We start from the raw sequence: 72089 nt of genomic DNA, 5'->3' as shown, positions 1-72089 counted from the left end.
CTGAGCTTGGTCTTCTGGTGCTGAGGCTTTTGCGGCGCCTTCCTGGCCCTGCATTACTTCAGCTATAGCTTGGCGCGGCGCTACCTTGGCTTGGTACTCCTCCCGAACCGCCACCAGCGCTGCGCTGGCGGAGTACGGGGTGGCGGCAAGGTAGAGCACTAAGGGCTCGAGAGGTCGTGGTGCCACCATCACAGGAGGGCTGGTCAGGTATTTCTTGAGGTCTTGGAAGGCTCGGTCGGCCTCTGGTGTCCACTCGAACGGGCCCTTCTTCTTCATGAGCTTGAAGAAGGGTAAGGCGCGCTCTCCCAGCTTAGAGATGAAATGCCCCAACGCGGTCACTCGTCCCGCCAGCTTTTGCATCTCTCTGAGGGTCTGCGGCGGGCTCATGTCTTCGATGGCCTTGATCTTCTCTGGGTTTGCCTCGATCCCTCTGTGGGATACAAGGAATCCCAGCAGCTTGCCGGAAGGGACACCGAACACACACTTCTCCGGGTTAAGCCGCAAGTTCACCTGGCGCAGGCTCTTGAAAGTCTCTGCCAAGTCTTGAATCAAGGCTCTCGCCTCCCGAGACTTCACCACTATGTCGTCGACATAGGCCTCTGTGTTTCTCCTGAGCTGCCGCCCCAAGGCGATGTGCATCAGCCGCTGAAAGGTCGCGCCCGCGTTGCGCAGCCCGAAGGGCATGCAGGTGTAGCAGTACACCCCACACGGTGTCAGGAAGGTTGTCTTCTCTACGTCTTACACCGCCATCTTGATTTGGTGATACCCTGAGAATGCGTCCAGGAAGCACAGCAAGTCGCACTCGGTGGTGGAGTCAACGATCTGATCGATGCGTGGGAGCGGGAACGGATCTTGGGGGCAGGCCTTATTAAGGTTGGTGAAATCGACGCACATCCGTTCCTTCCCGCCTTTCTTCGGCACTACGACGGGGTTTGCCAGCCATGTGGGATACCGAACCTCGCGAATGGCACCCGTCGCCTCCAGCTTGCGGGTCTCCTGGATGATGAAGGCTTGCTTCTCCGTGGATTGCCGCCTCGCTCGTTGCTTGACAGGGCGCATGTTGGGGCACACCCTTAAGTGATGCTGAATCACCTCTCTTGGAACCCCTACCAGCTGATTGGGCTCCCATGCGAATATGTCCTTGTTTGCGCGCAAGAACCTCACCAGCGCCTCTTCTTGGACGGAATCGAGGCCGGCACCTATGGTAAAGTTGGCTCCTGAAGGTCCATCCTCATTGATTGGCACCTACTTGGTTTTCGCCTTGTCTTGGGTGAACAGCTGCTTCTTCTTGGTAGCCGCGGCCTCCTTGACTGCCGTTACGGCCTCCTTGGTGTCCCCCTTGATGGTGAGGGCGCCCTTGCTCCCAGGCATCTTCATGATGTTGTAGGCCGGGTGAGTCGCCGCCATGAACTGGGCGAGAGCTGGGTACCCGAGGATGGCATTGTACGGGAGGCCGATGCGGGCGATGTCGAAGTTGACCAGCTCAGTGCGGTAGTTGTCGTGCGTGCCGAAGGTGACTGGGAGGCAGATCTGTCCCAGAGAGTGGGCAGCGCCGCCACCAACTCCTGCGAAGGGCTTGCTGAGACTGAACCGCTCGAGCGGCACGTGAAGAAGGCTGAAGGCCTCCATGGAGAGCAAGTTGAGGCCGGCACCGCCGTCGATGAGGGTCTTGGTAACAGCCATGTTGTAGATGGTGGGTGTGCAGAGCATTGGGAGCATGCCCGAGCCGACGGTGGAGTCGGGATGGTCTTCTGAGCTGAAGGTGAGGTTGGCCTCTGTTGCAGCCCAAGCTGGCGGAGCCCCTGGGCGCTTGGAAGCGGCCCCAATCTGACGGAGGAACGGCTTGACGTGGCGATCTGAAGGCGGTGCTTGAGAGCCGCCCAGCAGGGCTGCGACTGCATGGTGCGCCGGCACCGCGTAGCGAGCAGTGAAGAGGTCGCGGAGTTCCCCCCAGGACGCCATCGTGGATCCAGGGAGGTTGAGCAGCCAGGCGCGTGGCTCGCCGGCGAGGGCCATGGGGAACCAGTTGGCCATGACCTTGTCGTCGCCCCCGGCCTCGAGGACGGCCTCCTCGTACACCAGTAGGAACAGCGACGGGTCCGTCGCACCGTCGTAGCGCGGCGGCATCTCCGGCCTGAACTTGGGTGGCCATCGCACCCGTCGCAGGGCGGGGGCCAGGGCTCGGAGCCCCCTGGCCCCGTCGTCAACACCGGCCGCATGAGCGGATGGCGGGGCACCCGCCATGGGGGCGAAGTGCGGTGGCGCGGGGCGTAGGCCGGTGGAGAGAAGCTACGGCGCACCCCTACTTGGCGCGCCAAATGTCGGATGTGGGGTTCCCGCAAAACCCTTAAGGGTTCGAACTCTAGGGTGCGCACGAAGTTCTTTCCCTCCTACCGATCTACGCCCTAGCTCGCTAAGATCTCGCAGACGAACTCGACGAACTCACAACACGGAAAGACACGAGATTTATACTAGTTCGGGCCACCATTGTGGTGTAATACCCTACTCCAGTGTGTGGTGGTGGATTGCCTCTTAGGCTGATGAAGAACAATACAAGAGGAAGAACAGCCTCATGAGGTTGAGGTGTTCTTGTGCTCTGTGGACTTGTGGATGAGAACTCGATCCCCTCCCCCTCTGTGGTGCCTAGCTCTACTTATATAATCCCTGGTCCTCTCCCCAAATATTGAGTGGGAAGGGAGCCAACAACGGCGGGCAAATTTGAAAGGGGACAGCTAGTACAAGCTATCCTGACAAAAGTGGTCTTCGCCTGCAAAAGGCTCTGGTGGTGACGTCGTCTTGGGCTCCACAGTGACCTCCGTCTTGCCATCTTGCTGGTCTTGGTCTCGTTGCACCAATATGGAAACCTTTGCCTGATGCCTCGGTACTCCGCGCCCGCGCCTGCCTCCTTAGCACCAAAGAGGAAACAAGGACGCTGCGCGCGCTGGCGCCCGCCTGGTGCCGGTCGTCATGGCTCACGTCACGACAGCCTCGTGAGGTTTGCCCCGCCTTGATATCTCCGCTCCTCGCGAGGTAGCCTAGTGAGGCCGCTCCCAAGGAGGTCTCGCGCCGTCTGCCTCGCGAGGCTTGGCCCCTCGCGAGGGTCTTGAATGCCTAGTTGATGAAGATGGGCCGTACAGGCCGGCTAGCATAGCCACGCCGTGGGCCGCAGGTAGGCAAGTCTGGGGACCCCCGTTCCCAGAATGCCGACAATATCAACCTTGGAATCACTTCCAACACACATCGTCACTTTGCCCTTAACTAGTCTCTATTCATTCTGCAACTCCTGTCTCGAGTTACTAATCTTAGCAACTGAACCGATATCAAATACCCAAGGGCTACTATGAACACTAGTAAGGTACACATCAATAACATGTATATCAAATATACCTTTGTTCACTTTGCCATCCTTCTATCCGCCAAGTATTTGGGGCAGCTCCACTTCCAATGACCATTTCCTTTGCATTAGAAGAACTTAGTTTCAGGCTTGGGTCCAGCTTTGGGCTTCTTCACGGGAGTGGCAACTTGCTTTCCATTCTCCTTGAAGTTCCCTCTCTTTCCCTTGCCTTTTTCTTGAAACTAGTGGTCTTGTTTAACCATCAACACTTGAAGCTCTTTCTTGATTTCTACCTTTGCCGATTTCAGCATCGCGAAGAGCTCGGGAATCGTTTTCGTCATCCTTTGCATATTATAGATCAACACAAAGTTCTAGTAGCTTGGTGGTAGTGACTAGAGAACTCTGTTAATCACTATCTTATCTGGAAGATTAACTCCCACTTTATTCAAGCGATTGTAGTACCCAGACGTTTTGAGCATATGCTCACTGGATGAGCTATTCTCCTCCATCTTGTAGGCAAAGTAATTGTCAGAGGTCTCATATGTGTCGACATGGGCATGAGTTTGAAATACCAATTTCAACTTTTGGAACATCTCATATGCTCCATGGCATTAAAAACGTTTTTGAAGTCCCTGTTCTAAGCCGTAAAGCATGGCGCACAAAACTATAAAGTAGTCATCATATCGAGCTTGCCAAACGTTCATAACGGTTGCATCTGCTCCTGCAACACATCTGTCACCTAGCGATGCATCAAGGACATAATTCTTCTATGCAACAATGAGGATAATCCTTAGATCATGGACCGAGTCCGCATCATTGTTACTATCATCTTTCAACTTAGTTTTCTCTAGGAACATATCAAAAATATAGGGGAGCTATATCATGAGCTATTGATCTACAACATAGATATGCAAACAGTATTAAGACTAAGTTCACGTTAAATTAAGTTCAATTAATCAAATTTTTAATGAACTCCCACTTAAATTAACATCCCTCAAGTTATCTAAGTGATACATGATCCAAATCAACTAACCCATGTCCAATCATCACGTGAGATGGAGTAGTCATCAATGGTGAACATCTCTACTATATGACTCATGTTTGACCTTTCGGTCTCCAGTGTTCTGAGACCATGTCAGTACATGCTAGGCTCGTCAAGTTTAACCCAAGTATTCTGCATGTACAAAATTATCTTACACCCATTGTATGTGAACGTAGAGTCTATCACACCCGATCATCACGTGGAGCTTCGAAACGACGAACTTTGGCAACGGTGCATACTCGGGGAGAACACTTTTATCTTTAAATTTAGTGAAGGGATAATCTTATAATGCTACCGCCATTTGATGGTGTCCTGGACTAGGGGGTACTCAACACGTCATCTCCCGACCAGCTCGATCGGGCCAAGGACCCCCATGGTGATTCACTAATGGGCCACTTTAGGCAGCCCATGCCGCATACAAGGAAGACTCCACAAGACTTGGTGATCAAGATAAGGACTCCTCTCCACCAACGTATTCGACTAGGAATCTTGTTATCCTAGGCCTCTGGTACATTATATAAGCCGGGGCCAGGCTAGTCGGTAGAGGATCATGACATTATTCATCATACCCTCAGGTTTTAGACCACAACATACGATCTCGAGGTAGATCAACTCTGTACTCATACACATCGAATATAATCAAGCAGGAGTAGGGTTTTACCTCTTAGAGAGGGCCCGAACCTGGGTAAACACCGTGTCCCTCGTCTCTTGTTACCCATCGATCCTAAGACACACAGCTTGGGACCCCCTACCCGAGATATGCCGGTTTTGACACCGACAATGGTGCTTTCATTGAGAGTTTCACTGTGAGATTGATGAGGTATCAATGGCCAGCCTGCAGATCAACTGCGACATCGGCATCTTCGTCGCCGACTCGACCGGTCACCTTGGCTCGACCGAGGACTGCGCTACACGTCAGATCATCATGTTCGGACGAGAGCGTTCATCAACATCAACTCTGAACTCTATCAAGATCATGGATGAATCATAAATGGAGCTCGGGGGCTCAACGTCAGTGTTGCCCTTTGTTAGAAGGGAGAGAGAGGTTTGGTGGAATAGTTCATTGTATTGGTTGAGCCTCGTGGGCATATATATAGGAGTACATGATCTACTTGGAGTACAAGACAAGCCAGAATACTTCCTAGTTTATCCTATGTTCCCTAATACAATCACGTTACTCAACCCCCCGCAGTCACAACGGTAGCGACGCAAACGGTGAAACTGGAGAAGAATCTGAAGGCAAGCCTACGGACACCCCCCAACAGTCGTAATGGTTGACGCACCATGGAGTCGTGGCTGGAGTGGCAACCGACGAGGTTGCTCAAGCAAGGCGGTAGCCCTTTGTGCCGTTTGTCGTGGTAGCCGAGAGCGTAGGTGGTGGAGCCGTGGTCGAGGTAGCCGTGCAAAGAATGTCGTGGTCGATGTCGAATCGGGGTAGCCGGTGTCGAGGAAGTCGTCGTGGAGCCGCGGGCGCAAACAGGCGCCGAGTTAGTCATGGGTGTAGTGGTGTCGAAGTAGTGGTGCGCCGGGAAGAAGATGTTGTTGACGATGCATCGCAACCGGTTTGCCAAGCTCGGGGACACATCGTAGACGAAGGCACACACCGGTGTTGCCAGCACCGGGCATGCGTAGATGGACGAAGACGAAGTTGATGAAGCGCGGCACTAGACTTGCCAGGCCTGGGGACACATCGTGGACGAAGGCATGCTTCGGTGTTGCCAGCACCGGGCATGCGTAGACTGGGACCTGCACGAGCTGTACGCCATGTCAAAGAAGCTAGAGAAGCCAGCAGAGAAGGACTCGACGACTGTTGCGGCGCCAATCGGCGCGGGGCCGATGTCGCCCGCGGTTGTCAGAGTAGACGAAGTGGTCGGGGTAGATGACGGCGACGCTGGCGACGGGCTAGTGCTGGACGAAGATGAAGGAGGTGGACAGGCGGCGGCGGTAGCCAAAGAAGGGCGGCGGCGGCAACCTGACGACAGCAGCGGCGGCTAGGTTAGGAACGCGGCGGTAGTGCTCGAAGTAGGCGAAGAACCCGGACAGCGTGACAAAGACCGGCGCGGACGGTGGCATTTGTAACGCCCTCGATTCAATCGTACACTAATCATGCACGCAAATGTGTACGATCAAGATCAAGGACTCACGGGAAGATATCACAACACAACTCTAGACACAAATTAAAATAATACAAGCTTTATATTACAAGCCAGGGGCCTCGAGGGCTCGAATACATAAGCTCGAATACACAAGAGTCAGCGGAAGCAACAATATCTGAGTACAGACATCAGTTAGACAAGTTTGCCTTAAGAAGGCTAGCACAAAAGCAACATCGATCGAAAAGGCAAGGCCTCCTGCCTGGGAGCCTCCTAACTACTCCTGGTCGTCAGCGGTCTCCACGTGGTAGTAGGCACCCTCGGGGTAGTAGCAGTCATCGTCAAAGGTGGCGTCTGGATCCTGGGCTCCACCATCTGGTTGCGACATCCGAGAAAATTGGAAAGAGGTGGAAAAATAGGAAGCAAAGCAACCGTGAGTACTCATCCAAAGTACTCGCAAGCAAGGATCTACACTACATATGCAACATTATCAAAGAGAGGCTGTATATGTGGACTGGGTTGCAGAAATGCCAGAATAGAGGGGAGAGCCTAGTCCTATCGAAGACTAGCATCTTCTGGAAACCACCATCTTGCAGCAACAGGAGGGAGTAGAGTAGCATAACTAAAGTAGTAGTAGTGTTATCAACCTCGGCCAGAGATCCTTTCTCGACTCCCTGCGAGAAAGCAATCCCAGAGCCATACTATCCAGTTATCATCTCATATCCAAGTCTCATATCAAGTATCCAGTTCTAGTTGTATCGATCGGGATACAACTCCAAGTGTCCGTTACCGTAGGACAGGCTATCGATAGATGTTTTCTTCCCTGCAGGGGTGCACCAACTTACCCACCATGCTCGATTAACTCCGGCCGGTCACACTTCCCTGGGTCATGCCCGGCCTCAGCCAAACAATACGCCGCAACCCGACCTAGGCTTAATAGAGAGGTCAACACGCCGGACTAAACCTATGCCCCCAGGGGTCATGGGCCATCGCCCCAGGAACTCATGCATGTTGCGTGGGCGGCCGGTGAGCAGACCTAGCTACCTCCTTAAAAAGGTAGGAGCTTACCAGTCCAACCCGGCGCGCGCCGCTCAGTCGCTGACGTCTATTAAGATTCGGCTGATGCATACGACGCAGAACGCCCATACTATGCCCACGTGATGGTTAGTGCTATCAGGCCAGAGGCCCCTCGGATCAAATACCCAAATTGTAGTGGATTAGGAGCACACGGTAACAAGCAGAGACTCATGAAAGATGTGACCCTGTTGCCCCGTCTCGAGGACTTGCGGCAAGGGCTAGGAATGCCTGGCCACACCTCGTAATTATCTCGCGGGCACCCTCTAGGTCAACCCGTCTCCACTTCACTCGCAATTAAGCTCGCGCGGGTACCCCTCAGGGCCGACCCGTCTTTAGTAACATGGTTCAATGTAAAGTCATAGTAACCATAGTAACTGTGTGTCCAAACATCAAGGGGAAAACCCGAGGAATCACCCCCGGTGAATTCCACTCGATGTAATCATCAAGGTGAACGTAAGAGGAACCACCCCCGAGGTTCACACTTGAGGGGTTGCACGACAGAGTCGTGTCGGAAGTGGTTAAGGCAGAATCACCCTCGATGACCACGACCGAATAGCTACACTACAGGGTTAACATCAGAAGTGCTGTAGAGGTCTCACCCTCGGCACTCGATAGTAACCCAGTAGTGTCAAGCAACTAAGGGGAAAGTGATGTGCGGTGCCGGGGCCTGGTCTTCGATCCCGTTGATCGGGTCTTCGAACATAAAGCGGGGCAACTGGGACAAGGTGGGGGTCACTGATGGATCACTAACCAACCTATACTAAGCAGTTTAGGATAAGTAGGTAAGGTACAAGGAGCAGGTTACAAAAGCAGGCTATGCATCAGAATAGGAGCAAATAATAACAGTAGCAAAATCTAATGCAAGCATGAGAGAAAGGAATGGGCGATATCGGGATGATCAAAGGGGGGGCTTGCCTGGTTGCTCTGGCAAGGAGGGGTCGTCATCGACGTAGTCAATCACAGGGGCGGCATCGGTCTCGGGGTCTACCGGAGAGAAGAGGGGGAAGAAACAATAAATATAAAGCAAACAAAGCATCACAAAGCATAACAAGACGAAAAGCAGAACTAGGGTCGACCTAACATAGTACTGCACGATATAGGTGAAGGGGGAAATCAACTGGGAATGTATTCCCGGTACCGGACTTGTGTTAGACAGATGACTAGAGGGGGAATGTTCCATGTTCAGCATGCTAGAGGCATGTGACAGATGAATGGACCGCATATTCGGATTCGTCTCGTCGTTCTGAGCAACTTTCATGTAGAAAACATTTTCATCCGAGCTACGGTTTATTTTCTATGATTTTTCAAAGATTTGAACATTATTCTGAAATTATTATTAATTATTTAAATTGACAGAAGAGGACAATATGACATCATCCTGGCGTCATTACTACATCAGCGGTCAACATACTAGCTGACCAGTCAATGGGGCCCATGGGGGACCCACTGGCAGTGACTAGGCGATACCCAGTCAGCCGTTGACTGGGTCAACAAGGCCAGCCGGGCCACTGGGCAGTGACCTAAGGGGCTGGCCCCGGTCGGCCAAGTCGGCACCGGCGCCGGTGGAGCCCCGGCAAGCGCTCCCGCGATGGAGATGCGCTGGATCTCGCCGAAATCCGGCTCCGGGCGGCCGTTCGGGGCGCGGCCGGTTGTTTTCGAATGACCACTTCGCCGCGGGTCCGATGGTGGCGACAGAACGAGCGGAGGGGCCCGGCAAGGACGCCGGCGACGAGCCGTGGCGGCATCCGCGTATGGACCAGGCGGAGGCGCGGCTACGGAGTGTTTGCGAGCGTGTTTAGTAGGTGGGTGGGACCTGCAGCGCACCCCGAGCACGCTAGGGCGGTCGGGAGGGGCAGCGGCGGCTTGGGAGCGCAGGGCGGGCAGCAACGGCGGATACCAGAGCGCGGCAAAGGCGGCAGGGGGTTCGTCCTTCAGACAAAACAAGGCGGGAGCGGGTCAGGGGCGAGCTAGGGTGGCGCTCGGCGCTAGGGGCGCTCTGGAGCGCGCCCACCGCACGCGCTGGAGCTGGAGAGCTCGAGCGGCTCGCGCAGCGCGGTCATAGCGATGGCCGAAGCACGAGGGCGGGGCCGGCTAGCTAGAGAGCACGCGAGGACACGGGGAGACAGGGGAGTCTGTAGGGTGCTCACCGGGCCCTGCACGTGTGTAACGCCCACGATGCGGCTATATCTCCCACGTGTCGAGGCACGACTTAGAGGCATAACCGCATTGTAGGTATTGTCGCAAGATGGGTCATCTTCACACAATCCCATGTAATGAACAAGAATGGGATAAAGAGAGTTGGCTTACAATCGCCACTTCACACAATACATAAATAAATTCATACATCATTCAAAATACACACATAGACCGACTACGGTCAAATCCAAACGAAAAGAAGATAACCCCAAATGCTAAATCCCTGATCGTCCCCAACTGGGCTCCACTACTGATCATCAGGAAACGAAACATAGTAACGACCACGTTCCTTGTCAAACTCCCACTTGAGCTCGGTTGCGTCACCTGCACTGGTATCGTCGGCACCTGCAACTGTTTTGGTAGAATCTGTGAGTCACGAGGACTCAGCAATCTCACACCCGCGAGATCAAGACTATTTAAGCTTATAGGAAGGATGGGGTAATGAGGTGGAGCTGCAGCAAGCACTAAGCATATATAGTGGCTAACATACGCAAATAAGAGCGAGAAGAGGAGCAACGCAACGGTCGCGAAGCTAGAGGTGATCAAGAAGTGATCCTGAAACTACCTACGTTCATACATAACCCAAACCGTGTTCACTTCCCGGACTCCGCCGAAAAGAGACCATCATGGCTACACACACGGTTGATGTATTTTAAATAAGTCAAGTGTCAAGTTCTCTACAACCGGATATTAACAAATTCCCATCTGCCACATAACCGCGGGCACGGCTCTCGAAAGTTTATACCCTGCAGGGGTGTCCCAACTTAGCCCATTATAAGCTCTCACAGTCAACGAAGGATATTCCTTCTCCCAGGAAGACCCGATCAGTCTCGGAATCCCGGTTTACAAGACATTTCGACAATGGTAAAACAAGACCAGCAAAGCCGCCCGATGTGCCGACAAATCCCGATAGGAGCTGCACATATCTCGTTCTCAGGGCACACCGGATGAGCAAGACGTCGGGTTGGCATAGACCCTGGTTGCCCAGGGGGCGCCAGACATCGCTCGGTTTGGACCAGCACTCGAAGGAGCACTGGCCCGGGGGGGTAAGTAAAGATGACCCTTGAGTCTGCAGAACCCAAGGGAAAAAGGCTTAGGTAGGCAAATGGTAAAACCAAGGTTGGGCCTTGCTGGAGGAGTTTTATTCAAAGCGAACTGTCAAGGGGGTCCCATAAATCACCCAACCGCGTAAGGAACGCAAAATCAAGGAACATAACACCGGTATGACGGAAACTAGGGCGGAAAGAGTGGAACAAAACACCAGGCATAAGGCCGAGCCTTCCACCCTTTACCAAGTATATAGATGCATTAATTAAATAAGAGATATTGTGATATCCCAACATATCCATGTTCCAACATGGAACAAACTTCATCTTCACCTGCAACTAGCAACGCTATAAGAGGGGCTGAGCAAAAACGGTAACATAGCCAAAGAACGGTTTGCTGGGAAAGGTGGGTTAGAGGCTTGACATGGCAATATGGGAGGCATGATATAGCAAGTGGTAGGTAGCGCGGCATAGCAATAGAGTGAAGAACTAGCAAGCAAAGATAGAACTAATTTCGAGGGTATGGTCATCTTGCCTGAAATCCCGCTAGGAAGAAGAACGATTCCGTGAAGAAGACAAACGGACGTAGTCGAACGAATCCTCACAACTCCGGAACGAAACCGAAGCTAACGAGAGAAGCAACCCGGAAAGAAACCAACAACATAGTAAACAACCACCACATACACATGGCATGATGCACAAGCAAGTATGATGCATGTCCGATTTAATGAGGCATGGCATAGCAAAATGCACAAACAATACTACAAATTAAGTGGAGCTCAATATGCAACTTGTTGCATATTGATGAAACACCACATTCAATCATTTAGTTCGCTCTTGTTTATGGTACTCATCAATATTAAATGTTGTTAAACATGGCAAGAGGGTGAAGCATAAATAAACTAACTATTTAGGCAAGTTTAAATGAGGCCGGAACAACAAACAACAATTCCGGAAAAATCCCCATATGCATATTTTGAATTTGCTACTGTTATGCCCTAAACACAATTTTAATGTTGTTAAACAGCAAAATAAAGTGCACCATGTTAAACTAGGCATTTTTCTACCCCATTTACATATAAAGTTTATTAAATTTTGAGCTACGGTTATTTAGTTATGAAATAATTCATTTTAACATGCTATTTATGCAAAATTAAATAAACAGCAAGTTTAAACATTTTAAACATGGATGAGAGCAGCATATTATGAAACTAGATGAAATTCTAGACATTTTTCATATATAAAGTTTTTACATATGATGCACGGTTGTTGAATTATTAAATGCATTAACATGGAGGGTTTTTCTGTAAAACAGTAAATCCTGGGATAATTGATTAAATCCGTCCAGAGGAAAAAACACTATACGGGCCGAAACTGGCTGGCCCAAAGTGCACAGGGGAGGGCTGGGGCTGCTCACCCATGGGCCAAGCCCAGCTGGAGAGGAGGAGGCAGGGCGAAGTGGGGCTGGAGACGCGCTGGGCCTTGGCGCCCTTGCAGCCCACGCACGCGACGAGGAGGCACGAGGCAGCAGGCGTCGCCCTTCTCTGCTCCATGCAGAGACTGAAGCCGACTGCGGTGGCTTCAGGTGAGACAGGGGACGACGTCTACGCGGGGAACGCAAGGAGGCGGCGGAGACGAGCGGAACCAGACGCGTGACGGTGTTCTCCGGCAAGGTGGCGCGCGGGCGAAGCTGAAGGTGGCGGCGCATGTTCTCTGTTCAAACGCAGAGAAGGTTTCAGAGAGAGAAAGAAATCGGGGAGGAAACAAGGAGGCCGTGAGGGGGCTTGCTGACCGACGAAGGAATGGCCCGGATCCGACGGATCCTGATGCGGGCGAGGCTGGGGAACGGCGAGGCCGGATGGATCCACCTCGGACCAGGCGAGGCAGCTTGAGCTCGGCGGCTGGACTTGCCGGCGTCGGGGACGAGGCGCACGAGAGCAGAGGGCCTGCGAGGCGGCGCAGCGAAGCAGACCCCAGCGCGGGTCTTCAGCGGCAGAAGGCGAGGCCGGAGGGCGGGTCCGTCCAGGAACAGGGCGGAGGCGAGCTGGGCATCGCGGCGATGAAGGCCATGGCGACGGCGTGGTCCTGTCAACGAACAGAGAGAGAGAGAGCTAAGAAATTAAGGGAGGGAGAGCTAAACGGAGCAGGAGGGAAGGAAGGGACGCGAGACGGGGACCTGCTGGTCCGGCGGCTCTGCTCGGAGAGGTGGCCGGCGACATGGGAGGCTAGCGAGGTTGGGGGAGCAGCGGCCTGGTGGCGACAACTCGCACGGGGAGAATCGAGGACGCTCGGGCGTACAGAGGCTGTGGCCTTGATCTCAAACTGGATCGAGCGTCGGCTGGATGCGGAGTGGAGGGCTGCGCTCCGGACTGCTGCTGCTGCTTGGGTGGCCGGCACGAAAATTGCGGGAGGTCGTCGGAGGCTGCGGCGGTGGTTGGTTGGGTGGAGAAAACGATGAGGATTTTTGGATCGGGAGGAGATCACGAGGAAGAAGGTAGGTAGGTGGCGGCGGGCAGGGGGGTGGATGGGACATTGCTCCTAAAATTTAGGGTTAGGGTCTAGTTTATATAGCAAGGGGATTAGGGCAGGGTTAATTTGGATCCTCCGATCATAATCGGGCGGTCGAGAATAGATTGGTTAGGGAGTCCAAATAAGAAAACGGAGATGTTTTATAGATGTTAGGGGATGATCCGGATCCAATGGTGACGACTGAGCGGGTCGGGTTCGGGGGCAAGTTTCGGACGAGCAAGTGAGGGGGTCTAAGAGAGGTGATGAAGGCAAAGGGAGAAACGGCAACGACGAGCGAATGCAAGTTTTAAAACATGACGGCAACGAAGTGCCGATGCAATGCAAATGATGCGATGATGAATGCAACACACAAATAAAACACACGGCGAACACGAAAAACAAGGAAGGCATCTGGAGCGTCGGTCTCGGGGCATTACAACACTCCACCACTACAAGAGGATCTCGTCCCAAGATCTAGGATGGCACTAAGATAAACGGAAGAGGAACAAGTAAAACAAGTTGCTTCTTTGACAAACGAGTGAAACCAAAGAACCTTGAGAGGTTGAAAACTTGAAAGAAGAATACGACAGAGTTGAACAAAATTGAGAAGACTCCGGTAGAAAAGTGAAACAAGGAACACCATGTGAACTTTGGAGTTTGCAAAGCTATGAATGACGAGAACAATGGACGAGAAGTACATGCAAGCACTCCGGTTGAAATGAGATGTACAAGGAACGATAAGGATCAATTACGATAACGCTCCGGTTGGAAATGAAAAGAATAGAATTCGAACTTGGAAAAATGAAAGCACTTGGATGAGACTCCGGTTAAAACTAGATAGAGAAGGAATAAGATTGACATAATTTGGGCAGCACTCCTACTGAAAGAAGAAGGAAAACCTGATAAGATGAAAAGAACTTGAAGAGATGACACAACACTCCAGTTAAATGGATAAGCACGAAAAGAACACGATCTTCACAATTCGAGATGATGAGCGAAGAGAGCAACATCACATTGCCTCCGGAGGAGAGAATAGAAGATAGATCATTGGAATAAAAGAATGTAGAAGGAAATGCCAATTTCTGCCACAAATGAGCTTGGAAAGCACCCTTTGAAGAAGGTTATAACGGAGTGGTTGGAAAACCAACAACGAAAAGAATAAGCTTGTAGCGGGCTTATGGAAACATCCCAACATTATGAGGTGACAAACGGCCACTAAAGGAAGCCATTGATTTGAGTGAGAGCACCAAGGCGATGAAAAACTTATTCGCCAAGATGAGAACGAGAAAAATTGGATCATTGATAAACACCACAAATAGCTACATTCCTTAGGGAAGGCTATAGGTGAAAATATAACCCAATACAACTCCAACAAAAAGATTGATTGGTTGAACAAAAATCTCTTGAACAAAGATAAAATGATGGATTTAAATATGTCACTCTTGAAAACTTGTGAATCATGAAACACAAAGGGAAATTATCAAGAATGACATAACCCCACCTCAAAAGATAAGGTAGGAAGAATTGCACTTTGGAATGCAAGATGAAGAATGCTTGAACTCCTCAAAACAAGACATGTGTTGAACACCATGTTTATTTAAGAGTATAGCTTGATGGATCTTGACTCCAAGAGAAATCTTGAAGAACAATTGAAGAATGAAATGAATCCTTGACGAAGCACCATGTAGAGCCTCCATGAAGAACTCCGGTAATAAAAGAATGATCAAACGAAAGGGAAAGTTGAAAAGAACTCCGAGAGAAACCTTGCAATGATTAGATGAAGCTTTGAAATGATATAATTGAAATAACTTGGAGCTCCGGAAAGAAAAATGAACAAATGAGATCAAGAATTTTGATGAATCTCCGGAATAAGGAATTAATCACTTGGATGAAACAAGAATAAGAATTACATTATGCTTAGCCTTCACCAATTTAGATTGATGACAAGCAACGGATTTGGCATACTACTTATTCTCGTAGAAAGGATTAAGAGAGATATAGCGCAAACTTGAGAAAAATCTTCAACGATCCGCCGGTAGGATTGGAAAGAACGAATGAATTGATATGATAACCAAGGAAGAGAACTCTTGAACGAACCACCGTAAGAATTGAAAATGAACGAAGAAAAGATAAAGAAACACCGGGAAGGATTAGGAAATGAACGAAGATACTTGAGAGAATTTAGATACAAGTGAACGCAGAGATCCCGAGCTGATTAGATAATACTTGAATGATGCACCGGTAAGATTTGGAGAATGAGAGCTGAAAGCTTGAATGAATAATTCTGAGATGATGGGCTCCGGAGAATCAAACTGAAAAGACTCCTGAAATGCTTCGGACGGGTGAAAAGAATTCTCACAATCGAAAAAAATTATGAGAGGATGGCATCAAGCTAGAACCATGAATCTTTGGAAGAACGGGTAAGGATTTAAGAGGAACTCTTCTTCGGTCTTCAAAATCCGAGAATGACGACGAGAAATACCACCATGAATTGTTGAGGCACTCCGTAATGAAAATTAGAAAGGTTGAACCAACGATGAAAAGAATATGAAAGCGAACTTGGAGGATACATTTGACTTATGAGAAATCATTCTTATGTCAAACTTTGAAGGAATTTGGGAATCGCTCCGGGAAAATTAGAAGAGTCAGGTAAGATCCTGGGAAAAGACCTGTGGGTTATGGGCCCACTCAAAAGATACACCGTTGAATGATTAAAAGAAGGATTGTGCTGGTTGAATTAAATGGCTTGAATAAGGTAAGACCTCGAAATAGCTTGAAAGGATTTCGAATAGAAACTTGAATCTTCTGGGATATCTTCAGCACTCCGGAACAATTGAATAGCACGCGAAGAATGATTAAGAGTTGCACCGGCATGAGAAAGCATTTGAAACGAGGAAAGGAATGTGATCAATACTGAAGACTTGAATTGAGTCCACCGTAGAAGAAAAGAACGAAGAATAATAGACTTGAAGCTTCCTTAGCATCTTCATGGGAAATCACCGGATAAGAACATTGAAAGAAAAGAATGAAGAGACTTCGCATCAACAAAAAGGATACTTGATTAAGAAATCTGAGTCCTTGAAGAAAAGGGTGGGAGGGCGGGAAAACAAAGGCAACTTGGGATGAATGAAACAGACATCATTGAGAGAACTTAGAATTGATCTTGCGGATGGGGAGAATGATGGGATCATCTTGAAGAGAAGTGCACCGGTTAGAAATAGAATTGGGATGGCACTCTTGATGACCAAGAAGGATTAACACTCCCATATAAATATGAGAACACCGCTTAGAATAAGGTATGGAATCAACACTTGGCATTGAAGCAACTCGAATACCACAAAACAAAAACAAAGGATTTGGCTTGCAGAATAAGCCGGAAACAAACATATGATAGATCCCATACCGTATCATGTGTGTGTTGGAAAGATATTGTAACACCCCAAAATTTTGACCTTGTTTTATTAATTAAAATTTTGCCAGGAAATTAAATTTTTATTTTTCTGGATTTCTCCTTTGATTTCAGAACCCCTCTTCTCTTTAATATTGTGGGTTTTACCTCAAGTGGAAACTTTCCAGAAGTTTTATTGGACTTGTATGCCCTCTTTATAAAAACAATTCTTTGTCAGTAGATTTTATTTGCATAATTATTTTTATTGAGCTTTATACTTTTAAAGTGATCATTCATAAATTTGGAGCCCCTTTTTCACTACAACCTTTTGACAAATGCATTTAAAATTCCCACCAAAATTTGGGGATGTCTTGTGGTGTTTCCACATCACTTTTATGCAAAAATATCTTTTGGTTATTGAAGATTTTGAGCTCTACATCAACTTTTCAAATCTGGTCCAGTAGTCATTTTGTACTACAACCTATTTAAATATTTCTTTAAAAATTCTTCCAAGTGTTTGGAGATGTCAGTAGATGCATATAATTCAACTTCATGCAAAAACCCAGTGTTGTTCTTTGAAAAATTTGAGTGAATCAACCTCTTTTCCATTCTGGTCCAGTTTGGTGATTTGTACTGCAACCCTATTTTATTTTGCTCTAGTGACCCTGAGCTTTTTCCTGCTTGAAGCCCTCCCTGCCAAACCCTTAAGTCCAAGAGAATGGACTCATTGGACGATTTTAAGTGCATGCAATGAGCCCTTTTTCTTTCTGTCCAAAACTGTAGTTTTGCAAAACTTGCATTAACAAGTTTCTGGTTTTGCCCAAATGATCTTGCCATCATCGACTACATCTAAAGAGACCCTGATCTGGAGATTTTGGCCACTCCAAGAGTTGTCTAGATGCACTTGGCATTCTGTCGAACACTTGGTGTGCACAGTCAGTTTTGGGCATGTTTCCTAGTCTATACTATGATCTTGCTCCAATGACCCAGCAACCTTGTCCACTAAGCTCCTAGCTATCCCTATCCTAGTCCTGTTAGTTGCCAGCCTCACCCTCGCGCTCTAGGCTGCCTTGGCATTTCGTCGAGCATGCCCCGTGCGTGCTCTGGGCGCGCCCAGAGCGCACGTTTTGCACGCGCGCACACTGAGCCGCCGCGTCCCACTGCCGCCCTCGTCGCGTCCCGTCCCTGGACCCTGCTCGCCTGCTGAACCGCGCACTACACTCGCCCACTCTCCACGCCACCCCTGGCGCCCTACAGCGCCACTGGCAGAGCTTTTGGCGGCACGCCGGCGTCGCCAGCGAGCCCCTGCCATGGACGGCGCCGCCCAAGCCACCCGCGCGCGCCAGCTGCCCCTGTGAACCGAGCTTATCCCGAAGCCCGTCGGCAAGCGCTCGTCGTCGCCACGTCGCCCTGCAGCTACAGCACGGCTGTCGCCGGCGTCCTTATCCACAGCCGCCGCGGTCCAGCCTCGAGCGCCTATTTAAGGGATCCCCGAGCTCGTTCAAGACCTCAGGCGACCCCAGATTTTCCTCCTAGTGCTCCCCAAGCAGTGGATTGACCGGACGAGGCCATCTTCCCCAACTCTGGCCGGTTCGGCCGCCGCTGCCGTCCGGTGCCATTCGTCGCAACCAGCCACTCCCCCGCACATCCAGCGCCACCACTCGCTTCCTCTTGTCCTTGCGGAGCTGCCCAGCGCCTCAGCCTCGATCGGAAACCACCGGAGCCCAAAACCCACTTCACTCCCGTAGCCCCCTCCGCCGCGGAGGTCGCCGCCGGCGACTCCTCCTACCACCGTCGACCCAACGACCACCGAGAGGACCGCCCTGGAGCCTCGGACCCATCCCTACCCTCTGGAGCCCGCGAGGAGCCGCCAATCGCCGGAGTCCCGCTCCTGTGCGGGCAGAGAAGAGGAGGGAGAGGGAAGAATGGTCAAACCTGACCAGTGGGCCCTCTGGACCCACTGTCAGTGACCCCCCCCCCCCCCGCGCGCTAACGTTAGTGGAAGCGTAATTCCGCCAGTACGTATCCCCTACCCCGAAAGCGTATTCCCCCTCGAAGCGTTTTCCTTTTTCTGGTTTTATTTAAAACAGAGATTTGACTGGCTATATCTTTTAAAATAAAACTCCAAATAAGTTGATTCTTTTTCCTACCTCTCTCAAATTTCATCTAGTTTATTTTAAGATTTATTTCAAAAATATTTGGGACAACTTTTTGCACTGTGTTTGAAATATTTGTTATTTGAATATTTGTCCAAAATAGGAAATGGAGAGAGAAGAAAGCTTTCAAAAAGTGCACCCTTTGCATACTCTTGAAGGCAAGCATTTCTGAACTCTGGCATAACATTTTTGGGTGGTGTTTTGATATGGTTACAACACCACTTGGACTTGGAGTATACGTTATTTTTATGTGACGATAAAAATCATTCGCATGAGTGCATATTGGAGATGTTTTGCTGTTAGTATTGGATATGCTGGTGATAGTGTTCATCCTTGTGAGCTTCTCATGCATACCGGAAGGAAGCCGGGAAAGTCGTGGTCTTGGGTAGACATGAGCTTGTCCCTAGTTCCTCGTTGAGACGAGTATGTCCGGTATGGTATGGTGAGGCTTGATGAGTGGTGAGCTTATCTGTTAATGGTAATATTGTTGGAAAATTCTTGGACCGCCTGAGTCGGTCATAGGTCGAGTCTTATTCAGCTACTTCCCCTACTTGTTTTGTACTACCACTTGTCCCTGCCGCAGGCAGGGTACGGTTCAGTAAGTTGTCAACCCCTTACCAAAGCACACACCGTACAGAGAGGCCATGGTGGAAGATACCGGAGGCCTCCGGTAGGCATGCCACCTGGTCCGGGGGCATGGGTGTTTCCGGTTGGGACCGAGAGGGGGGCACCCCTTAGAGCGCGTGAATATAAATTTCATCCCATGCTACGTCGAGGTTGTAGCCTCCCCACTTAGAGTTTCACTTGGCAGGTGTCGTGGGTGATTCCAGACACCGGTAAGTTAAGCTGGTGTGTGCAGGTCAGGCGTGTTTTCAATTAAAAGGCCGTAGGCGGAATTAGTCCCGATGGGCTAAATAAAACCGTTACTCGTGGTTAAAGAGTACACCCTCTGCAGAGGATATATCCATTCGGATAGCCATGTTCATGGGTAAGGACCACTGTCTGAGATGGGTCTAGTAACGGTATTTGGATGGAGAAACGGTTAAACTGGATCATAGTAACGGTATTCGGATGGAGAACGGCTTAATTAGAATCTAGTGACGGTCTTCGGATGGAGAAACGGCTATACTAGGATATTGTTTATGACCTGTGACATCTGAGGATCATGTTTATTATTATTATTATTATGGACTAACCATTTACATTATGTATTTTATTGAGTATCCCTGGGATGGTTCTACCTCCTGGATATTCACTGTGATTATTCTTATATAAGCCCTTTATGTGGTGTCGCTCAGACGCCCGACTGCGGCATGCCTGTTATTTATTTATCCTTTATAAGCCCTTTATGTGGTGTCGCTCAGACGCCCGACTGCGGCATGTTTGTTATTTTATTTACCCTTTATAAGCCCTTTATGTGGTGTTGCTCAGACGCCCGACTGCGGCATTGTTAATTTATTTGCAACTTTTCGAGGAGTCATTTCAGACACTCGGTCAGTGCATTCTATTTTTCGCATGTTCATATTTTTCCTGCATGCGTACATCTCAGAGTTTCGTTTAATTCGTGACAGACGTTATGATCATAAAATATTTCAAAGTATGATTAACCCTTGTTATACTATGCCCGTGTTCTTAATGTTTGCGAGTACATTCAAATGTACTCACTGGCTTGTCCCTGGCTATTGTCTTGGCCAGATTCCTTGCGTGGAGAAGAGCGTTACGACGACAGCCCCGGAACCCATGTAATGGTAATAGCACCTCGCGAAGATAGGAGTTATCCTGGTCAGCTGTTCTTGTGGGAAATGGAGTCCCATAGACACAGATGAACCACAAACCGCTTCCGCCATCAACCACTAGAAACCAAGTGTTGTATGCCTAGGCCACAATGGTCTTGTACTACATATTTTGTACTTTGCTTGGAATTCTTGTATCAAGTTGGTACCTCATCAGCTAACAGTAATCCTGGGGCTGGTGAGCACAAAGGCCGTTTTCCTGGGAAATTAATATCCTGAAAATCCGGTCGTGACAGATATCCTACGAGATACTTGAATTCCCACTTATAAACTCCCGAAACTTTCTGGTTATGCAATCTGGTGTTGGGGATACAGGGGACGCAATATATCTCACCCAAACTAACAATACCTAGATCCAGCTGTATCCATCCTTCAACACATAACCAAGAAAACTCCGGAAATCGTGTACCTCAACATTCGAAAAGCATCCGTTATACGAGTTATGGCAATACTCCCGAACTCCCGCCCTAGTACTGGGTGGCGTCGAGGTGATCTCACCAACAACTGCATAAAAGAGATTTTCGATGTCGGCGAAACTCGGGTATTCCAGAACTGCAATGATAAAATTGTGACGACAACACCTCGGAGCTCAACTCCCCGGGACACTGCCACAACCCCTAAATGTCAGGAGGCACCAAGAACAATGTTCTCGTCACAAAACCATCGGAACGATTCCAAGATACCCGCATGATCCTAAAAAAAATTAGTGAAATTTGAGGAGAGGAGAGTCAAAACTTCTACGTCATGGGCCCTCACCAGAGCGACGAAGGGACTCAGGAGTAAAAAGAATCCTACTCTCCGGTATATATAATCCTAAGACTCAAAACAATTTTTGTTCTAGACTCAACAACGCCAGCGATTTGATCAAGCAGGGGGCTCCTAAGTCGGGGATGGCTCTGATTACCAACTTGTAACGCCCACGATGCGGCTATATCTCCCACGTGTCGAGGCACGACTTAGAGGCATAACCGCATTGTAGGTATTGTCGCAAGAAGGGTCATCTTCACACAATCCCATGTAATGAACAAGAATGGGATAAAGAGAGTTGGCTTACAATCGCCACTTCACACAATACATAAATAAATTCATACATCATTCAAAATACACACATAGACCGACTACGGTCAAATCCAAACGAAAAGAAGATAACCCCAAATGCTAGATCCCTGATCGTCCCCAACTGGGCTCCACTACTGATCATCAGGAAACGAAACATAGTAACGACCACGTTCCTCGTCAAACTCCCACTTGAGCTCGGTTGCGTCACCCGCACTGGTATCGTCGGCACCTGCAACTGTTTTGGTAGAATCTGTGAGTCACGAGGACTCAGCAATCTCACACCCGCGAGATCAAGAATATTTAAGCTTATAGGAAGGATGGGGTAATGAGGTGGAGCTGCAGCAAGCACTAAGCATATATGGTGGCAAACATACGCAAATAAGAGCGAGAAGAGGAGCAACGCAACGGTCGCGAAGCTAGAGGTGATCAAGAAGTGATCCTGAACTGCCTACGTTCATACATAACCCAAGCCGTGTTCACTTCCCGGACTCCGCCGAAAAGAGACCATCACGGCTACACTCACAGTTGATGTATTTTAAATAAGTCAAGTGTCAAGTTCTCTACAACCGGATATTAACAAATTCCCATCTGCCACATAACCGCGGGCACGGCTCTCGAAAGTTTATACCCTGCAGGGGTGTCCCAACTTAGCCCATTATAAGCTCGCACGGTCAATGAAGGATATTCCTTCTCCCGGGAAGACCCGATCAGTCTCGGAATCCCGGTTTACAAGACATTTCGATAATGGTAAAACAAGACCAGCAAAGCCGCCCGATGTGCCGACAAATCCCGATAGGAGCTGCACATATCTCGTTCTCAGGGCACACCGGATGAGCAAGACTTCGGGTTGGCATAGACGCTGGTTGCCCAGGGGGCGCCGGACATCGCTCGGTTTGAACCAACACTCGAAGGAGCACTGGCCCGGGGGGTAAATAAAGATGACCCTTGAGTCTGCAGAACCCAAGGGAAAAAGGCTTAGGTAGGCAAATGGTAAAACCAAGGTTGGGCCTTGCTGGAGGAGTTTTATTCAAAGCGAACTGTCAAGGGGGTCCCATAAATCACCCAACCACGTAAGGAACGCAAAATCAAGGAACATAACACCGGTATGACTGAAACTAGGGCGGCAAGAGTGGAACAAAACACCAGGCATAAGGCCGAGCCTTACACCCTTTACCAAGTATATAGATGCATTAATTAAATAAGAGATATTGTGATATCCCAATATATCCATGTTCCAACATGGAACAAACTTCATCTTCACCTGCAACTAGCAACGCTATAAGAGGGGCTGAGCAAAAACGGTAACATAGCCAAACAACGGTTTGCTAGGAAAGGTGGGTTAGAGGCTTGACATGACAATATGGGAGGCATGATATAGCAAGTTGTAGGTAGCGCGGCATAGCAATAGAGCGAACAACTAGCAAGCAAAGATAGAAGTGATTTCGAGGGTATGGTCATCTTGCCTGAAATCCCGCTAGGAAGAAGAACGAGTCCGTGAAGAAGACAAACGGACGTAGTCGAACGAATCCTCACAACTCCGGAACGAAACCGAAGCTAACGAGAGAAGCAACCCGGAAAGAAACCAACAACATAGTAAACAACCACCACATACACATGGCATGATGCACAAACAAGTATGATGCATGTCCGATTTAATGAGGCATGGCATAGCAAAATGCACAAACAATACTACAAATTAAGTGGAGCTCAATATGCAACTTGTTGCATATTGATGAAACACCACATTCAATCATTTAGTTCGCTCTCGTTTATGGTACTCATCAATATTAAATGTTGTTAAACATGGCAAGAGGGTGAAAGCATAAATAAACTAACTATTTAGGCAAGTTTAAATGAGGCCGGAACAACAAACAACAATTCCGGAAAAATCCCCATATGCATATTTTGAATTTGCTACTGTTATGCCCCAAACACAATTTTAATGTTGTTAAACAGCAAAATAAAGTGCACCATGTTAAACTAGGCATTTTTCTACCCCATTTACATATAAAGTTTATTAAATTTTGAGCTACGGTTATTTAGTTATGAAATAATTCATTTTAACATGCTATTTATGCAAAATTAAATAAACAGCAAGTTTAAACATTTTAAACATGGATGAGAGCAGCATATTATGAAACTAGATGAAATTCTAGACATTTTTCATATATAAAGTTTTTACATATGATGCACGGTTGTTGAATTATTAAATGCATTAACATGGAGGGTTTTTCTGTAAAACTGTAAATCCTGGGATAATTGATTAAATCCGTCAAGAGGAAAAAAACACTATACGGGCCGAAACTGGCTGGCCCAAAGTGCACAGGGGAGGGCTGGGGCTGCTCACCCATGGGCCAAGCCCAGCTGGAGAGGAGGAGGCAGGGCGAAGTGGGGCTGGAGACGCGCTGGGCCTTGGCGCCCTTGCAGCCCACGCACGCGACGAGGAGGCACGAGGCAGCAGGCGTCGCCCTTCTCTGCTCCATGGAGAGACTGAAGCCGACCGCGGTGGCTTCAGGTGAGACAGGGGACGACGTCTACGCGGGGAACGCAAGGAGGCGGCGGAGACGAGCGGAACCAGACGCGTGACGGTGTTCTCCGGCAAGGTGGCGCGCGGGCGAAGCTGAAGGTGGCGGTGCATGTTCTCTGTTCAAACACAGAGAAGGTTTCAGAGAGAGAAAGAAATCGGGGAGGAAACAAGGAGGCCGTGAGGGGGCTTGCTGACCGACGAAGGAATGGCCCGGATCCGACGGATCCTGATGCGGGCGAGGCTGGGGAACGGCGAGGCCGGATGGATCCACCTCGGACCAGGCGAGGCAGCTTGAGCTCGGCGGCTGGACTTGCCGGCGTCGGGGACGAGGCGCACGAGAGCAGAGGGCCTGCGAGGCGGCGCAGCGAAGCAAACTCCAGCGCGGGTCTTCAGCGGCAGAAGGCGAGGCCGGAGGGCGGGTCCGTCCAGGAACAGGGCGGAGGCGAGCTGGGCATCGCGGCGATGAAGGCCATGGCGACGGCGTGGTCCTGTCAACGAACAGAGAGAGTTGATCCCGAGGAAGAAGGTAGGTAGGTGGTGGCGGGCAGGGGGAAGGATGGGACATTGCTCCTAAAATTTTGGGTTAGGGTCTAGTTTATATAGCAAGGGGATTAGGGCAGGGTTAATTTGGATCCGCTGATCATAATCGGGCGGTCGAGAATAGATAGGTTAGGGAGTCCAAATAAGAAAACGGAGATGTTTTATAGATGTTAGGGGATGATCCGGATCCAATGGTGACGACTGAGCGGGTCGGGTTCGGGGGCAAGTTTCGGATGAGCAAGCGAGAGGGTCTAAGAGAGGTGATGAAGGCAAAGGGAGAAACGGCAACGACGAGCGAATGCAAGTTTTAAAACATGACGGCAACGAAGTGCCGATGCAATGCAAATGATGCGATGATGAATGCAACACACAAATAAAACACACGGCGAACACGAAAACAAGGAAGGCATCTGGAGCGTCGGTCTCGGGGCATTACAAGGTGTGCACACGCGTGCTCGGGGAGGGCTCGGTGGAGAGAATCGACGGCGGCGACGATGGAGGTCCGAGGTTGAAGAAGGGGTCGTCCGCGTCGATGCAGGCGCTCCGGACGGGGACGAGGCAGTCGGCGACGATGGAGCTGCTGGACAGGTCGGCAAGGCGAGGCGAGGCCGGTGGCTACGCGGGCAAGCAAGCGGAGGAGACGGTAGTGGCGGCCATGGTGGAGAGGAGAAGCAGCAGCGCGTGGGGAAGGGGGAAAAGATCTCGGTGGAAGCCAGGGCGTCGACGCTGGCGTCTTTATCCTCCCCGTGGCGCCTGTAGCGGCGCGGTCGGCGAGGTGGGTTCGGCGGCGACCAGCCCCTGTAGTGACCAGGTCGATCGAACAGGGAAGACGACCCGGGGGGAGTGGGATGGTTGGGCCGGCCTGTTAGTCCAAGGCCCAGTGGGGGATACAGGGGAGGTTTTCTCTTTTATTTAAACAGCTTTGCTTTTCTGTTTTTTTTAATAATCAGAGATGGGTAAGAAAATATTGGGCATGCCATTTTCTTTGGAAAATTATGGGAAGTGCCCCTTTTATTCCCTGGTGATATTAGACAGTGCCACAAATATTTTGGAGACCAGAACAATTCATTTGGTATTTTTCATAAATAGGATTGCATTTAAAAATGCTGAATTGGTGCTGTTATAATTGCTAATGCTCATCTTTGCACAAAAGTGATGTTGTGTTCCTTAACAAAGGCGTGTTATGGAATTTTTGACAAATGATGAACATTTTTCCAGCAACTTTTGAGCAACTTCAAACTTCACTTGAATTTGAATTGACTGGAATTTCAAATGGGATATTGAACAAGATGATTAAGCACTGTTTGAAAAAAATGATTAGCTTAATCACAGGGAGTTACTGTAGCATGACACTGGGGTGTTACAAATCTCCTCCACTACAAGAAATCTCGCCCCGAGATTTAAGTGGAAAAGTAAAGAGTAACTTCGGGAGAACTGACCCTTATAGGGTTATTTATCTGCTGAACAATTCAGGAAATGAGGCGATAGTATCTCTCGAGTTGAAACTTAATAAACCATCGAGAGCAAAGTATGAAGGTACCATAAGAAGTTTCGAGCGGGCATGCAATTGTCTGTTGCCTAATCAGAAGGCCAAAGGGGTTCGGAGCAACGAAAGGAAATATTGCGTCTGATACCAGACTAGATCATCTCTAGGACGGTGGCTCATGAAATACATACGAAGGCAAGTGCAAAGGATACTTCGGAATGAAGGATGTATAGGAGAGTCAGGTCTCGATCCTGTGGAACTGTGGGTTATGGACCCACCATGTGGTTCAAAAGTAGGAAGGGCGCTGACATATTGCACGGTCATGGTAGCAAGGCATGTCAGGGGATAGCCTGTCGATTATGTTGGCAACAACGTCGGTACCAAGGGCGAGGGACGAAGAGAACCGTTTTCCTGCTCGCAAGGTGAGGCGGACCAATAGGCAAAGTTCTCGTCCATCGGTGGTTACCGAAATGTCATCAATAACAGTACCAGGGTCTTACTGACTGTGTTGTACACCGAGGTGTTTACATAAGCAGGGAAATATTACTGCATATATCAAATAGATCACAAGAAGGTTAAACAAACCAATGGAAAGGAAACTGAAATTATCGGATTAATCAGACCAATGGAAAGGAAAATGTGTTTACACACCAGAATTGGGAGTATATCCTTCCCAAGGGGAAGCGGAGCAGGATAAACATGATATGACAGCAAGTTCAAAAGCATTTAGATAAAGGGGGCGAGGGAAGAATCATGATATTACCCATACAACTGTGTTTGGACAATAGATCAAGAAACATTTGACAATGTGCTTCCAATGTTCTTGTTGATATTCGGAATACCTCAGTCATGCTTCGAGGTAGCATTAACATGGTGTTCCAAGTAGGGGTTGGAGTTAAAGATCACAAGAAATACTCAAACAACAATTGTAGGAATAGCAAGGAGTCCAAGGTATAACCAAGACATGATCAATCATGTGTTGGAAAGAAGACAAGGGGGTAGTCGATGATAACTCAAATCATCGTAGGTCAAGGATGGTATTTCTCACCATGAATTCAATTGTTATTTCAAAAGAAGTCAAAATGTTGATGCTGATCACGGCGCCTTTGTCGAGAGGCTCTATGAAGATGCCATCGAGGAGCAATGCCATCAAGCAACAGGAAGGATGAAGCGAAAGGCTATTGGAACCACGGATACGACACAAGCTCAAAATCAAGCTTGTTGTTCGAGGTGAATTGATAAAATGAGGAAGATCGACGTAAGCTTCGCTCATCGTCGAAAAGTTGTGCTCTGGGAATAAGGACCAGGTAGCACAGTTAAATTAGCACGATAATGATATAGCCGATCAGGCTAGGAATGATGTGACGGAGTATCACTCCAATTAAGAATTTACAAGAGGTAGTGCAATGACACAATATCATCGAGATAACATGAGGCAATACTTGAAGGTAGATCAAATTAGAGGTTGGACAGGTGAAATGACTTGCATGAGACAAGTATTTTAACTTGTCTAGGAAATGGAATTAAGGAGAAACTATGGTTGGAACCACGATTATGAATGACCAAACCACCGATACAAGATGAACTTATAACAAGGGGTAAATATTTTTACGAGCAGCTTCCATGATAAGTTCTACATCGGGTCCATGGGCATGAACACAAAGGTTCAAGGTCGACTCCCACTTCTTCAATGCATAACCTTTCATTCACTCCTCGTTTTCGAAGAATTTGTAGTGCGGAAGATTTATCTGGTGAAGAACCAGAAGAGCATGACTCACATCTCTTTCGAGTTCACACGGATTAGGGAAGGCATAGGTTCAACCCATAGGGGTATCTTAGGAACATATACCACTAACTTCAGGATTAAAATACACCAGCTCGAAAGCAGAGCATGGTTGAAAAAAGCGGATGATAGACTTTACCAGAGGCATTATGTGTCAGGGCAAATCTCACAAGTTTAATGAATATGAAGGACATTGTCGGATAATCCAACCAAGGATATGGCGGTCCATAAAAGATCTGATGTGAGTATCGATAATCAACCAGATGAAGAAGGGGATGCAAAGGCATCGTCTTATATAAACGTCTGAATAATTTGATGCTCGAGTACAAAGGAATTATGATTTCAAGAGGAAGGATCAGAAGCAGAGGCTCTGATCAAAAGATGAGTAAGTTGAATAGACTTAGAGGTGCACCCGATCAAATCTTGATTGGGCAAGAACCAGCTCATATTCGGAACAATGTCTGAGCCGGAAAGAAAATTTCCAAGGATTAATTGATGATCGTGTGCATTCACACACATGCTGAATCAACAGGATCAGAATGTTAATCCCAAAGGATTTTAATGGATATTGCTAGACAAATGGAATTAACTAGAAAGCAAGTGTGCAAGAATTCCAAGAGCAATAGGTTGTAGCGGATTTTCGGAAGATCAAATAGTATTTCGAAGAATTTTGTGAGACACATGAACAAATGGGGATGAACGAATCCCCGATAATTGTGAGGAATTATTCGTACACGTATTCAGGCGGAAAAAGAGCTGCAACGTAGCAGGCACAATGGATTCTCGAAATACCTGAAAGTATTACAAGGCATCTTGTAATAACAAGATCAACTGGGGATGACAATATGAACGACAGGTGTATGTAGTTATCCAGAGGGATTTATCGGTGATATGGAATTGCAACGGCGAAGGGCATAAGGGTTTCCGGGAAACATCGGAGAGTATCTTCGAAATCTTCTGAAGCAGCAAGCGATCATCTGGACTGAAGGGGCTCTCCGGGAGAAAGTGGGTACGAGATCCTAATGTCAGACTTAGTAAAATGTTTAACCCGAATAGATGAGAGATCAGAGTCCCATAGTATAGACGAGAATAAAAGACCCTAATACCTCCCAATGGCGACGTGGGCCCGTGAGCCACACAGCCATGTTAGTAAAACAGTTTTTTAGACTCAACTTCGGCCAAGGAGTTGGAAAGGGGGCTACCTACATGCAGTTGGCTCTGATACCAACTTGTAACGGCCTCGATTCAATCGTACACTAATCATGCACGCAAATGTGTACGATCAAGATCAAGGACTCACGGGAAGATATCACAACACAACTCTAGACACAAATTAAAATAATGCAAGCTTTATATTACAAGCCAGGGGCCGTGAGGGCTCGAATACATAAGCTCGAATACACAAGAGTCAGCGGAAGCAACAATATCTGAGTACAGACATCAGTTAGACAAGTCTGCCTTAAGAAGGCTAGCACAAAAGCAACATCGATCGAAAAGGCAAGGCCTCCTGCCTGGGAGCCTCCTAACTACTCCTGGTCGTCGGCGGTCTCCACGTGGTAGTAGGCACCCTCGGGGTAGTAGCAGTCATCGTCGAAGGTGGCGTCTAGATCCTGGGCTCCACCATCTGGTTGCGACATCCGAGAAAATTGGAAAGAGGTGGAAAAATAGGAAGCAAAGCAACTGTCGGAGTAAATGGCCACGGGTAGCCTAACCTACTCCCCCTGGCTCTTTGAAAAATTATCGGGCCATTCAAGCCTTCAAGCATACAAAGCGTATGGCCGCCTTCCCCCGGCCGGCTATCCCCAGGGCCGACTTCCAGAAGCCAGCCATGAAGAAAGCCGACTCCCAGAAGCAGGCCATGAAGAGAGCCGGCTCCCAGAAGCCGGCCAAGACTGCACCCACTAAAGACTGTACCCACATAACGGCGATAGGATGGGGCGTGGCCGCAGTACAGCCCACTGCCCTTGAATCCTGGAACAGGCATGGCTACAGGGCACCGTACGGGCCAGCCATCCCCCGTCCGGCGTGGCACTGTAGCCGTGTTGACCTCGATGTCACCCACGACAGGCGCCAGTACGGCCCATAGGCGGCGGGCCCCTTTTGCCAGAGAGACATCCGAAGACGGCCTGGCCTCCTCTAGTCGGCCAAGGGTGTGGCCGGCTCCTAACAGCCGGCTACCTTCCTCCCTCGAAACATGTGCCTCATTAAGAAGACAAGACGAGGTAAGGCTACAGTGAGAGCCCGCAAGGTGGCGGCACTGTAGCCACGCTTACCTCAACAAAGCTCTCGTCATCAGAGGCGAGGCAACAGTAACCAGCCGCCGACAAAGCCCCCAAGTGATGGGTCCGGCCTGTCGGCCAAGAGGCCGGCAGCCGGCGGGACCCACTAGTCGGTGGGCCCCAATGACCGGCGGAGAAGCCGGCGTGCATAGACGCTGACGGCTGGGACCCACGCCCAGCCGGATTACCATTGTACCCCTGGGGGGTAGGCCTATATAAACCCCCCGGGACACCCATGCAAAGGGTTGATCTAAGAGAATTCCACACACCACATAGAGGGAAAAGGAGAGCTAGCCTTGCCCTTCTTCTTCCTCTAGCCAAATAGCTCAAGGAGCGCTTGTAGCTACTTGTATTGGTCTAGTGATCATGCGGAGACCTCGTAGAGCAGGACTAGGGGTGTTATCTCCACGGAGAGCCCCGAACCTGGGTAAGATTCGCCGGCGTGCATGTCTTCGCCTCATCCCGTTTCCAGGCACCGCCGACGTTTTACTGGCTCCCACTATGATAAGCCATCCGTTGGCATATGTCGCACCTACCACCCGACATTTGGCGCCCACCGTGGGGCCAGGTGCACCGTCGTCCGGAGACCTGTTCTGGACGGGAACCCTTTTCCTCCCGCGCGAGCGCAGCCAGCCTGCTGCGCCCGATGGCGCTTGCCCCGACGCGCTGCTAGGCGTTGACGACGCCTGCGCAGCGAGCTGCCTCGCCGATCTTCTTGGCAAGACTCGCATCTCCGACGAGCCCATGTTCGACGCGGGCACGGACTACCCCGAGAGCCGCCTCGTCAGCCTCCTCGACCAGCTTCATGTCCCCAGCGAGCTTGCTGTGGACTTGGAGTCGGTCGGCTCCACCGACCCGATGCTTGTCGACTCCGACACGGCATCGCTCGATGCCTACCCCTACGATGTGGTAATCTTCGACGACCCTCTCCCTCGAGCTGACAGCGGCAGCAGCGCTGTCACTGAGGTGCTGGTCATCAGCCATGTCGCTGACTCGGGCGAGAACGCCCACGACGCCCTACAAGCGGCGATGCACGACTTATCCGGCCCCATCCCGGCTGACGCCGACGCCGAGACCCTGGAGGCACGCCGCCTGGCCCTCATCGCGGAGGGCCAGAAGATAGCCTCCATGAGACGCCTCACTGAGGCTCACCAGCGCGAAGTCGACCGCGCCGCCTTTGGTACGCCGCCGCATGGCGAGCCGATCCGAGCCGGTCTCGTCATGAAGCGCAGCGCGGCCATCGCCAGCATGCTGGGGCAGAGCGCCCCGTCTACGCCACACCACTCGAGAATCTGCGAGCCGCTCAGGCGGCCGCAGAAGAGCTGAATGGGCTGGGGGCCGATGAGCTTCCCTACATGACAAGGCGCATCCAGCAGCTGATCGACGCGGCCGCAGAACGGCATGAAGCCGGCGCCCGCGCTGAGAGTCCTCCCCCACGCCGAGAGCACGCCGCGACATCCCGGTCGCCGACCGCGAGCGGCGCCCGCGCAAGAAAAGACAAGGAGCCGGCTGCTAGCCGCAGCCGGACTCGAATCACCATTGAGCGCGACGCGGAAGGCCGCCCTCGGGCGATGGAGCGCCAAGGCAATCCGCCTCCTCCCCCGCCTCGTGGGGAGAGACATCCCACCCCGCCACCTGTCACACATCCGACTCTCGGTGGCCGACTAGGCCACCGCGAAGGAGTCGGCGTGAACGACGCCCGCCACCGGATCGACCGCCTAGCTCGATCCCTGGCGCTAGAAGAAGAAGACGATGTCGGCCCGCCATGCTTTGGCCCCCGCATCCGCGACGAGCCCTTCCCCAAAGGGTTCTTGCTCCCCAGAGACACGCCCAAGTACAACGGCTCTGTGAAGCCAGAAGATTGGCTCATCGACTACTCTACCGTTGTCAGCATAGCGAACGGCAACAGGCGCGTAGCCGTGAAGTACGTCCCTCTCATGCTGCAAGGCACGGCGCGCACCTGGCTCAACAGCCTCAAGCCCTTCAGCGTCAACAGCTGGCTGGACTTCACGGAAGTCTTCGTCCACAACTTCACCAGCACGTACAAGCGGCCTCCCAAGCCCCGCCAGCTCTCCTTATGCGTCCAAGGGCCCAGCGAGTCGACCTGCGACTACCTCATGCGGTGGGCCGAGCTCTGCAACTCCTGCGAGGGGGTGCACGAGGTTCAAGCCATCGAATACTTCACCGCTGGGTGCCGAGAGGGCACCCTCCTCAAGCACCGACTCCTCTGCAACGAGCCGGCTACCCTCGACGAGCTGCTGGTCATTGCAGACAAGCACGCCACGGCCGACTCCTCAATGAAGACCGAGCTCCGAGTCGACGCCTCTGGAAAGGTGCTCGCTCCGGCTCCTAAGACGCCGGCTGGCGACCCCAATCGGCGCCCCTACCAGAACGACCACAAGTGCAAGGCCCCTATGCCGCCTTCCACCAGCCGGCAGGTGGCCACGGTCGAAGATGAGCAGCCCGAAGAGCGGCCCGCTCCCAAGAAGAAGGGCGGCAGGCCAGCTTGGCAGCGAGCCTTCTCCCACGAGCAGACTCTCGATGCCCCCTGCAAGTTCCACAGCGGCGCGAAGCCATCCAACCACACGACCCGAAAGTGCCACTGGCTCAACCGGATCTCCAAGGGCGAGGGGCTGGTGCCGCCTCCGCCTCCAGCCCCCCAGCAGCTGGCTGCTCGACCAGCAGTCGGAGCCATCCAAGATGAGTTCCCTGATGAACACGCCGCCTACGTCGTCTTCACAAGCCAGGTCGAAGACAAGCGCAGCCGGCGCCGGCAGCACCAAGAGGTCAACGCAGTCGCCTCTAGCAACCCCGAGTTCATGCATTGGTCCGAAAGGCCTATCAACTGGAGCCGGGCCGACCACCCAGAGGTGATGCCGTCCCCTGGCTCCTACGCATTGGTGCTGGATGTCACCCTCGCAATGGAGAGGCAGGCTGCCCGATTCTCCCGCGTTCTGATTGATGGCGGAAGCAGTATCAACATACTGTACCGTGATACCATGGAGAAGTTGAACCTCAAGGCGAAGCAGCTCATGCCAAGCCGGACCGTGTTCCATGGCATCGTACCCGGCCTGTCCTGTTCCCCGATCGGCAAGATCAAGATGGATGTTCTCTTTGGAGACAAGGATCACTTTCGCCGAGAAGCAATCTGGTTCGAGGTAGTGGATCTGGAAAGCCCTTACCACGCCTTGCTTGGCCGACCTGCTCTGGCCAAGTTCATGGCTGTGCCCCACTACGCCTACCTGAAGATGAAGATGCCGAGCTCGAAGGGGATCATCACTATAGCCGGCGACTACAAGAAGTCCATCGAGTGCGCTGCAGCCAGCAGCCGGCTGGCCAAGTCCCTTGTAGTGGCAGAAGAGAAGAAGATGCTGGAGCGAGTTGTGGCCATGGCCGGCAACCAGCCGGCCTTGTCCCCCAACCCCAAGGAATATGATGCGCAGGGCTCCTTCCAGCCGGCCAAGGAGACGAAGAAGATACCTCTGGACCCGGAGTACCCGGAGAGGTTTGCAGTCATTGGTGCAAACCTGGACAGCAAATAGGAAGGCGAGCTCGTCGACTTCCTCCATGAGAAACGAGACATCTTTGCATGGTCCCCAAAGGACATGCCGGGTGTTCCGAAGGATTTCGCCGAGCACAAGTTACACGTCCGAGCGGACGCGAAGCCGGTCAAGCAGCCTCTCCGCCGACTGTTAGAAGAGAAAAGAAGAATCATAGGAGAAGAGATAGCCCGGCTCCTTGCCGCCGGCTTTATTATGGAAGTGTTTTTCCCAGAGTGGCTTGCCAATCCAGTCTTGGTGTTAAAGAAGAACAACAAATGGCGTATGTGTATAGACTACACCAGCCTCAACAAGGCCTGCCCCAAAGATCCGTTTGCTCTGCCACGGATTGACCAAGTGATAGACTCCACAGCCGGATGCGAGCTGTTGAGTTTCTTGGATGCCTACTCAGGATACCACCAGATTAAGTTAGACCCAGCAGACCGCCTGAAGACCGCCTTCATCACACCATTCGAAGCTTTCTGTTACCTGACTATGACATTCGGCTTGAGGAATGCCGGTGCCACTTTTCAGCGTTGCATGCAGAAATGCCTCCTCAAGCAACTCGGCAGAAATGCCCACGTCTACGTAGACGATATCGTGGTGAAGACAGAGAAGCGTGGCACCCTGCTGGAAGACCTCAAAGAAACATTTGCCAACTTGCGTCGATTCCAGATCAAGCTCAACCCCGAGAAGTGCGTGTTCGGAGTACCAGCCGGCCAGCTTCTAGGCTTTCTGGTCTCCGAACGCGGCATTGAGTGCAACCCGGTGAAGATCAAAGCCATTGAAAGAATGGAGATTCCCACCAAGTTGCGAGATGTGCAGAAGTTCACTGGGTGTCTGGCCTCCCTAAACCGCTTTATCAGCTAGCTAGGAGAGAAGGCTCTCCCCCTGTACCGACTCGTGAAGAAATCCACTCATTTCGAGTGGAATGACCAAGCAGACCAAGCCTTCCATGAGTTGAAGAAGATGCTGACCACTCCACCTGTCCTGGCGGCGCCGACTGAGAAGGAGCCCATGCTTCTCTACATTGCCACAACTAGTCGAGTGGTCAGTACAGTCATCGTAGTTCAGCGCCTAGAAGAAGGCCGAACCCAGCTAGTCCAGAGGCCGGTGTATTATCTAAGCGAAGTACTGTCCAGCTCAAAGCAAAACTACCCACACTACCAGAAGATGTGCTATGGAGTGTACTTCGCCGCCAAGAAGCTGAAGCCCTACTTTCAAGAGCATCCCATCACGGTCGTATGCACCGCCCCGCTTGCCGAGATCATACGCAGCCGGGATGCATCTGGTCGGGTGGCTAAATGGGCCATTGCGCTGGCACCTTACACAATCTTCTACCAGCCCCGCACCACCATCAAGTCCCAAGCATTGGCCGACTTCCTCGTCGACTGGGCCGAGACCCAGTACCTACCGCCGGTTCCCGACTCTACTCATTGGCGGATGCACTTCGACGGGTCCAAGATGCGCACCGGCTTGGGAGCCGGCATCGTCCTCACCTCTCCCAAAGGCGACAAGCTCAGATACACGCTGCAAATCCACTTTGCCGCCTCCAACAACATGGCTGAATACGAGGCGCTCATACACGGGCTCCGGCTAGCCAAAGAGCTCGGCATACGCCGGATCCTGTGTTATGGCGACTCCGACTTGGTGGTCCAGCAGTCATCTGGCGACTGGGACGCCAAGGATGCAAACATGGCGAGCTATCGATTCCTCGTCCAGCAGATCAGTGAGTACTTTGAAGGGTGCGAGTTTCTTCACGTACCACGGGCCAACAACGACCAAGCAGATGCCCTGGCACGAATCGGCTCCACCCGACAGGCTATACCAACCGGTGTCTCTCTCCAGCGCCTCCTCAAACCGTCTATCAAGCCGTCTCCAGAGTCGGGCTCTATCTTCGTACCGCCCGCCCCCGATGCAGCCGGACCCGACTGGAGGAATCCAGCAGGCGGCTCGGGGACTTCGACAAGCAGCCCGGGGACTGCCGTAGTCGCACCCGGCTCGGGGACTTCAGAACCCGGCCCGGGGACTGCAGCAGTCGGCACGGGGACTGCAGCGACACAAGAAGCGGTGGCCGACTCCAACTCTCCACCACCCAACCCACCCACCCGAGTCACAGTGGCTGTACTAACAATAGAAGAAGTCACAGCTCCATCATGGGCCCAGCCCATCCTCAACTTCCTAGTCAACAGAGAGCTGCCGACTGATGAGATCTCGGCAAGACTAGTGCAACGCCGAGCCGGAGCATATGCTATAATAAACAGAGAACTTGTCAAGCGCAGCATCACTGGAGTCTTCCAGCGCTGCGTCGAGCCAGAGAAGTGTGTAGCAATCCTCAAGGATATCCACCAAGGCGAATGCGGCCACCACGCAGCCTCAAGATCACTTGTGGCCAAAGCTTTCCGCCATAGTTTCTTCTGGCCGACTGCTTTGGAAGATGCCAAAGAGATAGTTAAATGTTGCAAAGGATGCGAAGTCTTCAGTTCCAAGCAACACCTGCCGGCTTCTACACTCAAGACCAGCCCCCTCACCTGGCCCTTTGCCGTCTGGGGGCTGGACATGGTGGGCCCATTCAAGACAGCCCGCGGCGGCTTGACACACCTGCTTGTCGCCGTGGACAAATTTACCAAGTGGATCAAAGCGAAGCCGATCAAGAAGCTGAACGGGCTGACTGCCGTGACATTCATTGCCGACATCACTACTCGGTATGGTGTGCCGCACAGCATCATCACCGACAGCGGCACAAATTTTGCCAATGGAGCCCTGGCACGTTTCTGCGCGACACAGGGCATCCGACTGGACTTAGCGTCCGTTGCCCACCCACAGTCAAACGGCCAGGTCGAGCGAGCAAACGGCCTCATCCTTTCCGGCATCAAGCCCCGACTGGTCGTACCACTGGAGCGCTCGGCCGGCTGCTGGCTCGATGAGCTGCCGGCTGTCCTTTGGAGTCTGCGTACTACCCCAAACAAGTCAACCGGCTTCACTCCGTTCTTCCTTGTGTATGGTGCTGAGGCTGTCATCCCAACTGACATCGATTTCGACTCACCTCGGGTCACCATGTACACGGAGGCGGAGGCCAAGGAAGCACGAGAAGACGGCGTCGACCTGCTGGAAGAAGGCCGGCTGTTAGCACTCAGCCGGTCCGCCATCTACCAGCAGGGTTTGCGCCGTTACCATAACCGAAAGGTCAGGCCAAGATCCTTCCAAGAGGGCGACCTTGTGCTCCGGCTGATCCAGCGAACAGCCGGCCAGCACAAGCTCTTGGCCCCTTGGGAAGGTCCTTTCGTCGTCAGCAAAGCACTAGGCAACGACTCCTACTACCTGATCGACGCACAGAAGGCAAGAGCATGCAAGAGGGATGATTTTGGCAAGGAGTCGGGACGACCATGGAACGCAAACCTCCTGAGAAGATTTTATAGTTGAAAGCAGTATGTATCATGCTACCGTTTTTATATTAAATATGAGACAAACGGGCACCCCGGGGCGCACTCGGGGACTGCCCTCCTTTATCTATGAATGACGAGTGTCATACTCATGAATGTATTATTACATTTGATTTCCTATCTGGCACCGGGTTCGACTAGTCGGCCCGGGAACTGGCCGCCTTACGTTATATTAGAAGTTCTACCTGAAGTCAGACAAGTAGTGTGCCGGCACCTGAGCCCTCTTGTCGAAAGTCGCAGCTCGAAGAATCGACTGTCCGACTGGCAAGAGCCAAAGGCAGAAAGGATGCCCACACGAAAAACGGCTAAGGACTAACGAACTTATATAACGCAAAGACGGCCTCCAACCACGCCTACTGGCTGTCAAAACAGCCGGCTGGCCGGCCTCCCAGTCACTTCGCTATAATCCAACAAAGCTAGAGTACTTGCCCTCCCAACTGGCTAAGCACTTCTCCAGCCACAGATTGCAGAGCAGCTGTCCGGCTGGGAAGGCGGCAACCAAGGGAGGGCGGCAAAGGAAACAGCCGAAGGATGAAAAGCAAAGAACAAGGGAAAGCCAAACGCATGCATAATTATATTTACACATAAGGCCCCCAACAGGCCGGCAGTCAATATAGTTCGAATACACCCCCAGTGGGTGGAATTGTGCAAACTTAACAAAATACTATTCCAAGAGTGGTAAAACAGGAAAGTAGAGGCAGCAGACTAGACTAAGGGCGCAGCAGGAGAGCCAGGCTGGTCGGTGGAGACGGCGCCGCCGGCTGGAGGAGTGGCCGACTGGCGGGTCTCGGCTTGATCATCGCCGGCTGCAGGCGGTGCACCCGCGCGTGCCTTGTTGCTGGAGGCACGGTCAAGCTGAGGCTGACCGGCCGCTCAACCATCTGGCGCGGCGTCTTCACCCTCCTCCTCCTCCTTGCCCTCATCGCTGGAGTTGATCTCCTCCGCCGAGTCCTCACCGTCTGCCGGGTTCAACCCGAACCACTCTTTCGGCTGGGCAACGCCGTTGTCGTCCACCTCAAGGGCGAAGGCGCTGGTGTCGGTGTAGTCGGCAATCGCCGAAGCCCGCTGGATGATAGCCGGCCGCGCCGGCTCCAGCTCCGTGTCGGCCTCCTGCCGCCAGGTGGCCAGCTGGTCCAGACTCAGCTCGGGATACCAGGCCTTGATGAACTCCAGCGCCCGCCTGGCGCCGGACCGAGCCGCAGAAGCCTTCCAAGCCTCGAAGCGGCCGACCGCCACCTCCAGCCAGTCAGCAGTCCGACTGGGGGTGCGGGAAATCACCTCACCAGGCCAAAGAGCGGTCAACACCTGCGCCCCAACGCGCTGAAGCCGGCGGAGCATGCGGTGAGCCGGCTGGAGGCGGGCTTGAATCGCCAAGAGCTGCTCCTCCAGCGACCGGCGAGCGTCCAGCGCGATCTCGGCGCCAGCCTGCCTTTGTGCCTCGCGGTGGGCCTCGACGACTTGGTTGGCGGCAGTAGAGTAGCCAGGGAAGTACTCTGCGCAAGAAAGAAAGAGAAAAAAAATAAAAGGACCAAGTCAGAAAATGAGCCAAACGGCAAGCGACAAGCAAGGACGAAGAAGAGGGCAGCCTACCGTCAACCAAGTCTTCGATCTGGCCGTAGCCGTTGATCAGCGATTGCCTCGCTTCGGCCCAGCTTGCCGCCTCCGTCTCATATTCGGCTTGGAGGGCGGCCTCGCTGTCCTGCACCGCCTTCAAGGCCGCCTTGTGGCTCTTCTCCTGGTCGGCCAGCCTCTTGGCCAGGCGGTCACGCTCCTGGGCCAAGGCGTCAAATTCGGCCTCCTTAGCGCGGAGGGCAGCCTGAGTCCCACCCAGCTGCTCCCTCAGTCTGGCGTTGGCCGTTGCAGGCATGGCAGAAAAGAAAGAAGCAATAAGGAAGAAGTCGTCAAGGAAGATCCGACCCGACTGCTCAGCAGTCGGCCCGAATCTTGGGGACTACACCCAGTGGGTGCACTGACGCGCCCCCACATGAGATAAAGGATGAAGCACTTACCCCGGCTCTCAGATAGGTCAGCATTCTTCTGGGTCAGCTCCCGAGCCTGGGAGTTGAAGGCAGCCGCGCGGAGGTTGTGGTAGTCCTACAAGTCAGGCAGAGGAGCGAACGAGAACAAGATAGCAAAACAAAGCCCCCTAAGAAGTTCCAAGCCGCCTGCTCAGCAGCCGACTCGGAACTCGGGGACTACACCCAATGGGTGCGCTGACGCGCCCCCACGGAAGAAACCAAGATCAAAAAAGCAAAAATAGGAAGACTAACCCGAATGGCCGCTCGCGTCGCAAGGAACTCATCGTTGTATTTCCTCAGCGCCGCAGCCTGGGACTGAAGCCGGTTCCGGACGTCCTGCGCCGCCACATTCACCACGGCCGTCCCTCCACCCGGCATCCACCCTGAGCTGGCGCTGGCCGCCTCCACATCCCGGGCCAACGAGCCAGAGCCCGCGGCTTTCTGCGGGTCCGATGCGGCCTTCCCCGCGCGCTGGCGCGATGGCGACTGGACCACCAGGTCCGTCCTCGCGGCCGGCGCGCCCCCGGTCGATTGCGCAGGCGGCACGTTAGGTCGGCTGCCTTGAGCCGCCCCAGTCGGCGGGGTCGGTGCCGCCTCCCTCTCTGGGACGACGACGTCGTCCTCCCTCTCCAACCCCGGCTGGTCGCGGCCGGCTTCCTCCGGCGGGGGCTCTGGGGCCTCGGGCGTCGCAACACGCAGGGGGGTGACGAGCAAGGCCCCCTTCGCTGTTGCCGCGGCCGCAGCCTCCGCTTGGGCCTTCGCTGCTGCGTCGGCGCGCGCCTTCGCCGCCTCCACCTCCTCCTGTGCCGCCTTGGCGGCAGCCGCCCTCACCTCCTCCGCCTCCTGCTCCTCCCGCGCCTCCCGCGTGTTTCGCTCCGTCGCCGCCTGAAGCTTGGCGCAGGGGTCCACGCGGCGGGTGCTCCCGGATCCTCCCGGCGATCCAACGACGGAGGCGGCAGCAACCCGCTCGAGCGAAAGGGGAGCCCTGATTTTCGAGAAAGGACAAGGATTCAGAAATCACCAAGAAAAGAAGAAAGAATGTACAAAGGAATATACACTTACGCCGACACCGTCTGCGGCTGCTTCACCACCTTGCGGAAGCGGGCCGCCTTCGCGGCGGCCTCATCCCGCCTGGTCGCCGCCGCCCCGCCCTTGGGCTTCTTCAGCCGACTGCCGAACAAGCCCGACGCGGCCCGGCGCTTTTGCCCGCCGCCCTGGGCAGGCGGCGCGGCGGAGGAGCCCGCGTCGTGGTCGGGCGCCGGCTGGCGGCGTGGGACGATTTCCGCCTCGTCGTCATCCGGCCAGTCGTCGAAGCTGGCTCCGAGCCCGGAGCCGCCTGCCTCGCCGTCGGCTTCACCGCCACCCGCCTCGGTGTTTTCATCCATGGCGGCCGCCCCCAAGTCGTGGTCCTCCAGGTCATGCTCCGCCCAGTCGGGGAGGAATCGGCGCCCTGTCTCCGACCCGGTTGCCCGTCGAAGGAGAGGGCTCTGCCAAGGCGTGCCGACTGGTCAGAGTCGGCGAAGAGGAACTCGGCAACAAAACTAAGAGAAGAAAGGGAAAAAGAGAACATACCGTGGGCGGCGGATGTGCATGGGAATATGGCTCCTTGCCAAACCGCCACTCTGCGGAGAGCTTGCAGTTCGCAAGATAATTCACCATATGGGCCACCTCTTCATGCGGCATGTCCTTGGTGCACATCCGACTCGGATCGAGTTGGCCGCTCATCTGACAGATCAGGTGAGGGCGGCTCTGAAGCAGAAGCACCCGGCGCGCGACGAAGGCGGCCAGCAAGTCGGATCCAACAAGGCCCTCCGACTGGATCATCACCCGCAGTCGAGCGACGGCCGTGGCTCCAGCCTGCGACAGCGTCACGGCCCGATAGGACCACTAGGGCCGCCTCCCAACCGGCGGGCCGGCTACGTAAGCCGGCAAGTTGACGTAGTCGCCTTGTGGGGCGACGTTCTTCACGTAGAAATATGACTTCTGTCATAGCTTCACCGACTGGATTAACGTGACGACGGGGAAGGGGTTGTCGGCCGCCGGCCTCCGCATCTCGATGAAGGCGCCGCTCTGGACCGGCACGCCCTGCATGCGGGTGCCCAGCTTCGATTGGAAGAACTCCCCCCAGAGCTCGAGGGTGGGGAGAACACCAAGAAAGCCTTCGCACAAGGTGACGAAGGCGGACAGCAGCACCACCGTGTTCGGAGTGAGGTAGTGCGGCTGGAATTGATAGAATTCGAGGAAGGAGCGGAAGAAAGCGCTTGCCGGCAAGCCGATGCCGCGCAGGAAGTGTGAGCGGAAGACTGCCCGCTCGCCTTCCTCCGGCGCCGGCGTGATCTCCTTCGCATGTGCGAGACGGACCCGCACCTGGTCTGCGCCGGGCAACCGCCGTGTCTTGCGGAGGAACTCGATGTGGTCCATATGGACGTTGGAGCCCTCCCAGTCCCCGCCGTACTGCATGGTGGCGAGAAGCTAACAAGGAAGAGTGCGGCGGCGGAGAAAGCATGGCCCTGCGGTGGCAAAGCTGCAGGGTGGAGTGAAGATTGATGGGACGGCGCGGCGGCGAGGCGCTTCTGTGAGAGAAAGCAGGAGGAAGAAGATGGCGAAGAGGAGAGGAGCGTGCGAGCGTCTGCCGCTTCCCCTCCTCCCCCTACTTATGGCCTCGTGCGGCGAAGCCGAGGAGGCGAGGCGTGGGGAGGAATGTGGGATTAACTGCGCCCACTCCCCCACGCCCCGCGATTACTGCGCCCTAACGGCGTGCGGAAACTGCCGCCGGAAGACGTGCGGACAGCTTTGGGCCACAAAGAATCCGCGCCTGGGCCCAGGCGTTGGAGTGGTGGGCCCTCGGCCTGCGGCGATGTCTTGTCGCGCGCGTGGGTTAGCAGGCTCTTTTTAGCCAAGGGACACCACGTGGTTCGCAGGCGGCGAGTGACCGGCCCGTGGCCCGGTGCACGCGCCAACAGACTCCCGCCTTCCGACTTTAAATTTTTTGCCAAGACGGCGCGCCCAACCGAAACTGGCTCCCAGCTGATGGCTCGTCAAGATAAGAAGCTGACCGAGCTTCTCGACCTCCTCTCAGCCTCAAAGCCCAACTAGCTTCTGGGACTACTGTCGGAGTAAATGGCCACGGGTAGCCTAACCTACTCCCCCTGGCTCTTCGAAAAATTATCGGGCCATTCAAGCCTTCAAGCATACAAAGCGTATGGCCGCCTTCCCCCGGCCGGCTATCCCCAGGGCCGACTTCCAGAAGTCGGCCATGAAGAAAGCCGACTCCCAGAAGCCGGCCATCAAGAGAGCCGGCTCCCAGAAGCCGGGCAAGACTGCACCCACTAAAGACTGTACCAACATAACGGCGATAGGATGGGGCGTGGCCGCAGTACAGCCCACTGCCCCTGAATCCCGGAACAGGCATGGCTACAGGGCGCCGTATGGGCCAGCCATCCCCCGTCCGGCGTGGCACTGTAGCCGTGTTGACCTCGATGTCACCCACGACAGGCGCCAGTACGGCCCGTAGGCGGCGGGCCCCTTTTGCCAGAGAGACATCCGAAGGCGGCCTAGCCTCCTCTAGTCGGCCAGGGGTGTGGCCGGCTCCTAACAGCCGGCTACCTCCCTCCCTCGAAACATGTGCCTCATTAAGGAGATAAGACGAGGTAAGGCTACAGTGAGAGCCCGCAAGGCGGCGGCACTGTAGCCACGCTTACCTCAACAAAGCTCTCGTCATCAGAGGCGAGGCAACAGTAACCAGCCGCTGACAAAGCCCCCAAGCGGTGGGGCCGGCCTGTCGGCCAAGAGGCCGGCAGTCGGCGGGACCCACCAGTCGGTGGGCCCCAATGACCGGCGGAGAAGCCGGCATGCATAGACGCTGACGGCTGGGACCCGCGCCCAGCCGGATTACCATTGTACCCCTGGGGGAAGGCCTATATAAACCCCCCGGGACACCCATGCAAAGGGTTGATCAAAGAGAATTCCACACACCACATAGAGGGAAAAGGAGAGCTAGCCTTGCCCTTCTTCTTCCTCTAGCCAAACAGCTCAAGGAGCGCTTGTAGCTACTTGTATTGGTCTAGTGATCATGCGGAGACCCCGCAGAGCAGGACTAGGGGTGTTATCTCCACGGAGAGCCCCGAACCTAGGTAAGATTCGTCGGCGTGCATGTCTTCGCCTCATCCCGTTTCCAGGCACCGGCGACGTTTTACTGGCTCCCACTATGATAAGCCATCCGTTGGCATATGTCGCACCTACCACCCGACAGCAACCGTGAGTACTCATCCAAAGTACTCGCAAGCAAGGATCTACACTACATATGCAACATTATCAAAGAGAGGCTGTATATGTGGACTGGGTTGCAGAAATGCCAGAATAGAGGGGAGAGCCTAGTCCTATCGAAGACTAGCATCTTCTGGAAACCACCATCTTGCAGCAACAGGAGGGAGTAGAGTAGCATAACTAAAGTAGTAGTAGTGTTATCAACCTCGGCCAGAGATCCTTTCTCGACTCCCTGCGAGAAAGCAATCCCAGAGCCATACTATCCAGTTATCATCTCATATCCAAGTCTCATCTCAAGTATCCAGTTCTAGTTGTATCGATCGGGATACAACTCCAAGTGTCCGTTATCGTTGGACAGGCTATCGATAGATGTTTTCTTCCCTGCAGGGGTGCACCAACTTACCCACCACGCTTGATTAACTCCGGCCGGACACACTTCCCTGGGTCATGCCCGGCCTCGGCCAAACAATACGCCGCAACCCGACCTAGGCTTAATAGAGAGGTCAGCACGCCAGACTAAACCTATGCCACCAGGGGTCATGGGCCATCGCCCCAGGAACTCCTGCACGTTGCGTGGGCGGCCGGTGAGCAGACCTAGCTACCTCCTTAAAAAGGTAGGAGCTTACCAGTCCAACCCGGCGCGCGCCGCTCAGTCGCTGACGTCTTTAAGCTTCGGCTGATGCATATGACGCAGAATGCCCATACTATGCCCACGTGATGGTTAGTGCTATCAGGCCAGAGGCCCCTCGGATCAAATACCCAAATCATAGTGGATTAGGAGCACGCGGTAACAAGCAGAGACTCACGAAAGATGTGACCCCGTTGCCCCGTCTCGAGGAATTGCGGCAAGGGCTAGGAATGCCCGGCCACGCCTCGTAATTATCTCGCGGGCAACCTCTAGGTCAACCCATCTCCACATCACTCGCAATTAAGCTCGCGCGGGTACCCCTCAGGGCCGACCCGTCTTTAGTTACATGGTTCAGTGTAAGGTCATAGTAACCATAGTAACTGTGTGTCCAAACATCAAGGGGAAAACCCGAGGAATCACCCCCGGTGAATTCCACTCGATGTAATCATCAAGGTGAACGTAAGAGGAACCACCCCCGAGGTTCACACTTGAGGGGTTGCACGACAGAGTCGTGTCGGAAGTGGTTAAGGCAGAATCACCCTCGATGACCACGACCGAATAGCTACACTATAGGGTTAACATCAGAAGTGTTGTAGAGGTCTCACCCTCGGCACTCGATAGTAACCCAGTAGTGTCGAGCAACTAAGGGGAAAGTGATGTGCGGTGCCGGGGCCTGGTCTTCGATCCCGTTGATCGGGTCTTCGAACATAAAGCGGGGCAACTGGGACAAGGTGGGGGTCACTGATGGATCACTAACCAACCTATACTAAGCAGTTTAGGATAAGTAGGTAAGGTACAAGGAGCAGGTTACCAAAGCAGGCTATGCATCAGAATAGGGGCAAACAATAACAGTAGCGAAATCTAATGCAAGCATGAGAGAAAGGAATGGGCGATATCGGGATGATCAAAGGGGGGGCTTGCCTGGTTGCTCTGGCAAGGAGGGGTCATCGTCGACGTAGTCAATCACAGGGGCGGCATCGGTCTCGGGGTCTACCGGAGAGAAGAGGGGGAAGAAACAATAAATATAAAGCAAACAAAGCATCACAAAGCATAACAAGACGAAAAGCAGAACTAGGGTCGACCTAACGTAGTACTACACGATATAGGTGAAGGGGGAAAATCAACCGGGAATGTATTCCCGGTACCGGACTTGTGTTAGACAGATGACCGAAGGGGGAATGTTCCATGTTCAGCATGCTAGAGGCATGTGACAGACGAATGGACCGCGTATTCGGATTCGTCTCGTCGTTCTAAGCAACTTTCATGTAGAAATCATTTTCATCCGAGCTACGGTTTATTTTCTATGATTTTTCAAAGATTTGAACATTATTCTGAAATTATTATTAATTATTTAAATCGACAGAAGAGGACAATATGACATCATCCTGGCGTCATTACTGCATCAGCGGTCAACTTACTAGCTGACCAGTCAACGGGGCCCATGGGGGACCCACTGGCAGTGACTGGGCGATACCCTGTCAGCTGTTGACTGGGTCAACAAGGCCAGCCGGGCCACTGGGCAGTGACCTAAGGGGGTGGCCCCGGTCGGCCACGTCGGCACCGGCGCCGGTGGAGCCCCGGCGAGCGCTCCCGCGGCGGAGATGCGCTGGATCTCGCCGGAATCCGGCTCCGGGCGGCCGTTTGGGGTGCGGCCGGTTGTTTTCGAACGATCACTTCGCCGCGGGTCCGATGGTGGCGACAGAACGAGCGGATGGGGCCGGCAAGGATGCCGGCAACGAGCCGTGGCGGCATCCGCGTACGGACCAGGCGGAGGCGCGGCTACGGGGTGTTTGCGAGCGCGTTTAGTAGGTGGGCGGGACCTGCAGCGCACCCCGAGCACGCTAGGACGGTCGGGAGGGGCAGCAGTGGCTTGGGAGCGCGGGGCGGGCAGCAACGGCGGCAACCAGAGCGCGGCAAAGGCGGCAGGGGGTTTGTCCTTCAGACAAAACGAGGCGGGAGCGGGTCAGAGGCGAGCTAGGGTGGCGCTCGGCGCTAGGGGCGCTCTGGAGCGCGCCCACCGCACGTGCTAGAGCTGGAGAGCTCGAGCGGCTCGCGCAGCGCGGTCATAGCGATGGCCAAAGCACGAGGGCGGGGCCGGCTAGCTAGAGAGCACGCGAGGACACGGGGAGAGAGGGGAGTCTGTAGGGTGATCACCGGGCCCTGCAGGTGTGCACACGCGTGCTCGGGGAGGGCTCGGTGGAGAGAATCGACGGCGGCGACGATGGAGGTCCGAGGTTGAAGAAGGGGTCGTCCGCGTCGATGCAGGCACTCCGGACGGGGACGAGGCAGTCGCCGACGATGGAGCTGCTGGACAGGTCGGCAAGGCGAGGCGAGGCCGGTGGCTACGCGGGCAAGCAAGCGGAGCAGACGGCAGTGGCGGCCATGGTAGAGAGGAGAAGCAGCAGCGCGTGGGGAAGGGGGAAAAGATCTCGGTGGAAGCCAGGGCGTCGACCCTGGCGTCCTTATCCTCCCCGCGGCGCCTGTAGCGGCGTGGTCGGCGAGGTGGGTTCGGCGGCGACCAGCCCTTGTAGCGACCAGGTCGGTCGAACAGGGAAGACGACCCGGGGGAGTGGGATGGTTGGGCCGGCCTGTTAGTCCAAGGCCCAGGGGGGATACAGGGGAGGTTTTCTCTTTTATTTAAACAGCTTTGCTTTTCTTTTTTTTTAATAATCAGAGATGGGTAAGAAAATATTGGGCATGCCATTTTCTTTGGAAAAATATGGGAAGTGCCCCTTTTATTCCCTGGTGATATTTGACAGTGCCACAAATATTTTGGAGACCAGAAGAATTCATTTGGTATTTTTCATAAATAGGAGAGCATTTAAAAATGTTGAATTGGTACTGTTATAATTGCTAATGCTCATCTTTGCACAAAAGTGATGTTGTGTTCCTTAACAAAGGAGTGTTATGGAATTTTTGACAAATGATGAACATTTTTCCAGCAACTTTTGAGCAACTTCAAACTTCACTTGAATTTGAATTGACTGGAATTTCAAATGGGATATTGAACAAGATGACTAAGCACTGTTTGAAAAAAATGATTAGCTTAATCACAGGGAGTTACTGTAGCATGACACTGGGGTGTTACAGCGTTCCCGCGCCAAGGGAGACGGCGCGGCGCATACCAAGGGAGGTCGACGCGCGGCGACGGCTGAGGGGACCACGGGCCGTGACGCTACGGCCCGAAGGGGCGACGCAGTGGCAGCGGGTAGGTCCGGGCGACGGCGGGAAGACCTCGGGGAACGGCGGGGACCGCGGGCCGTGGCGCTGCGGCCCGAAGGGGCAACGCAATGGCGGCACGTGAGTCAGTGCAGCCATGGGGGCGGCCTCGGGCGGCGGCGGAGACTGCGTGCCACGCTCACTACGGCCCGATGGGGCGACGCAGCAGTAGCGCGAGGGTCGGTGCTGCCACGGAGACGGCTTGGAACGGACGTACTCGGGGCAACGGTAGACCGTGGGCCGCGGCACTATGGCCCAAAGGGGCGACGCAGCGGCAGCACGCGTCGATGCAGCCACGGGACGGGGCGGCGGCACTGCGGCCCGACAAGGCGACGCAGCAGCAGGCCGGTGCTCGATCGGTGGAGAGGCGCGCTGAACTCGGAGACGATCTTCACGGGGCTTGCGAAGGCGCGCACAATCAACGGGCCAGGTTGGTCGCACAGCATAGCTGAGGTGGATCGCGGCGGCGGGCGGTTGATCAATCCGATCGTGCACGAGGTCGGAGACACCGCTTGGTGGAGGGGGTGGCGGCGGAGTCCGAGATGAAGCCGGCGACGGCGGGCGGCAGGGCGGCTATGATTGGCCGCCGCATGGCGCGAGGGGGCGACCAGCGGGCAGATGCGCGGATGACGCGCGAGGCCGCCGGGTCGATGAAGAAGCCGGCCAATCGCGCCGGTGTTGGAGTAGAGGCGCACGGGATCAGCGGCGGCGGTGGGCGACGCAAACCGATCAAGATTAGATCGGAAAACCAAAAAGAAACCGTCGATCAAGATGACCGGCGGGAGAGAGAAAACCCCGGAGCAAGGGCACGGGGAAAAGACTCTCTAGGGCAGCCGGTCAACACGACCGGCGGACGAACCCTAGGTACGGGCAGCGCGGCCCCCGGCGGCGGTCATGGAGGCCGACCGCCCCAAGGGCGGCGCGCGGGTGCGGAAGCGGCGGCGGTTAGGGTTTAGAACCTGGAAACTGATACCATGTTAGAAGGAAGAGAGAGGTTTGGTGGAATAGTTCATTATATTGCTTGAGCCTCGTGGGCATATATATAGGGCTACATGATCTACTTGGAGTACAAGACAAGCCAGAATTGAGAATACTTCCTAGTTTATCCTATGTTTCCTAATACAATCACGTTACTCAACACCCTTGAGAAACCGTGTTGTTTTTCTGGACAGCGAATTTGTATCCACCGTCACTGCTTCCTCGAGCATCACTTTGACGATTGCTTCGGTGGAATTGTACGGAATTGAGTCTACAACAACCCTGAAAAATTTCGTCACGTTCCAATGGAGGAATTTCCGGCGATCTACGATATACTGGAGCCCTGTCAAATCTGGACAAGAATCAGGACGAGTTTAGGGTGTGGTCTCCAAAGCCCAGCTCAGAGGTCCTTTCGAAGATCCAACCGTTCATCTGCTGCGGGATTCCTATATCCACCACCCCTCAAAATTTCAGCTCATTCTGACCGCTCAAAGTCCGGGAAACTTCCGATGAGTGGACCAATTTTCAGATCTATTTTCTGCGCGAATACGAATCCGGCCCGAGTTCATGTTTCTTCATGACGGGATATTGGACAACCTTTTTGAATGAATTTCTTTCTAGGGTATTGTGCATTGTTCTTAAACACATGCCCATAAAATTTTAAGCCTTCTCTGAGGTATTCTTCACCATCACGCTGGTGTCAAACCAGTCTGGCAACATTGCTGCACGGCTGCCGACCTGCGCTAGACACGTCGTCGCTTTGTTGAGCCGAGCTCAACTTCTTCGGATCATCATCTCAGCGAGCCGAACAAGAGTTCCGCATCGTGAGGATAAATCATCACCAACATCTCCGCCCCACAGATTACATGGAGCGGGCACACGGGCATCGTCGCACGGTCACTTCATCGAGCCGACATTGAATGCGTCACAAGTCACGACATGCATTGGCATCGCCGCGCTGTTGCGTCTTCAAGCCGATGTCCATCACGCCGAAGTGCTTCAACACCTCGGCTGACATGGCAGCTGCAACATCTCCTTACCGACCCGCTCCATCACCTCGGCTAGACCAGGGGCTTCGCCATCTCTTCATCAACCTACTCCGGAGACTTCGATATCACCAGCCGACCAGCTTCGTCACGTTAGCTGGACCAGGGGCTTTGCCTCGGCGATCCAACCTTTGCCAGCATCGCCATGCCGTCGCTTCATCGCCCATCAGACAATGGGTGTGTGGATCGAGTCCCAATTTTGGGAGTGACCTTTCTTCAGATTGCTACAACAGATAAACCAGGTGCTATTAATCCTAGTATTTTTTTCTTCCTTGCGTTTACTTTTTCCGAGGAATTATTACTCTGGTTTGTTCCATCATCTGTACACAGGTCTGTCAAATGATGGCCGCATTAACGATGGTTGCGTGATGGTTCGGTCAGTTTCCCGTCCGCAGTTTGGCGAATGCCTCATCGGGGACTCAGACCACCCTGTGAATACAGGCTTTGTCACGCCAAGCGCCCTGCAGAGACATTGGCTCCGACGCCGGCCACATCTCTTTAAAAAATTATTTTGCGTAAATTAATAATGCGAGGTTTTTTCTATATTTATATTATTATTTTTTAGACTGCACTATTTTACATGTGTAGGTAATCGACTTCGACTGTGCCACGCGGTCACTTCGGCAAGCCGACGCCGTCGTCCCAATCGGCGCAAATCAGCTCGCGTGATCACCTTGTTGGTCGAATTGCCATACCGACATGTTCGGTTACCTCGAGGACTTCGGCATCGCTAAGAGAGATCTACCTCATCGAGTGTTCGGCACACGGGCCATATTTCTTTTATTGCTCACTTTGCATAAATTATTTATTATGCTATGATTTTTTTAATTTATTATTATTACTATTACTCTAGCTTGCACTATTTTCTGTGCACAGGTAAATGATCTGGGTTGGGCAGCACTGTCACCTCGGCGTACCGACGTATCACGTCACCTCGGCTGGACTGGGGGCTTCGTCATCACTTCATTAACCCCCACCGGGAACTTCGGCGTCATACTGTCAGCCTGCTCCATCGCCTCGGACTGACTAGGGGTTCCACCTCGCCACATTGGTCGTGCTATGTCGCCACTTCGGAGTGCCGAGATCTTCGCTCTGCCACCTCGGGACTGGTTTGGGGGCTGGGACCTCGTCCCGCCGTAAGCTCGGGCCACGCATCGACACCGAGCACATTAACCAGCTAAGTCGCTTCCATGCTTAGTTTTTTCTAATGTTTAATTCTTGTTCGGTTCAACCAAGCTTTATATTTGTGTTAAACAAGAAAAGGTTGTTTGTTAAAAACATTGTTTGTTAAAAATATTTCTTTTACCCAAGTTAATTGGGGGCTCATAAATTTACATGAGCCGTCTTATAGTAAATGTGTTTTCTTCTTGGTCGTTGCAAAGTCTTTTTCTACCACTCCTTTTTCGACTCGAGTATACGGTCGATAGCCAGATGGTCTGGTTTGATGCAGAGCATCCTACGATCATCCCCATGGACCTACCATCGTCTCATCAAGAGCCAAGAGGACCTATGACACGAGCACGAGCTAGAGCTCTCGAGAACGAGATGACTTCCTTCCTTAGTGATATCACATATAATCCACTCGAGACATGGCTACTACCTAAGTCTGATATGCTATGCATGATTAGGTGTCAAGAGGAACCTCCCGAGGATACACGTGAAGACGGACAAGCCGCCAAGTCCATGGATGAAGAGAACCAACGGAAACGGGCAAGTTCACCTTCCAGGCCCCGGACATCCGGCCCCTGGAGCGACCACAGCAGCCGAAGCCCAGCCGCCCAAGTCTACAGGGTCCGGACATCCGGCGTCCAGTCCGGACATCCGCCCCGAGCCCGGAAATCCGGCGCCACGCACCAGAACCTACAGAAGTTTTCATCGTTAGCCCGGACATCCGGCCCCCTAGCCTGGACATCCGGCCCCTCCCGAAGCCCCGGACATCCGGCCCGACACCCGGACATCCGGCTCCGCCTGTCTGCGCACAGTGAAGGGCCGAAGCCCATGTACCTCTTCGCCCCCCTAGACTATATATACTCCATCCCCTTCCTCTTTCTAGGGTTAGCATTGGTTTAGCTCATATGTGAGATAGAGCATTGCTCATCCATTACGGATCTACTCCACGACAGAGACCGCGACCCCTCTTCGGAGAAGATCCACCTTGGATTCAAGATCTCCTCACGGAGAAGACCCCCATCAAGACCTCCTCACGGAGAAGAACCGGTTACCGTTTGTATCGTCCGTTGTTGACTTTGGATCTTGTATCTTACCTTTGTGTTCATCGATCTAGCGCATGTGTGATCTATTCTTGTTGGTTGAGTGATTTCTCTCGTGTTCCTCTCGTGTTTCCCCTCGTGTTCATCACGTTCTTCGTAGGGATCCACTCCTTTCATGAAAGATCGGCCACCTAGGGTTCCGCCCTACATCATCTTGGTATCATGAGCCACGTTGATCACGATTTCGGAGCCCCCTCTCTTTGTTTTCTAGCTTGATTTTGTTGTTTTTTTCGTCCTACTCTGAAAATTCCCCCACAAAAATAGCCCCAATTTTTTTTTTTGTGATTTGTTGGTGTGATGAAGTTTTGTTGGATTTGATCCGCGGATTTCGTGTGTTGCAGGTAGATCTAGCTTTTCCCCATCTTTTCCCCAATTTCCATCCACAAAATCTTTCGAATTTTGTCCCGGATTTTACCTCTCCACGCGGTGTTCTTCGGATCCCGAGCCCGGACATTCGGCCCGACCAGCCCGGACATCCGGCCCGACCCGGACATCCGGCCCCTGACAGCAAAATTTCCATCCTCCACTCCATTTTCCGCCTAACCCTCGCCAAATTTTTTCCCGGTGCCCACATACACTTCCGCATACCACCACCACTTCCGCATAGCACCACCATAGCCCTTTCCGCTACCAACTCCGACAATTTTGACCCGTTTTGTTTTGAGAATTTGAGTTGTGGTTTCTGTGTCCTATTGTGTTTCGGCTATCTAGGTATGGTTCGGCATCAACATCACCACCGCTCATCTTCTCCAAGGACTACCATGAACGGCTACATCACTTTGGTATCACCTTCGCCTTCATATCACCTCGGTATCGTGATATCATAATACTCTCTTGCATTTGCATTGATAACCCCATAGCCTTACTTTTGCGTAGCTTACCCATCGAGACTAGCCTTTGAGTATTGCCGGCAACGTGACTTGTGCACATTAGTGTTCATACTTCCCATAGCATACATACCATCATCGTGTTGCATATCCTGGTAACATCTCTTGTGTCACAAAGTTGTCTTTGCATACACAATTGCTATCTTGGTTCGTGAAGCATTGCATGAGAAAAGAGCTCAAACAACAAAGAGCCAAACAAGCTTTTAAGCAAAAGGGAAAGAGAAGCAAAGAGCTTATAAGCAAGAACCATAGCACCACACAACATTAAGATTGTCATACTCGATCATCTTGGATCAAAGCATAGAAACATCATACATATAGCATACTTGGGATGGAAGTCGTTGCATTTTTGCTTAGTAGGTTGTGCACAAGTTCGTATCCGCCTATTGTGCAATCGTGCTAGCGTCTCCCTAGTGTTGTGCAACAAGAGCATCTTGGTGGATTCCACATTTTGGCTCATCCTTGGTTGCCCAACCCCACTTATCTATTTGCGTGTGTGTTTCCGTGTACCATATCTTGCTATTGGTCTACTTGTTGCATTTGCAAATTTGTGAATCTTTTCCAACATTATTGAGTCTCACTTACAATTGCATCAAATTTTCTGCCACCATCCTAACCAAGCTCCACCATAAGCTTTTACTTGTGTAGGTGTGAGAACCGACAAGAATTGGTACCAATTGTGCTATTTCCTTGATACACATTGGAGTGATCTTTGATCCATTTTCAACATCGGTCAAGGTACATTTGGTATTGGTTCTTCTCTTTCTCCCACTCACATATCTTTGTTTGAAATGATGGATAGGCCAAGTACTTCTACCAACCCACTTTTCTTGGAGCAAGACGACGACATGTCATCCTACGTCACCAAGACTTAACTATTTGGTGCACATCGGGCTTTGCATCAAGAACAACTTGCTTTGGGCGACCGCATCGACAACCACGCCACCGACCTACGACAATCCAAGCAACGTACAAGAGACTACTTAGACACATCCATGAGTTCCCTCAAAGAAGATATCCGAACCATGATGGTCCGCTCTTCTACAACTTCGTCCTCGTTAAGACGGAGCCGCTCAAGTCGTCACTCCGACGACACCCTCTCCGGTTCAAGTACACCGACATCAAACACTCTTTGTCGTGTCGCGCGTCAAGACCGTCAAGCTAACCGCAATCCTCTACATGACACCGACTCTCAAGAGCATCGACATCGTCAAAACCAAGCTGCTTTCGCACAAGCACAAGAACGGCAACGCCAATGACAACAAGAACAAGAGGAGTGAGCGCGACAACATAAAGATGCACAAGACGCCGAGGCACAACGTCAAGAACAACAACTACGTGAAGCTCAAGCACTTCAGGCGCAACGTGCCCTTCAAGATTCAAGTCGTGCCGTAGCCAATCAAGGCCGACAAGATTGACTACATCAAGAAGCACTTCGCGACGAAGCTCAAGAAAGGATTTACGAAGCACGTGTGCATCGACAAGTTCCTCGTCAAGATCGACAAGCTCCTCCTCAAGCGAGACAAGAACGTCAAGTCCATCGAGAGCAAGAAGACAATGGACCCCCTCCTCGCCAAGAGCAACATGAGGTCGACAACCCTCCTCGCCAAGAGCAACATGAGGAAGACAACCCTCCTCGCCAAGAGCAACATGAGATTGCCAATCATCAACGACATGGGCGTCATCATCCCCGACCCCAACACAATGAAGAGCAACGATATGGCAAGCTAAAGTTCACCATGCCCAAGTTTACCGGAAGCAATGACCCCGAAGAGTACATATCATGGGCATTGAAGGTTGACAAAATCTTCCGCTTGCACAACTACGAAGAAGAGAAGAAGATCGCAATGGCATCCCTCGAATTCCAAGACTACGTCCTCATTTGGTGGGAACAAGTCATTGAGCGCGGAGCGGCAAGAGGTGAACCACCCATCACCAATTGGGCAAAAATGAAGGATGTCATGAGAGCACAATTCGTGCCAAACTACTACAACCGCGACCACTTCAAGAAACTCCAACAACTCAAGCAAGGAACCAAGAGCGTTGAAGAGTACTACAAGGAAATGGAGATTGCCATGATACGAGCCAATGTCAGAGAAGATGATGAGCAAACTATGGCGTGTTTCTTGAATGGACTCAATCACCCTATCAAGAAGATTGCCGACTTCCAACCATACTCGAACCTCATCGAGCTAGTGCATCAAGCTACCAAAGCGGAACGGCAACTACAAGATGACTTCAAGTATGCCAAGTTCTCATCCAAGTCCTATGGCCTCTCTAACAATCAAGCTTCGACGACTCCCACTACGAGCAACGGCGACAAGTCAAGTTACAAGAAAGCTTCGACAAGCTCAAGTCGTCCTCCTACTACAAGCAACTACAAGCAACTTCAAGCCAAAAGCTTCATCATCATCTACTCCAACCGATGAGACCATCAAGACAAGTTCCATCAAATGTTTCACATGCGGAGGCCGAGGCCACAAGTCCTTCGAGTGCACAAACAAGCGCACCATGATCCTCAACAACGACGGAACCTATGACTCCATGTGTGAAGGAGAAATGGAAGCCCTTGAGCAAGTGGCCATGCACCGACAAGTGAACAATGAAGAAGAAGATGATCACATCTTTTGTGACGAAGACTCAAGAAGTCCCGCTCTTGTTGTCTCCAAGGTCTTGACTCTTCAACGTCAACAAGACGAAGATCAAAGATCCCACATCTTCCACACAAAAGCCGGCATCAATGGACGGTCCGTCAAGGTCATCATCGATGGAGGGAGTTGCCATAACTTGGCAAGTGAAGAACTATGCTCCAAACTCCAATTGGTCAAGATGAAGCACCCGCACCCCTACAAGGTTCAATGGCTAAGCGACACCGGCACCATCCAAGTCGAGCATAGGGTACAAGTCTCTTTCAAGATCGGCGCCTATGAAGACACTTTGGAGTGTGATGTCCTTCCGATGACCGTGTGCCACCTCCTTCTTGGACGGCCATGGCAATTTGACCGAGGTGTCATTCACAATGGGCGTACAAATCACTATAGCTTCAAGATGAAAGGGAAAGAGTTTGTGCTACGTCCTATGTCTCCAAGCCAAGTGCTCGCCGACAAGCAAAACACCCATCATGGAGAGAATAGTGAGAGAGCGAACCACCAAAAAGAGAGTGAGCGCCACAAGCCCAAATTGAGTGCCTCCACGATGAGCGACAAGAAAAACTTAGTTCTCTTTGCCACCAAACGTGAGATGAGAGAAGTGCGTGAGAACCCATTCAGTGTCCTACACTATGTCCTATTGTGCAAGGACGAGGCACCAAAAACTAACAACTCTCAGAATCTACCTTTGGTGTTATCTTCTTTATTGCGGGAATTCCAAGATGTTTTCCCCGATGAGCTACCTCCGGGTCTATCTCCACTACGAGGCATTGAGCACCGAATCGATCTCATCCCCGGAGCGCCGCTTCCAAACAAAGCGCCCTACCGCGTCAACCCCGAAGAAACCAAAGAAATTCAAAGGCAAGTAAAGCATCTCATAGACCAGGACATGTGCGTGAAAGTTTGAGTCCTTGTGCCGTACCGGTCATTCTTGTGCCAAAACGAGACGGTAGCTTTCGCATGTGTTCCGATTGTAGACCGACCAATGCTATCACTGTTCGATATAGGTACCCCATTCCACGCCTTGATGATATGCTTGATGAACTTTGCGGTGCCACTATCTTTTCCAAAATTGATCATAAAAGTGGTTACTATCAAATCCGCATACAAGAGGGTGATGAATGGAAAACCGCTTTCAAAACAAAGTTTGGTCTATATGAGTGGTTAGTCATGCCTATGGGTTTATCGGAAGCACCCTGTACTTTCATGCGTCTTATGCATTACGTGTTTCGCCCTTACATTGGTGAATTTGTTGTTGTCTACTTTGATGATATCCTTGTGTTTAGCAAATCTCTCAAAGAACATGTCATCCACCTTCGCACCGTGCTACAAACTCTTCGAAAAGAGCAACTTTATGCTAATATGGAAAAATGCATCTTTGGTGTTGATAAGCTTGTTTTCTTGGGTTTCGTAGTCTCTTCTAAGGGTGTTCATGTTGATGAATCTAAGATCAATGCTATTAAAACTTGGCCCCAACCAACCAATTTGCAACAAGTGCGTAGTTTTCTTGGTTTAGCCGGTTTCTACCGTAGATTTGTGAAGGATTTGAGCACCATTGCTTCACCTTTGCATGCTTTGAGTAAGAAAAATGCACCGTTTGTTTGGGGAACATCCCAAGATATCGCTTTCAATGAGCTTAAGAATTTGCTTACTCATGCTCCCGTGCTTGCATTACCCAACTTTGACAAACCTTTCGAAATTCATTGCGATGCTAGTGGTAATGGCATAGGAGGTGTGTTAACACAAGAGAAGCGCCCAATTGCTTATTTTAGTGAGAAACTCTCTGGAGTGCAACTCAATTACCCCATCTATGACAAAGAGCTATATGCTTTAGTGCGAGTTTTGCATGAATGGGAACATTACCTACGCCCTCATGAGTTCATCATCCATACCGACCATGAAACGCTTAAATATCTTAAGGGTCAAACTAAGTTGAACAAGCGTCATGCTAAGTGGAGTGAGTTTATTGAGTCTTTTCCTTATGTCATCAAGTATATTAAAGGTAAGGAAAATGTTGTGGCGGATGCGCTTTCCCGTATTTGCATGCTTGTTACTCAACTTGAGTTAAATGTCATTGGCTTTGAGCATATAAAAGACTTGTATGAGCATGATCCTACATTTGCTATTCCTTATGCCAAGTGTTTGACGCATACTTTTTGGGATCGATACTACATCAAAGATGGATATCTTATGAGAGCTAACAAACTTTGCATTCCAGAGTCCTCTCTTCGCTTGTTGCTTTTGCAGGAATCTCATGGAGGCAGACTCATGGGACACTTTGGACGCGACAAGACATTTGCTACGCTCTCCAAGAACTACTTTTGGCCCAAGATGTTTCGCGACATCAATCGCTTCACCAACTGATGCTCTACATGTCGCAACGCTAAGTCTAAAGCCAAATCTCATGGCCTCTATATGCCACTTCCTATTCCATATCACCCATGGGAAGATATTAGCATGGACTTTGTGCTTGGTTTGCCTAGAACTAGAAATGGCAAGGATTCCGTTTTTGTTGTTGACCGATTCTCCAAAATGGCTCATTTCATTCCTTGCAGCAAGATAGACGATGCTTCACATGTTGCAAATCTGTTTTGTAGGGAAATCTTGCAACTTCATGGAGTGCCAAAGACGATTGTCTCGGACCGCGACGTCAAGTTCTCGAGTTACTTTTGGAAGACCTTGTGCGCCAAGCTCGGAATCAGGCTTTTGTTCTCTTCGGCATACCATCCACAAACCGACGGCCAAAAGGAGGTGACGAACCGCACGCTCTCCACTCTACTACGTGTGTTGATAAATAAGAACACCAAGGAGTGGGAGGAGTGCCTACCTATCGCCGAGTACGCCTACAACCGTGCAAGACATTCGACTACCGGCAAGTCCCCCTTCGAGGTCGTCTATGGCTTCAACCCATTGTCACCATTGGACATTCTACCTCTACTGCTACAAGAGCGCACAAACATGGACGCGAGTGCCCGAGTCAACTTCCTCAAGAAGATGCATGAAGATACAAGGAACACCATCGAGTGCCAAGTACAACGACTCACGACCAAGCTCAACGTCAACAAGCAACCCATGATGTTCAATGTTGGAGATCTTGTGTGGCTACACCTTCGCAAGGATCGCTTCCCCAATGAACGCAAGTCCAAGCTACTACCCCGAGCGGATGGACCCTTCAAGGTGCTTGCACGCTACAACAACAACGCATACAAGATCGACATCCCACGCGACAAGTACTCCGTGAGCGACATCTTCAACATCAAAGATCTCTCGCCGTACCATGGTGATGAGGATTTCGATCCGAGGTCGGATCTTTCCCAAGGGAGGGGAGATGATGCGGAGCATCCTACAATCATCCCCATGGACCTACCATCGTCTCATCAAGAGCCAAGAGGACCTATGACACAAGCACGAGCTAGAGCTCTCGAGAACGAGGTGACTTCCTTCCTTAGTGATATCACATATGATCCACTCAAGACATGGCTACTACCTAAGTCCGATATGCTATGCATGATTAGGTGTCAAGAGGAACCTCCCGAGGATGCATGTGAAAACGGACAAGCCGCCAAGTCCATGGATGAAGAGAACCAACGGAAACGGGCAAGTTCACCTTCCAGGCCCCGGACATCCGGCCAAGGCCCCGGACATCTGGCCCCTGGAGCGACCACAGCAACCGAAGCCCAGCCGCCCAAGTCTACAGGGTCTGGACATCTGGCGTCCAGTCTGGACATCCGGCCCGAGCCCGGAAATCCGGCCAGAAGCCCGGAAATCCGGCGCCACGCACCAGAACCTATAGAAGTTTTCACCGTCAGCCCGGACATCCAGCCACTCCCGAAGCCCCGGACATCCGGCCCGACGCCCGGACATCCGGCTCCGCCTGTCTGCGCACAGTGAAGGGCCGAAGCCCATGTACCTCTTCGCCCCCCTAGACTATATACACTCCATCCCCTTCCTCTTTCTAGGGTTAGCATTGGTTTAGCTCATATGTGAGATAGAGCATTGCTCATCCATTACGGATCTACTCCACGACAGAGACCGCGACCCCTCTTCGGAGAAGATCCACCTTGGATTCAAGACCTCCTCACGGAGAAGACCCCCATCAAGACCTCCTCACGGAGAAGAACCGGTTACCGTTTGTATCGTCCGTTGTTGACTTTGGATCTTGTATCTTACCTTTGTGTTCATCGATCTAGCGCATGTGTGATCTATTCTTGTTGGTTGAGTGATTTCTCTCGTGTTCCTCTTGTGTTCCCCTCGTGTTTCCCCTCGTGTTCATCACGTTCTTCGTAGGGATCCGCTCCTTTCGTGAAAGATCGGCCACCTAGGGTTCCGCCCTACATCATGGTTTCTCTCTAAAGCCGCTCGAGTTTTGTTCGACAAACTGGCCTTTGAGAAGCACTCCGCCTTTAGGATAAGGAGGTTGAAACCGAAGGCTGACCTACTTGATGTCTAGAGACCGGATGTGTCAAAGCACGACGGAAGCACAATTTTTTTAAGTCCAATTTTGGGATTGGCACCAAAAAACTCTATTCAGTTCGGACGTCAAGCTTTTACATAAGTTTTTGGCTTTTCGAGCTTATGGCACTTTTTAGCTCTTTGAATGTTTTTCTTTCAGGAAGCGGGACATCCTCATGACCGAGGTGCCCTGCATAATAATTCAGCTCAAGAGATCTTTTTCGACCCACAACTCGGCATCTTTCCCGCTGAACTACACCTCAGTGTTGACAAAACACACGCCACATCGGGACTAGTTCCCGAGCAGTGCAACACCAGACGCCTTTAAAGCATTGGCAATATTCACGCGGGGCTGAGATTACAGCCGAACCCACCAAAACTGAGGTATTCCATGGACTCCTCAGCAAAACATTCTCGGATACTGCTTTATATGCATCGGTTTCGAATTGTGTCTTCGGTCCATTGTTGGGTTGCCCGGTTCCTGTGCTTGCCTCCTACGTTCCGCTTTGTTCGGCTAGGTGTGCGAAGGGAGAACAACTGGATTGTGCTTCCAGCTTGCATGGTTAAAGCGCCTCAGTGGAGAAAGCCGAAAACTGACTATGACAATAAGCGCAAAGTGGTCAGCGGTCCGATGACTGTGTTAAACTATAAGATCGATAGAGGTCACCCCGTGTTAAATGACGGGCCGTTCATAACATTGGCCGAAGTGTTTACGGCTTGACCTCGCCTGTCGCCGAACACTAACCGGGGGCTAGTAACTGGCCTCCCAACTTTAAGCTCCTATGACCAAGTGAAAGTTATAAAGCCCGCATATCGGATTGCCTCGTTTCCGCTAACACAACCACCTTCGTGCACCAAGACGTCGGCTAAGGGTTGTTTTGTTATTGCGGAAACACCCTGCGTAGCATCTACAAAGGGGTGGAAGCTGACGATGGGCCACTTTCAAATGATAAACGGTCGCAACGGAGTCAAAATAAACATATATCATCATTGTTTGCATTCATTATACATGCACTGCCTTCCGAAATTATCGCTATAAAGCCATAAATATGCATCAATTTGACTTAAGATTTTGGCCAAGTTGGGTTGCCTGGCTCATGTGCTTGCCCCTAGGTTCCCGATCGTTCAGCTAGGCGGTAAAGGGAGCACCTCAGTGATTGTTACTACCGGGTCATCCGAGTTAGTATCTCAAACTGGGTGAAGCCAAAATCTAGCCATCTTAAAGGGTATAATTGGTCAGCAACGACGGAAGTGAAAATTTAGGTTCACTAAGGACCACATAGTTCGGGAACTTTCCCCAAACTAAATCCTCAATATTTTTCTCCCACATTGATCGGAGGTGAGGTTTCATGATCATGGTCGGCATGACAAAGAAATGAGCCTATAAAGGAACTATTTTTTCCAGAAGATCTTTCTTACATTAAAAAGTAATATAACATATCTCTCCGCGTACCTTTGTTTATAAAACCATATGGTCGGATTGCCTTGTTTGCCATAAATCTTTGCCTTTATAAAGGCTTTATAAAGTAGGACAAACACTCCTCGGCTACTGGCCGAGGAGGTTGAAGCCGAGGGTCGGTCAACAAAGTTTTGTACAATGCGGATCCGAGCATTAATGATGTAGAGTACTTGGATACATAGAATCATTACACATAAATTATGAGTTTACTCCGGATATCGATCCTTAACTCGGCCACCCGTGACCACATTAAGGCTCGGGGGCTACTAGGCTTGGCGCTTATTATTTACAAATATTAAAGGGGCACATCGATCCTCTGATCTGGTGTTGCCACCCGACCAGTGTCTCGGGGGCTACTGCATTGCCTATTCAATGTAGAAAATTCAAAGTGCTCAGTGTTCGGCTTGACCGAACTACGGGCAAACGCGTCTTCGGACAACAATAGGTACCAACTGGGACTTATCCGGCATCAAGCTAAGATATTACGACGACTTCTCAAAACCCTCTCTCAAGGGCCCGTCCACCGATCATATCTCCTCTAATGTGCATCTCGGATTTTAGGCCAACACGCACCTTGAGGGCTACTGACTATACATCTCGGCAGAGAATACATTGCACAAATCGGAATTACATTCATAAAAATTAGCCCATGGCCAAGGTGGTGCACCACCTCGGATACAGTCCGGCGTTGGTGCTCGGCTGCAAAAGATACCTCGGAAGTAGTCTGGCATAAAGCTCGGTTGCAAGTGGCTAGCTCTAGAGGGCATCTCCGGCATTAAGCTCGGTTGAACCCTTTTAACTTTTTCAAGCCAAGGTGATCTATGACACCTCGGATATAGTCTGGCGTTGGAGTTCGGATAGAGTCCGGTGTTGGTGGTCGGCTGCAAAAGATACCTCGAATGCAGTCCGGCGTTGGAGCTCAGATGCAAGAGGACACCGCCGCACGGGAACAACTTCAAACCCGAGGTGTGGCGTAAAAAATAACAAGGCATTGATAAAGGCCGAGAACTTAAAGGGGCTCCTCGGATACCCGACGTGTAAACTCTTCGGATTCACTTCGGCGATCCTCAAGATCGAAGATGAGAAGGTTTGTTGAACCAGTTTTCAAGACCGACGACCGAAGATGAAGAACAGTTCGGAAGAATCGAGGAGCGTCCCCAACTTGAAGACCGATCCAGGGGGCTACTAACGGTGTCCTGGACTAGGGGGTATTCAACACGTCGTCTCCCGGCCAGCTGGATCGGGCCAAGGACCCCCATGGCGATTCACTAATGGGCCACTTTAGGCAGCCCATGCCGCATACAAGGAAGACTCCACAAGACTTGGTGATCAAGACAAGGACTCCTCTCCACCAACGTATTCGACTAGGACTCTTGTTATCCTAGGCCTCTGGTACATTATATAAGCCGGGGCCAGGCTAGTCGATAGATGATCATGACATTATTCATCATACCCTCAGGTTTTAGACCACAACATATGCTCTCGGGGTAGATCAACTCTGTAATCATACACATCGAATATAATCAAGCAGGAATAGGGTTTTACCTCTTAGAGAGGGCCTGAACCTGGGTAAACACCGTGTCCCTCGTCTCCTGTTGTCCATCGATCCTAAGACACAAAGCTTGGGACCCCCTACCCGAGATCTGCCGGTTTTGACACCAACACCGTTCTAAGCAAAATAAGATGCATAAAGGATAAACATCACAAGCATTCAAAATATGTGACATGATATGGCCATCATGATCTTGTGCTTTTGATCTCCATCTCCAAAGCATCATCATGATCTCCATCGTCACCAGCTTGACACATTGATCTCCATCGTAGCATCATTGTGTTGAGCTCGTCACGCCAACTATTGCTTCTACAACTATCGCTAACGCATAGTGATACAGTAAAGAAATTACATGGCGCTTGCACTTCATACAATAAAGAGACAACCCTGAGGCTCCTGCCGATTGTCGATATTAAAAAACATGATCATCTCATACATCAGCATATATCACATGATATCTTGACCATATCACATCACAACATGCCCTGCAAAAACAAGTAAGACGTCCTCTACTTTGTTGTTGCAAGTTTTACGTGGCTGCTACGGGCTTCTAGCAAGAACCGTTCTTACCTACGCAAAAACCACAACGGTGTTTCATCAAGTTTGTTGTTTTAACCTTCTTCAAGGGCCAGCCGTAGTCAAATTCGATTCAACTAAAGTAGGAGAAACAGACACCCGCCAGCCACCTTTATGCAAAACTAGTTGCATGTCTGTCGATGGAACCGGTCTCATGTGCGTGGACATGTAAGGTTGGTCCGGGCCGCTTCATCCCACAATACCGCCGAATCAAAATAACACGTTGGTCGTAAGCAGTATGACCATCACCGCCCACAACTCTTTGTGTTCTACTCGTGCATACCATCTACGCATAGACCTGGCTCAGATGCCACTATTGGGAAACATTGCATGGAAAACAAAAAAAATCTACGCACACGCAAGATCTATCAAAGAGATGCATATCAAGGAGAGGGGGAGAGTGTGTCTACGTACCCTCGTAGACCGTAAGCGGAAGCATTTCACAACGTGGTTGATGTAGTCGAACTTTCTTCGTGCTCCAACCGATCTAGTACCGAACGCACGGCACCTCTGCGTCCTGCACATGTTCAGCTCGGTGACGACCTCCGCTTTCTTGATCCAGCAAGATGGTGAGGTAGTAGATGAGTTCCGGCAGCACGACTGATGGTGATGGTGAAGTGATCGCCGCAGGGCTTCGCCTAAGCACTAAGAAAATATGACCGGGGTGTAAACGGTGGAGGGGGGCGCCGCACACGGCTAAGCAATTGTCTGTTATGTGCTGGGCGCCCCCTCCCATATATATATATATATATATATATATATATATATATATATATATATATATATATGTGTGTGTGTGTGTGTGTGTGTGTGTGTGTGTGTGTGTGTGTGTGTGTGTGTGTGTGTGTGTGTGTGTGTGTGTGTGTGTGTGTGTGTGTGTGTGTGTGTGTGTGTGGGAAGGAGGGGGGAGCAGCAAAGGGGGCGCCCAAGTAGGAGGAATCCTACTTGGCACTTGGGGTCTCTCCCAAGCCGCGCCCTCTGCCTTATATAGGTGCGGCGGAAAGGCACGGGAGGGTGGCGCCCCCCCTCCCCTTCCTTTCTCCCTTGAGAGGGAAAGGCTGGAGGAGCTAGCCCTCCCCCCTTTCCTTCCCTAGGGCTTGCTCGCCAGGGAGAGGGGCGCACCAGCCCCCTGTGGGCTGGTCTGTCCCTCCCTTGGCCCATTAAGCCCATATCTCCTACCGGGGGTGTCCGGAACCCCTTCCGGTGACCCGATGGCTACCCGGTGCATCCCAAAATCCTTCCGGTGTCCGACTACCATTGTCCTATATATAAATCTTTACCTCTTGACCATTTCGTGACTCCTCGTCATGTCTGTGATCTCATCTGGGACTCCGAACAACATCCGGTCACCAAATCATATAACTCATATAACACTATATCGTCAACAAACGTTAAGCGTGCAGACCCTACGGGTTCGAGAACTATGTAGACATGACCGAGACACCTCTCCAGTTAATAACTAATAGCAGAACCTAGATGCCCATATTGGCTCCTACATATTCTACGAAGATCTTTATCGGTCGAACCGTTATGACAACATACGTAATTCCCTTTGTCCATCGGTATGTTACTTGCCCGAGATTCGATCGTTGGTATCTTCATACCTAGTTCAATCTCATTACTAGCAAGTCTATTTAGTCATTCCGTAATACATCATTGTGCAACTAACTCATTAGTCACTTTTCTTGCAAGGATTCTCATGATGTGTATTACCGAGAGGGCCCAGAGATACCTCTCCGATACTCGGAGTGACAAATCCTAATCTCGATCTATGCCAACTCAACAAAAACCTTCGGAGATACCTATAGAGCATCTTTATGATTACCCAGTTACGTTGTGACGTTTGATAGCACACAAGGTATTCCTCCGGTATCCGGGAGTTGCATAATCTCAAAGTCGAAGGAATATGTATTTGACATGAAGAAAGCAATAGCAATAAACTGAATGACCAATATGCTAAGCTAACGTATGGGTCTTGTCCATCACATCATTCTCCTAATGATGTGATCCCTTTATAAAATGACAAAACATGTCTATGGTTAGGAAACCTTAACCATCTTTGATCAACGAGCTAGTATAGTAGAGGCTCACTAGGGACACGGTATTTGTTTATGTATCCACACATGTATTTAAGTTTCCGGTCAATACAATTCTAGCATGAATAATAAACCTTTATCATGATTTAGGAAATAAAATAATAACATTTTATTATTGCCTCTAGGGCATATTTTCATCAGATACCACTTGATAGAGGCAAAGGTGTCCCATCTTTCGATGAGATGGTGGCTATCGTTTTTGGTGGAGTAGACTTTGACGATCCGACTATAAACGTGCGAGGAAGTCGCCCCTTAGCAATCGCTAGACCAACTCCGAGAGGTTATTGACCATGCCGGAGCATGATCAACCTGACCACGAGGGTCTGTTTCCTGCACGCAAACAAAGAACAAGCAAGAAACTACAATTGCAATCTGGATATTGCAAATATAAGAGGAATGCTTTATTAACAAAGGTAGGGTTGTGTGACGTCTTGGTCTGGTCGTTGAACACAAATGAAGTACTCGAGTTGCAGCTATGGTGAACTTTAATCTAAACAAAACCCCAAAGTCTGAACGGTGCCTTAAGGGAGTATTTGTAGGGGGTAAGAGAGGCAATTTCATCCCCCCTTGGCAAGGTGGGACTAAAACACCTCCTGAGTCGTTTCCCCTACAATACGGACTCTAAAAAATAGCCTATAAGTACTATTTCAAAATTACATGGGCCTGGCCCAAAATTAAGGTGGCACGGCACCTATATTAAGCTATGGATGAAATTCATGAAAGGGCATCTTGTATATTTCGTCCATGTCCTTGTATGTTATCAAGGAGTATTCAAAATGCTGAAATCTGCACTAGAAATGTCGTCCTCGTTCGCGCGCGCCTTCATCTCCATGCTTGATCCTGCTCCAGTGTTCATCCCTCTTGTCCATGCTAGGCACTTCATTAGTAATCAGCACAAATGTATCCAATTTAGGCAGCGTCATATTCTCATGAACATTAGAATTGTTACCAAGAAACAAAAGTACCTAGTAATTCAATTGGCGTGCGCGAGCTCTAGTAATTGGTCCAGTATGTATAGTAGCAGGGGTTTTGGGTGTAACAATGGTATTGATGTCCTCATCAATACCATTGTATGGAACCACTTGATAGAGGCAAAGGTGTCCCGTCTTTCGATGAGATGGTGGGTATCGTTTTTGGTGGAGTAGACTTTGACGATCCGACTACGAATGTGCGAGGACATTGCGCCTAAGCAATCACTAAACCAACTCCGAGAGATCACTGACCACGCCGGAGCACGATCAAACTGACCACCAGGGTCTGTTTCCTGCACGCAAACGAAGAACAAGCAAGAAAGAGAAATTGCAATCTGGATATTGCGAATATAAGAGGAAAGCTTTATTAATGAAGGTGGGATTTTGTGGCATCTTGGTCTGGTCGTTGAACACAAACGAAGTACGCGAGTTGAAGCTATGGCAAACTTTAATCTAAACAAAACCCAAAGTTTGAACGGTGCCTTAAGGGATGTATTTGTAGGGGGAAAGAGAGGGGATTTCGCTCCCCTTGGCAAGGTGTGACTAAAACACCTCCTGAGTCGTTTCCCCTACAGTACGGACTCTAAGAAATAGCCTATAAGTACTATTTCAGAATTACATGGGTCTGGCCCAAAAATAAGGTGGCGCAGCACCTATATTAAGCTATGGACGAAATTCATGAAAGGGCATCTTGTATATTTCGTCCATGTCCTTGTATGTCATCAAGGAGGCTTCAAAATGCTAAAATCTGCACTAGAAATGTTGTTCTGGTTCCCTTCGTGCGCACCTTCATATCCATGCTTGATTCTGCTCTAGTGTTCATCCCTCTTGTCCATGCAAGGCCCTTCTTTAGTAATCAACACAAATGTATCCAATTTAGGCAACATCATATTCTCATGAACATTAGAATTGTTACCAAGAAACGAAAGTACCAGGTAATTCAATTGGCGTGCGCGAGCTCTAGTAATTGGTCTAGTATGTATAGCAATAGGGGTTGTGGGTGCGACAACGGTATTGAAGTCCTCATCTGTGAGGGTTTTGCTCTGGCGAGGGAGGCAATTCGGGGGGGTGGTGGGGAAGATGCGTCCGGTGGTGGTTCCCCTCCTCTTATATGATGGGACGTTTTTGGACGTTTTCCATCAACACGTGCACGCCCACAATCGCGGTACGGTGCACGAGAAAGCAAAACGGCGAGGCCCGCATGTCATACACTGCCCACATGTCTCTCCAGCCCCACGCATCAGTAACTAAGGAGGTAACGGTCAACTACGTTGACGCGACGACAAGGCTCTATTTGCGCTTTTGTGAGAGTGGGGCAAATGGGGGAGGGGAAAGTGAGGAAATTTAGAGTCCTTGGGCAAAACTGAGCACAACTAAGCAACTAGGTGCACAGATATAGAAAACCCTTAATTATAAATATTAATTTTCTAAGTTAGCATTGTTAACTTTAATTGATATTTTAATCTGCGTGCCCATCATGCTTTCGATCAGATCGCGTTTGGCCATACAGCATCCCGACTATAGCGCATTAGGACTCTGCCTAAACCACGGCTATAGGAAGTATTGTTCCCTAATACGCGCACATAGTTAGAAATATCACAACTTGTATGAGCGTCGTTGGTTATCCAAACGATGCATTCACCTGTTATGATTGGACATTCTAAAGATGGTTCTTCATGAATGGGCAGAACACACATAGAAAAATCGAAAAACAAACCAAATACTCAAGACTGAGATGCTTCACTTATCTCTGCTTGTTTGGTTCTTGCTCTGATTGGACGTAGAGGTTGGCCGTGGCCTGCCGTGTAGCCCCTTCGTCCGTCCATGAAGGAGGATTTTGCTACCTTGGATCCTTATCAGAAAGACAGAAAAACTTTGATTGTGTTCTACATCCACAACATGTTCCTTAGCTGTGAGCATAAAGTATGCATTATGCAGCATGATGCATGTCACGAGTGTAACTACTAGATGCAGATCATAACTATGACTACAACTTGACATGTGTAACGCCCCGGATCCGATGCGCCAGGTCTCCTCCAGTTATTCGTCATTGTTGCCATGTCATCTGCTTGCGTGTTGCATTTTGCCATGTCAGCATCTGCATTTCATCTGCATGTTTTTCAAAACTTGCATCCGTTCGGGTCCTCCCGGTTCTCTCCGTTGTCCGTTCTGAGCCCAGACACACTCGCATGCCCCGTCGACCCCCTCAGACCTTGTTTCGTGAGCGGGAGAAAAATGTTCTTGGAATGGGCCGAGATTTGCCGAGTGGCCTTGATATATCACCGGTAGACCGCCCGTCAAATTTCGTTCCATTTGGAGGTCGTTTGATGCCCCAACGGTTAACCGAGCTAACCGAAAGCCCCTTTTGTCTTGCAGCCCAACACCCCTCCAAATCAGCCCACCTAACCTAGCAAAAAACCCTCCATGCTCTCCATCGTTCGATCACGATCGTGTGGACGAAATCCGCACCTCATTTGGACTCTCCTAGCTCCCTCTAGCTATATAAACGTCCTCCCCCTCCATTTTTCGGATCAAAACCCTAGCCTCTCTCCCTCTCAGCCGCCGGACACGCCCGAGCCGCCGCCCGCAGCCACTCTCCTCGCGCCATGTGGCCCCTCCGCCTCCCACCGCTGCCGTCCCGCCGACGCCCGCAGCGGGCCCGCGCGGCCTGTCCGCCGCCGCCGCTGGCCCGAGCGCCCCGGCTCCCGCGCGCCTCCCCGAGCGCCTCGCTCCGCTGCCTCCTCACCGGCGTGCTCCGTCGCCGCCCCGCCGGCGCGCCTCCCGCGCCCTCCGGCCACATCCCCGCAGCCAGATCCCGCCGGCGCCCCTCGCCGCTCGGACCCCGCCTCCGCGCCTCCTTGTCGTCATCGCCGAGCCGCCTCCGCGCCGCCCGCGCCGTCCGCCGGCGCCCGTCGCCGGACCGGCCACCGGAGAAGCCCGGCGCCGCCTCCTCTCGTCACCGGCGACCGCCACATCGCCGCCCCGCGCCTCAGCTCGCCGCCTTCGTCACCACCCGGTCCTCCTCCGGCCAGATCCGGGAGCCCCCTCGCCAGATCCACCTTCCCCGACCGCTCCGGCCACCTTCCCCCGCAGCTCCGACGTCAACTCCGGTGGACCTCGGGTCCCGTGCCGAAACCCTAGATCCAGATCCGAAGGGGTATATTTTCCAAGTCCTAATTTTTTTGCATTATGTTGCCCTATTCATCATGCCATAACTTTGTGTGTGCTCCTCCGTTTCGTGCATGTTATATATCAGAATGTTCATTGTGAGATGCTCTATATTTTGTTCCATTGTGGTATGCTTGGTTGAGTTCATCTTGATGCCCTAATCATCGTTGCAAGACTGCTATATGATGTTGTCTGCTGTAGTTTAACAGAACTTGCTCATTTGTCATTTTTTTTATCTTTTTGTGTGATTTTTTTAGCCTTATGTCTACATGTGTTATGAGCTACAATATGCCGTATTTTCTGTGGTGCAATCCAATCTTCATGATATGCCATGTGTAGATTGTTACAAGCTTGCAAAGTAGCCTTCGTGATGTTGCTGATTTCTGTGACTTAGTCATTTCTGCCAAGTCTGTAGCTGTAACATTGTGATGCCATGTTAACCTGCTTCTACAAGTCGTTCTATGCATAATATGGAGATGTTCACTAAGGATGTTTTGTTATACATGTTATGATGAATCCATCCACGCCTTTTTTGCATTTATAGCCTGCTGTAGCTTGTTGCAAACTTGCTCTCAAATTGCTAAATAATGTTGCTGTCAGCCTGTTAACATGAAGTTCAGTGTTGACATGTGTTTTTCTAGTGATCCATACACCCTATGAACTTGCTCTTGCCATTCTTAGCTTCATAATTATGCCATATTACTGTTGGATGCCTTCACATGCCATGAAATGCTTTGTGATGAGTGATTTGAGCTCGCAAAGATGCCTTCATAATTCTGTTTATGCCATGCTCAGTTTTTCTGCCAAGTCTGAATCTGTTTATGAAACTTGCTATGTTTACATGGGTGCCATCATATCTTCTGTGCCTTTTTGGCTCCTGGTCAGTAAGGGACTTTTGTTCTATGCAATTAGTAGATTCATGCCATGCCTTTGTTCGCTACGATCTGTTCCTGTAGCATGTTGGTTGATAGCTCTGAGTGTTATGCTAGTTGACCGTCACCTTCTTCATGGAATTCGTTCATGGAATTCGTTCTATCGCTATGCCGCGTTACCTAGCACTTGCTTATCAAGCCTCCAAAAATGCCATGAACCTCTAACCTTTGTCACCCATCCTAGCAAACCATTGTTTGGCTATGTTACCGCGTTTGCTCAGCCCCTCTTATAGCGTTGCTAGTTACAGGTGAAGATGAAGATTGCTCCATGTTGGATTATGTTTATGTTGGGATATCACAATATCTCTTATAATATTAATGCATCTATATACTTGGTAAAGGGTGGAAGGCTTGGCCTTATGCCTGGTGTTTTGTTCCACTCTTGCCGCCCTAGTTTCCGTCATATCGGTATTATGTTCCCGGATTTTGCGTCCCTAACGCGGTTGGGTGTTATGGGAACCCCTTGATAGTTCGTCTTGAATAAAACTCTTCTAGCAAGGCCCAACATTGGTTTTACCATTTGCCTCACCTAAGCCTTTTTCCCTTGGGTTTCCGGAGCCCGAGGGTCATCTTTATTTTAACCCCCCTCCCCCCCCCCCCCCCCGGGGCCAGTGCTCCTCTGAGTGTTGGTCGGAACCGAGCAGCCTGCGGGGCCACCTCGGGGAAACTCGAGGCCTGGTTTTACTCGTAGCTTGACTTATCCGGTGTGCCCTGAGAACGAGATATGTGCAGCTCCTATCGGGATTTGACGGCACATTCGGGCGGTTTTGCTGGACTTGTTTTACCATTGTCGAAATGTCTTGTAAACGGGATTCCGAGACTGATCGGGTCTTCCGGGAGAAGGAATATCCTTCGTTGATCGTGAGAGCTTATCATGGGCTAAGTTGGGACACCCCTGCAGGGTTTGAACTTTCGAAAGCCGTGCCCGCGGTTATGTGGCAGATGGGAATTTGTTAATGTCCGGTTGTTGAGAACTTGACACTTGACTTAAATAAAACGCATCAACCGCGTGTGTAACCGTGATGGTCTCTTTTCGGCGGAGTCCGGGAAGTGAACACGGTTTTTGGGTTATGTTTGACGTAAGTAGGAGTTCGGGATCACTTCTTGATCATTGCTAGTTTCACGACCGTTCCGTTGCTTCTCTTCTCGCTCTTATTTGCATATGTTAGCCACCATACATGCTTAGTCGCTGCTGCAACCTCACCACCTATCCTTTCCTTACCCATTAAGCTTTGCTAGTCTTGATACCCATGGTAATGGGATTGCTGAGTCCTCGTGGCTCACAGATTACTACAACGACAGTTGCAGGTACAGGTATTGCGATGATCATGATGCGAGAGCGATGTTTACTTGTTTTGGAGTTCTCCTTCTGCTTCTTCGATCAGGGGATAGTTCCAGGTCGGCAGCCTGGGCTAGCAGGGTGGATGTCGTTTGAGTTTCTGTTTGTGTTCATCCGTAGTCGGATGTTGATCTTATGTATGACGTATTGATGTATTCTTGGGGCATTTGTGCCTTTTGTATGTATCCCCATATATTATGTAATGTTGATGTAATGATATCCACCTTGCCAAAGCGTGTCAATATGCGGTCCTATCCTTGGTGGGACCTTCGAGTCTCTTTGGGATAGTATCGCA

This window comes from Aegilops tauschii, chromosome 5, assembly GCF_002575655.3.
Source record: "Aegilops tauschii subsp. strangulata cultivar AL8/78 chromosome 5, Aet v6.0, whole genome shotgun sequence".
In the NCBI taxonomy this organism is placed as follows: domain Eukaryota; kingdom Viridiplantae; phylum Streptophyta; class Magnoliopsida; order Poales; family Poaceae; genus Aegilops; species Aegilops tauschii.
The sequence above is the reverse complement of the archived record's forward strand: the minus strand, read 5'-3'. Positions refer to the sequence as shown.